At 35.0% G+C, this 72,089-nt stretch overlaps 1 protein-coding gene, 1 long non-coding RNA gene and 1 pseudogene across 14 annotated transcripts; 1 reads left to right on the top strand and 2 right to left on the bottom strand.

Annotated features, from left to right (window-relative positions):
• Positions 1 to 12,041: 12,041 nt before the first annotated feature.
• LOC125062020 lies at positions 12,042 to 46,240 on the bottom strand (annotated as a pseudogene).
• A 2,334-nt stretch (positions 46,241 to 48,574) lies between these two features.
• On the bottom strand, positions 48,575 to 58,283 carry LOC125062022. Of its 2 annotated transcripts, XR_007119125.1 has the most exons (8): positions 58,105 to 58,283; positions 57,004 to 57,131; positions 56,413 to 56,505; positions 55,809 to 56,152; positions 55,662 to 55,715; positions 54,069 to 54,190; positions 50,900 to 50,984; positions 50,474 to 50,792 (listed from the first exon to the last, which is right to left on the bottom strand). It is a non-coding gene; the product is annotated as an uncharacterized LOC125062022 (long non-coding RNA). The 2 variants fall into 2 exon arrangements; XR_007119124.1 differs by lacking the exons at positions 50,474 to 50,792; positions 50,900 to 50,984 and adding an exon at positions 48,575 to 49,175.
• A 2,226-nt stretch (positions 58,284 to 60,509) lies between these two features.
• Positions 60,510 to 67,682, top strand: LOC125062060 (splicing factor U2af large subunit B-like). Of its 12 annotated transcripts, XR_007119160.1 has the most exons (10): positions 60,513 to 60,796; positions 60,888 to 60,943; positions 61,262 to 61,326; positions 62,355 to 62,784; positions 66,209 to 66,374; positions 66,495 to 66,580; positions 66,796 to 66,884; positions 67,011 to 67,139; positions 67,219 to 67,287; positions 67,473 to 67,680. XR_007119160.1 is itself a non-coding variant. In XM_047667663.1 (6 exons), the coding sequence occupies exons 3-6, from the start codon at positions 66,796 to 66,798 to the stop codon at positions 67,585 to 67,587; spliced, it is 402 nt and encodes a 133-aa protein (XP_047523619.1). In that variant the 5' UTR covers positions 66,209 to 66,374; positions 66,495 to 66,580; the 3' UTR covers positions 67,588 to 67,671. The 12 variants fall into 12 exon arrangements, 1 of the variants encoding a protein (XP_047523619.1); XR_007119157.1 differs by having other exon boundaries at positions 60,510 to 60,796; positions 60,888 to 61,326; positions 67,473 to 67,682; XR_007119161.1 differs by lacking the exon at positions 60,888 to 60,943 and having other exon boundaries at positions 67,473 to 67,679.
• The last annotated feature ends 4,407 nt before the right edge of the window (positions 67,683 to 72,089 follow it).

Here is a 72,089-nt window from a genome sequence, read left to right as displayed (position 1 = left end):
GAGATTTTGTCACTCTTGGAGATTGTTGTCTTCTTGAAGATTTGGACGACCTGATGCATTAGTTATTATGGAGATGGACAAGATTAAACAGCTTTCGAAACTTTCTGATAATCCTCGTGATATTTGTATTTTTTCAAGCAAGATAGTCAACATTGTAACAGTCATAAAGGCTTTAAAGAAGGAGTACTACTTGTTTAACCCGGAATCTGTGAGAGCTGTTGTGGAGAAGATGACACCGACCTTGAGGTACCGTTGGTATGACTACGCTGCGGGGCGACCTGAGGAAGAGGCGGACTTAGTTAAATTATCTTCATTCTTTTCCCGCGAGGCGGACCTTTGCAGTCGGTATGCTCAAGTTGAAAATGTTAATCACTCGTCATCACAAAGAAGACCGTTTCTAACAAATGTGACATCTACTACTGCAATACCTGGAACATCTATAACGCCAAAAAAACAGAGCTATGAGTGTACTGTCTGTCATCATTTACATCACATAAAAGACTGTAAACAGTTCATGGATTTGGAGAGTAAATGTAGATGGGAGAAGGCTAAAGATTTGAACCTGTGTTTTAGATGTTTAGGATGTCGCAATCATCGTCATAGGTGCTCCTATAAGCCATGTGGGATCGAAGGCTGCAAGGCGTCTCATCATTCACTTCTGCATTTTTCAGCGTCTCCCTCAGAGACGCCAGTAGAACCAGCAGGAAAATCAGCTGTTGTAGCTGCGACTCGACAGAAAGTTGGCAGAGCTTTGTTGAAGATTGTGCCAGTGAGATTGAGAGGTCCCAAGGGGACCATGACTACATTTGCATTGCTTGATGAGGGGTCATCGGTCACTCTTATAGAGAAAGAAGTTGCTTCTGAGATTGGACTTACAGGTCCAGAAGAGTCTTTTATTATTGAAGGGGTGGCAGGAGCACGTACGGAGGCTTCCAGTTCAAGGAGAGTGAGTCTCTATATTAATGGTGTTCACATGGATAAGGAGCATAAAATAGAAGCACGAACAATAGATAGTTTGAATCTTAATCACCAATCGGTGGATGCAGATATGATAGAAGGTTGTGATCACCTTCTGGAAATAACCGAGGATCTTACATATGATCGAGGTACACCTACTCTTCTTATTGGCCAGGACAACTGGCATTTGATTATTTCGAGGAAGATAAGAAGTGGTGGGTGCAGAGATCCAGTTGCATCATTAACAGAATTAGGTTGGGTATTGCACGGGCCTACTAAGGGGCCTGGAAAAGTTAGTGTATTAAAGTGGTAAATCATAGTGAAGAAGAAGATGAAAAGAATAAAAATAAATTAGAAGATTTGTTCAAACAGTCACTAGGAATCGAACCAAAACGTCCAAAAAAATTATCCAGAGGAACGCGCATTGTCATTATTAAAGAGCTACAGCCACCGTCTTCCTGATGGACGTTTTGAATCGGGGTTGTTGTGGCGCAAAGAAGAACTGGAGTTACCAGAAAATAGAGAGAATGCTTTAAGAAGATTGATAGCGATTGAGAAGAAATTAGATAAAAACCCTAAGCAGAAGATGGAATATAATGCTCAAATTGAGTATCTTTTAGAATGTGGCTATGCTGAGGAGGCCCTACCTTCGTCTCGTTCTGGCCGCACTTGGTACCTACCACATTTTGCTGTGATTAATCCATCAAAACCGAAACCGCGAATCGTTCTGGACGCTGCTGCTAAAACGAATGGAATATCTTTGAATGACATGTTACTTACCGGACCAGATCTGTTACAATCGCTACCTGGAGTTTTGATGCGCTTTCGACAAAGACCAATTGCTGTGTCAGGAGATATTCGTGAAATGTTTCTTCAAATCAAAATTAGGACTGAGGACAGGGATGCATTGCGTTTTTTATGGCGAGGTGATAGACGCGAAAATGAACCTCAAGAGTATCGTATGACAAGAGTGATTTTTGGCGCAGCGTCTTCACCTTGTACTGCCATTTATATTAAAAATTTAAATGCTGAAGAATATCGACGGGAGTACCCTGAAGCTGCAGATGCAATTTGTCGCAATCACTACATGGATGATTATCTCCAGAGTTTTGATTCTGTGAAAGAAGCTAAGCGTATAGCAAAAGAAGTCAGTTTTGTGCACCGTCAAGGTAAATTTCATTTACAAAAATGGGCGAGTAACACACCTGAAGTTATATGTACCTCGAATAGGTATCATCGATGGTTTCGGGGATCCAATTTCTTATATTCTCCAGAAGAGACTTGGCCTAAAAGAAAAATAGAAGAGGCGGTAACTGAAGAAACTTCAGGAGAAGAGCGACTGTCAGTTGTCGATTGTTGTGCAAGAAATCGCCTAATCCCTGGCTTGCCTGACGCATCCAGATTTTCGTCCTGGATGCGCCTAATAAGAATGACGGGGGGAGTTTTAAAGTTCATTATCTTATCCCACAGAACTCAAATTATTGCTTCGGTTCACGGGCGAATTTGGTGGCGTGGCAACGGCTGGTTGGTTGAGGGAAGATTACAGAGCTGGGAGTTCTGGTGCTCGTGGTGGATGGAACCCTGCCCAGAAATTCGTGGCCTAGGGGAAGGGTCGTGGCGACTTTCCCGGGCAAAGATGGCGTCACTCGCGTGGTCGAGGTGCAGACTAAGGCTGGAGTACTAAAGAGGCCAACCAAGAAAATCATCGTGCTGCTGACGGAGAGTGCGCAGGACGCACTGGGGGGAGAATGTGCACGATGAAATTGTAGTTTTGTTTAGTTTGTTAATAAATAGTGTGATGCAACTGCGGGGGGCGGGGGCCGGGCGAGCGTGTGGTGTGCTATCGTCTCGTTCATTCACCTGAGGTCACTGACCACACTACACGCCGCTCGACACTGCTTCCGCAGCTGCACACTTTTTCGAAAATAGTCTTTTAATTCTTCGCCTCGTCACCAACACCTAGGATGCCTTCAAACACAAACAATAATAATTCTTGTATAGTGTTATTACTGAATTTTCATGTAATTTCAGAATTTGAATTTAATAAAAATCACATCGTTCTTTGACAGTCCAAACAAATTTACAATTAGTAGCATTAGCCACACGGATCCTATTTTTACGATGTGTTCGTACTTCAATTTAGTTCCAAAATCAGGAACGTGATATACAATAGCAAAAAAACAGTTTTTGGCGTGTTTTTTGACATTTCCCCTAAAAAACCCCCAAATATTCATTCCCCCTATTCTGCCCCTAACTTGGTTGTAACCCCTCTAAATCTAGGGGGAAATCCTCTAATCTGGCAACACTGGAGCACTGACTACTGACAGCTGACTCAGTAGCTGAGCAACAATAATAATTTCAACAACAATTGACAAATAGCATTTTTTGACAGTTGGCGTTAAATTAAATGTCATGTGATTTTTATTTGACAACCTCTCCACACAAGTCGTCAAAAACCAGTGTCAAGTCTGTGCGCAATGTTGCCAGACTAGGAGAAATTCTCTCAAAATTGAGGGAGTTTTATAGTCAATGGGGAAATTTATCGTGACCAAATTTTTGAAAATAATTTTGGAGTATGAAATCTTAACAAGATTTAGACTAAAAGGAATTGTATTTTTCATTAAATTATATAAAAAAAAATAATATATGTATTATTCAGCAAATAGAAATAAATATTGCTTAGAGTAAAGCCTGGAGTCATTTGTTATTATATATAGGATTCAGTTCTATAATATTCGAATTGTAATACGTTATTTCGCGTACAACTTACAAACATTATTTAATATACATATAACATATATTCATATATACAAATTATTTGAATTTTACGCAGAGTTTATCTTTATATAATATATAATTCTTCTGTGAGTGTGTATCACAAAACTTCTCTCAAACGACTGGACCGATTTTGATGAAATTTTTTGTGTGTGTTCAAGGGGATCTGGGAATGGTTTAGATTCACAAATCAGCCCGCTAGATGGCGCTGCAGTCGGTACTTTCATACTTTGCTTTACTAATCGCTTGAAATATCATGCAGGACAACGTCTGTCGGGTCCACTAGTCTATATATAAAAATGAAACCCGTTTTCCGTTGTCACGACATAACATGAAAACGGCTTGACCGATTTGTCTGATTATTGTTTTATAATATTCCTTGAAGTACGAGGATGGTTCTTACGGAGAGAAAAATTAAAAAAATTGAGTAAAAAAAGTCTAAAAACAACACTTTTCTATATTCCCATACAAAATATTTGTAATAATATTTAAAGGCAATTTGAACTTTAATACCATATCATAAAGTTCAAGTGTTAGTGGAGGGGTTCCGGGAAGGTACATTTTTATTTTTTGACATAATGTATTTGTTGTATTATCAACTTTCTTTTTTTTATCTTACTAGCTAGACCGGTGTCCCGAATAGCAGAATAAGTATTTAAAAAAAATAAAGAATCGACTGTTAGGCGGTACGATGTTCGCCAGGCCAGCTAGTATCTTATAATTAAATATTGCATTCAAACATAAATTGTAAATGCCATTCAAGCAGAAAATTCAATTCCATGTATTGTTTTATTCTATTTATATCCACATCATTTGCAAGCAATGATTCTGAGAAAATATTATTTTGCAGAAATCTTAAGTGTTTATATACAGGCGAAAGAGTTTGTGGGGTGAGGGAGGAAGGTGATGGTTACCGATTAAACGAGATATTTAAAGACGAATGCCGCTTACTACGTTATGAATGTAATGTTACCGAGGACCACGGTAGGTTAATATATTAAAAATTTTACTGAGCATCTTAGTACATGAATTTACAAGCATATTACTACAGAAATACAATTACGACCTTATTCCTTTAAAGAAATGTCACATGGAACCCGAATGCAACACTATATTTCTTTATCGATAGACGAAAAATATGACACAGAGCGCCCCACGCTTCTTCACAATAATACCAGTATATTTTGTTCATTACCATTTTCAGCCTAAATTAGGAATTATTTTTCACTTTTTAGTTTGATGTGCTTTAAAAGCGTGTTTTATAGTTTTTTTTAACTATATTTATTTTCCACTTTTTAGTCCTAGCAGCAATACGTGTGTTGTCTCAATTTAATCGTATTGCTTTGTGGACTTAAAAAAAATTTCATTGTTTTTTCGAGATAAACCTATGAAATTATTATATCGTCGCTGATTCTTTATAAGTGTACAAAGTTTGAATTAAATCTGTCCGTTTAAAGTGGGTCAAAATCGAGTCCGAAGGAGTCGGTTACATACATACATACATACAGGTGAAGCTAATATAAAGCGTGTAAAAAGCAATTATTTTACCAAAAATCTGCACGTATGTTTTTTTTATAGTGTTAAAGTAGTAGAGCAGTGTCAGCCTAGTGGCTTCAGTGTGCGACTCTCATCGCTGAGGTCGTAGGGTCGGTCCTCGGCTGTGCACCAATGGACTTTCATTCTATGTGCGCATTTAACATTCGCTCGAACGGTGAAGGAAAACATCGTGATGAAACCGACCCAAAAAAACGACGGCGTGTGTCAGGGACTGGAGGCTGCTCACCTACTTGCCTATTCGATTGAAAAATGATCAGGAAACAGATTCAGAAATCTGAGGCCTAGACCTTAAAGAGGTTGTAGCGCCACTACTACTTTACTTGAACAACAATTTTTTTTTATTTTTTTTAAGTAGACAGTAAACTTTTGCGCACTAATTATTAGATATATGTATATATGTAAAGAAATAATTATATTTCTTAAATTAGATTATTCAGTATCTATTATGTTTTTATAAATGTTCATTTAGTTTTGTTTGTTAGTCTGTGGAGAAGACATTAGTTTTGTTTGTATATGTACATATGTTTGTTGTGCGTTAATTTTTAATTGGTTATAAGAAATAGGATGGAAGTGATTTTCAACTGAAATAGCAAACTCTAAATGTTGTTTCTTTAAATAAATATTTTTCCAACACATTTGAGTTTATATATGTATATATCTATATATATATTTAAAAAATCTTTTATACAATAAAACATAATAATAGTATATAAATCTTGTAAAATAATCGCAGACACTCAGACTAATTGGGGCCACTTCTTAGAAATCATAAACGAGAAAAACAATATTGAAGATTTCATAGAATAACAAAAGCTTTTATCGGCTAATGTTTTCGAGATAAGAAGCTTTGGAGCAACAAGTCTTTAGAATAATTTGTATTTTGATTTATATAAATATTATGTATATATAATGGCCTAATTAAATATCTTTAATATTTAGCTCACTTAAACAGGCTACATAGAGTCTGGCTAATGATAGAAGATAATTGAATTATTTAAAAACTTTCGGATGGCAGCACAGAATGTCATTGAATTTCTTAGGTTAGTATAATTTATTGTCTTGATACTTCATGCAATTACTCATTTTTTTATATTATATATTTTTACGAATAGTTAACAGGTATAATAGCCTAAACTTTGTTTTATTTGATAGAATATTTCGTTTCTTTCGCAGGATTTGATTATTCCGAATAAAGTTGTGTTTCATAATAAATATAGTTTTAGTTTCCATTGCTAGTCATTTTAAGTGTCAATAGTAAAAGACTAAATACGTATAGTATTTAATTTCATAGAAATACAGTTACTATCAATATAAAAAGTAACAAAATAAAATCAAGTAAGTTTAAGCCACAAAATAAATCAATCCTTTAGGTGTACCATACTATTCTTTTTTTAATTTGCCGCACTTTTTCGTTATCTTCTTTCATTAGCCAGAATCTAGCCATGTGAATGCTGAGGCATTAAACTTCTTGATACAACAGGAATAAAACGCCTAAAGAGAACTAAACCTTTTGTGTTAAAAAACCTAGTGTAGAGAATAAAAGGGCAAGTGCGGTATCTCGGACACACGAACATAGTGTCTAATCATTATAGAACACTAAGACTGTTAACGTCATCATTACCTTACTTTAAGCTATTCACTAATATTGTAGAAAATTAAGTCAAGATAATTACTTATTTGCAATAATTATTGTATAGGCTAGATTGTTATTCATGCAAAGTCGCACTCTTTTTTGTGAACATTATAATTAAAAAAAAATTAAAAACCTCTACTCGTGGCCTAAGAGTTCCGCATCCACCTCGTGATATAAGCCTATGATTTTTAGGTCTAACGTTTTCACGATGACGGAGTGTTAATGTCTTTGAAAACTCCATCAGTACACAGCCGTGATTCCTAAATACCTAGGCCTATAAAAAAAATTTAGGCTTCGGCCTCAGATTTCTGTATCTGTTTCATGATCATTTGTTAATTAAATATGCAAGTAGGTGATCAGCCTCCTGTGCCTGACGCACGCCGTCGGCTTTTTTGGGTCTAAGGCAAGACGGTTTTCTCACGATGTTTTCTTTCGCAGTTCACTAATGTTCAATGCGCACATAGAAATAAAGTCCATTGGTGCACAGCCGGGGCTCGAACATACGACCTCAGGGATGAGAGTCGCACGCTGAAGCCCCTATTCCAACACTGCTCGAAGCTAGGTCTATACCATAATTAATATTAAAATAAATTAATAATTTTACTAGCTTATTCTGTTACTATTGTTTACTTAAAAACCTTTCAGCTAAATGCTAAACGTGGTAAGCTTGGTCCGTTTATAAATAAAATAGTTTCGGATTTATCGGAACGCTGTTCACTTGCCTCAAAATAATGAATGTAACAGAAATAGAAATGTGCCACAAGCAACCTGAATATCTAATAAAATATTTACTTACGCCGTATTAAATCTGCCCACGGCTTCTAGACTTTTATTATAGACATATCTATTGTTATCAAAGAATGTACACGTGTGTAGGAGTTTTCAAGTATTTTTTCAGAAAATGATAGACACATAACGCCACAATGATCATTATAACGCTTCATGCACTTCAATTGAATTGTGTTCCCTTGTCGATGCTCCAGGTAATCTAATAAATACGCAAGGATAATCTCTGAACCGTGTTATGCAATGAAATATTAGATTTTATTTGAATAAACATTTCGAGAGTCTAGACTTACCGCTAAGTGATTTGACAAATCCGATAAATTTTTGACACACGAAAATCGTCTTTAGTGCTATTAATAAGCAAAAACGATCTGCAATTGTTTGTTCAGATTTCAAGAACTTTTGAGTTGAATATTCAAATTATTTTTGTGTTGTCCATTTATCGAACAATCATTATAACACTACGGAAATAACATGGGTAACAGCGGGCACAGATCGTAGTGGAGCATATATATATATTTTAATACACTCACAAGCTTTTTTACCTTGAGTGTCCGTGGGCGATGTTACTTTCCATCCTTAAGAAGAAATGTCAGCTTAGAAGGTCGGCAACGCAAATGTGTCAGAAATTATGTAACCTAATATTAGTTAAGTTATATATATATGTTTTAGTTAATAATTAGAAGAGCAGTGTTGGCCTAGAGGCTTCAGCGTGCGACTCTTTTCCCTGAGGTCGTGGTTTCGGTCCGCGGCTATACTCCAATGGACTTTCATTCTATGTGCGCATTTAACATTTGCTCGAACGGTGAAGGAAAACATCGAGGGGAACACAGAAATCTGAGGGCCAGACCTGAAAAGAAAGGTTGTAGCGCCACTGATTTATTTATTTTAATAATTAGAAGCGCAAACTAAATGTTAGCAATCATCTTACACTTGTTTCCAATAAAATGTAATACGTTAGTTTAGTAGGTATTAAATATGCCTTTAAGTTTTTCCAACATTCATAAATCATACTTGTTTCCGATAATGTCCAATAACATAAGTGTTACTTAGATTTACGAACCCTTTAATAAGTCAAGATAGTTTTTTGTTAATCCAGCGTCGCAACCCCAGTACCCCTTATTTTATATGTTAGTTTATTGTTTAATTTATCTTTACTGTTTATGGTTTCATTTCGAAAGGAAAAAAGATATTAATAAAAAATATTATTTGGTCTGCACGAATGTTATTTTGTTGATTAAAATCAATATAAATCGTATGTAGATTTAAATACTTAATTTTTTTGAACACAGTTTTATTAACGCGACTTCAAATATTCGTAAATAAAAAAGGAATAGCATTTTTATTGCTTTTGTCCATCTATCAGTATCATTATTGATTTGGCGTTTATACAATCCCGTGGGAATCTTTTTGAAACCGACGGACACGCGACGGTAACAACCTATTTACATTGTATTGTATTGTCAAGTGTAAAAAGGACAATAACACATAATTGTAATGTAATATCTGTCTGTAAATCTGCCCACGATTATTATGAGGAGGTCTGAGGTCCCCTAAGTTCGTGCGTTTCAACCCTAGCTGTTAACCAATAAGTATTATTTATGTGCGTTATTGAAACGTGCTGTAACGGTGACAGTAATCGTTGTGAGGAAACCTAAGGTATCTTTATTTTTATTTGATTATTTATTACTTAAGATGTCATATGGAACATGGTATAATGGTTGCAGCTCCTTACAAACGTTGTGTAAAACATGGCGAAAAAATAGTGACGGAGAGTTCATTGCCAGTTCTCCTCTTCCGTTCTACCGACCTTGATTTGAGAACTGGCAGTAAATTGTAAAATTAGAAGAATTTAATATACATTTTTTTTGACGTCCATATGTTTTCATTGTGTTACTTATATGAATAAATGATTTTGACTAAGACCAGACTACAAGTTGATATAACGGTATATCTACAGTATATGTTACAAGCTATCTTTTCTAAAATATAAGACTACAAATTAGGGTAAACATAAATGTTAAAAAAAATTAAAATACAATAAAAACATTACACTTCCAGTTTTAGATTTTACTAGTAAATTTTTGCTTATACTAGCTACATTGCTAACATAACCAACTGCGGATTAGGTATCAGATCAGGCACTTAACAACTATTTTTTTTAATTTTTTATCAGTAGGCTGCTACCAAATATGGCAAACTCTGGATTAGTGTTTATTCAGTTATATTCGCAAAGAATTAAAATGAGAAGTGCCTGAACTCGTAGGTTCAACGTCGGAACATCGACGTAGGACGTCAATGTTAATGTTCTGTAAGAGGTCAATGTAAAATAACGATATCTTATATTCCATAATAAACATATTTTTTATTTTTTGTTTTTATTTGACCATTATACAATTTGAATAAAAACGTAACACCGACTAGAGATCTACGATCTACGATATTTACACATACGATAATGCATCTTATTTTGTATTATAACAACAATTGGTTGGATTGGACTTTAACAGTAAACTTTAAATATAGATTATTATATTATAATAGCAGACCGGCCAAGCGTTGCTGTGGCTAAGGTTTTTGTTATATTACATTATTAAACTATTCAAGGTAAACGGTAGGAGAACACCAGTCATGGAGACCACCATACTTTTTTGATGGTTATGCCATTAAATTGTAGCTTATGTGAAACGTTGGTACTTTCAACACAGCGCCATATGTTTGAATTGTGACTATTGAATAATAAACAAATATTTTGCAATAAAATAATATTGCGGGCATAAATTGAGATGTAAGCTATCCTATCTTTTAAGTTGGATCAAACTACACACGGTGTGCACATTTGATTGAAATCGGTTCACTAGTTTAGAAGTCCATAGCGGACAAACAACGTGACACGTAATTTATATATATTAAGAAGATATTAATATTTTACAGCATATGGAGTTATAAATATGGAATATTGTTCTAATGCGTTATCAAATAACTCGCTGAACGAATTGCATATAAATCAATTGACTGTCGACAATCACCAATGCGATGTAAATTTAATATGTAAGAATACATAAATTTGCGCCATACGGGAAGAAGGAGAATGGTACAGAGTAAAAAGAATTCCAAATAGATGCGAACTGCATAAACACAACTGCAACACGAATATAAAATATACAGAGACAGAACTCTTCATTTGTGACTCCGCACATATAGATAAACAAATTAAAGATATTGATAAAAGAGAAAACCAAATTAATAATATAAAGAAATTAGTTATAATCAATGGTGGTATGTAAGGTACAGATAATGTCAATGAAAGTATAGATAGCTTCTTCGCTGCTACCCATGTATTTGATTTACCTGTGAAATAAATGGAGACGTTTAATAAAGAACGCAGGCCCAGTAAAAATCTTCGTACCACTGATTTTGATACCGAAGGAGATGAAAAATGATACATACCATTGCCCAACACTTTCTACTTGCTATCATACTTGTCCTACTGTAAGTAAATCAATAAAACATAATTATAAATGTGTATAACGCGGAAAATTTATTGAACTCGACGTTTTGAATGATTAGGCAAAACCACACCAAAAAAACACACAACCACATCGTTTGGCAGATTAAAATTATATATTAGGGATGATTAAAATTTAAATATTGATGTATTAAAACCATCTTAACCTCGTAGTTGGTTTTTTATAGAACAGGGGGCCAACGAGTAGAAGGCTCACCAGATGTTAAGTGATAACTCCGCCCATGGACAACATTAATGTCAGCGGGCTCGCGAGTGTGTTGCCGGCCTTTTAAGAATTGGGTTGTTCTTTTCTTGAAGGACCCTAAGGCGAATTGGTTCAGTGGGCAGCTAGTTCAGAAACTGCCTTAAAGAACGGGCAGTTGTGGAACGGCGGACGTCGAGGTAAAACGGATGGAATTTCTGCCTCGACTTACGATGATGAGACTCAGCTGCTGGTCATCTGAAAATCTACTCTAAACACTCCGTGGTATTATTATTTTGGATATTATTTATTGAACAAAAACACTTACATTAAGTCTTTCTTGTCTCAGAATCATGAATTAGCGAATCAATAACACACGTTAATAATTTCATATTCAAAAGTCACAATCTATATTTAAAAAAAACTTCAATCTTCTTAGAAATCACGATTGAATCGTCCATTTCTTAATTACCACGGCATCAAAAAGTATATTCTTCATCAAAAGATTCCGAAGTAATCGTATTAAATTCTAAATATAGAAATGAGACCTGATATTCTCCTACGTAAACACATTTCAGACGCGACAATTCATACAACTCTATTAAAATACATTTTTTTTTTTCTTAACGTCAGGAAATGCTTTTACGCATATCCCTGCTGAATTTTACTCCAGCAGGGATTATGTGGGACTCAGACATAATATTTACACACCTACCCACCTGACGGATGCCTTCGGCCAGGGCCGCGCCGACCCCCGTCAGCGCCTGTGTGCGAAACCCATGAAGCGCCTCCTTTTTTTTATAGGGGGCAAATGAGCCTGAGGGACGGACAAAAATGGCAGTCATCGCAGCCCATAGACATTTAGCGGGTGTGTTGCAGGCCTTTGAGGGAACTATTTATATTTTTCGGCCTATTTTTTACGAATCTTCAAGTTTCAATGTATTTTTTATTATTTTTTAATTTTTACCGAAAGGAAAATTTTCTTAAGTTTAATATACTTACTTAAATAATCTTTTTTTAAATAGGTAAAACGTCCGCTTGCCAATTGCCGTGAAAAATAAAACGCGAATTAAATTGTTACATAGTTAATTTATGATGTTATATCGAACGTTTTTAAGGTCAGATTTATGACATATCTTTGTAATAAATCCCATCTTTTAGTAGAGGACGAAAAATATTTATATAATTCTTGCACAATATTAAAAAACCCAATCGTGTATGAGGTTGGCAGCGTCGTTTACTATTAAATTTAAACTATGGCTAGCGCACGGTACATAAAAAGCGCGGAGATTTAGATCCAGCAATATTCCTTAACGCGGATATTTGATCCATTATCATAGCCTTGTCCCTTTAAGTTGTTTATGTCCAAATTAATTTGGTTTAGTTTTTCTATTATAAATGACGTTACTCCAGCGCCAGTTGTATCTATGATTGGACAGAAAGCTAAGAAATGCTCTCTTATTTCCAACTTTCTAGTTTCCATGTTAAAGTTGACAAATCTTATTATCATACTAATTTGCTCTTCGTGTGAAACGTCAGGAGTACAATCCAGTATTATTGAAAAATATTTATTAATTAGACATAAAGTTAAAATAAAATGTTGAATTTGGTTACCGAGTATAAAAATTAGTTCATTTTCGATTTTATCAAGGTATGTCGGCATATTATTGAAATCATAAGACATAAACACACTCAAAAACTCACGGCGCAGCGGCCTTTCTTTTGATTCGTTAAGCTCTGAGTAATTAATGTAAACTTAAACCCAAAGCGTAAAATGAAACTTCAAACATACGTAAGAATATTGTAGTTAAGTGTAGTATAAATAATTTCGGTGGCGGCGCCCTTATTGTCTTAGCGCCTGTGTGCATCGCACACTTCGCACACATGGGCGGCGCGGCCCTGCCTTCGGCTCGCAAAATACATGCTCCAACATAAGTACTTTTGTTTACTAGACATTACTAATATACGCTACTCAGACCTAATTGTGATTCTTAAAAGGCCGCCAACGCACGTACCTACGAGAATTCTGGGAATGGTCCATGGGCGGCGGTATCACTTTACATCAGGTGAGCCTCTTGCCCGTTTGCCTCCTATTACATACAAAAAGTGTGTGCATACAAAGTACACATGTCAGAAGTGAAATTTCTTTGGTATAGTTTACCGTTTTAGTTTTAAGCCTTATACAAATCTAAAACTTAACCAGAGGCAGGCAGACACAGAGTACCTCTTCCTTCAAAGGCAAGCACATTCCATGTTCTCTAAGTGGTCTAAACACATTAGCACCAGAAAAATGTAAAACAGAGACCCATACGCTTGTATGTTCTCAAAGTGGTCTAAACACGTTAGCACCACAAAGTCCAGTTTCGAAGAAAACTGAACACGGTTCCGGCGTCCACTCGCCTTGCCACAATACCAGGAACCAGCTAGTAGCTCTAACTCGTAGTGGTAGCACGGTAGCGCGCGAATAACCTTGTAAGGCCCACGCATGCCGGAGTCCAGTTCACCTTTTGATTGCACGTACTTACTTGATAACAAAGACCAGATCATCCTTCTGGAATTTACAAGGGGGGTCTACGACCCTCATTAACGACAGTATCCTGATTGATTTGACTGTTCTTCAACCGTTCGGCCGTCCTCTGTCAAAGCATCTCTCGTCTACCTTGCCGACTAGACGATCCCGAATTTAATGAATCGATGCATGTTTAGGAGAGTACGGGTATAGCGCTCCACTTGTCCATTTTCGCGATGCATTTCAGGAGTGATATACTCAAACTCAAACTCAAAATATCTTTATTCAAGTGGGTAACCAAGTACACTTTTGAATCGTCAAGTTAAATTAATCGTAAATTTACATTTACTACCAGTTCGCAAGTCAAGGGCGTAGAGCGGGTAAGAAGAATAAAGCTGTACGTACTCCTAGCAGCTGCATCCTAGAGGTGAAGCCCGTCAACTCGAACATACGTCCCCTATGCGTGACCTTGGCCGAGATAAGCGATCCATTTTGCTCTTATCACTGAACACCAAAAGCGGTAACACAAAAGCACAATAACAGAAAACACAAAGAGCACTATTAAAATGTTAATCACTCGTGACTTCGTACATTACGGACACAAAGAGAAGAAAAATTTAAACCACAAAGATTACTCAAAATAAAACAAAAGAGAAGTGAGCGAAAAGTTCAAATCCCAATTCTGATATTAGTCAACACAAAAGATTAGAACGTGTAGGTACTTTACACTTTTAAATTTACTTTTATTTATTTAGTCTCGAAACAAAAGTGAGTCAACGGCGGTTTTGCTTCGCCATATATAAGTTTCTGCTCCAAGATGACGTCAGTCTGCTAACAATATATAATCTAATTACATCTTTCATTTAATTTACTTTTCAACTGTTATCAACACGCCTGAGTGCATGAGTGAGTGTGTAGGTGCAAATGTGTAAGTGAGTGAGCCAGTCAGTGAATGAAAAAAGTGTGTAACTACATACTAGGTCTCAAAAGCATCTCTAACACTGCCTAACTGTCTAACACCATAGGTTAGCTATCTTATCATCGCCCAACAATTTCACCTGCTATCATATTACAGTACATTTTTATTTTTTTTGAGGGGATTGCATTTCCGCACAGAGTGCCGCCGGCATGTAGTCGCTCGTACATATAACGTGATATGGTAGATTTGGGTCCCGCTTTCCCGCACCTAAAAAGGGAATGTTGAAATTACCACTTGCAATTTCCATCCTCGGCCTAGAACATACAACCTAAACCGAGATCTTCCCTCGTTGTGTGTAAACACGTAATTTAGTCAAATCTTTAGGAGAGTGCAAAAGTGCCGTGAAACGCGTGCGTGTTTTTTGATTTTTAAAGATGGCTAAATGGTCGGAAGATACAACTATCAAATTTGTGTCTGAATATGTTGTTCACGAATGTTTGTGGAACGTTAAAAACAATTTATACAAAAACAAACAGGCTAGGCATTCGGCATACACTGCCTCAAAAGAAGCTATTTTGTTTATTATTTATATTTAGTTTATTTATTTCGAATAAAATCTCGTCTTCTATTTGTTCCATAACTACAGTTAGTATTTTGTGTAGAATAGAGCGTATTTGCCGACGTCGTTGCGTGTTCATTGTGGCGCTGTAATGATACTCTACTGGAAGAAATGTAAACGTTCACTCGCAACGCACTAAAGAACTTGCCTTTCAACTTGTACTAAAATACTCTCCTAAACACTAAGATAATGTAAATCGGCCTTTAGGGATTTAAGCGCAAATATTTACCTCAAAGTTTTGATTACAGTCCTGGTCAGAGCCACATCGTGTTGGCAGACACAAAGGCATTACTCGCGATAAAAACATTAAATTGATTTGGAACTGTAAAAGAAAATTAAATTTGATTCAGTGATTACTGTAGACAAAATATACCTGATGTATTATAAATTCTATAAAAAATAATTCTTGTTCATAACGCCTTCAAAGGAACGCTGATTAAAATTTTCAAAGGCAAAGCTGCATTACTGGGGAGTTCTTTTGTACTCAGTTTACAAGAATAGTCCTTTAATAATATAACATTTAATTATATTTTGATAGTAATATTTAATTATATTTTGATCAGTTTCTTTGTAATTAACCCTTCTTATTTACAAAATTCATGCTAAATAAGTAATGTAATTATTATGAATTTACCTTATATTTTCTAAATTAACGCCTAGGCTGGTCGGTTAAAAGGACGGCAACAAAGCGAAGTTTTCGCTTCGTGGTGCTATAAAAATCGTGGCACTGTAGTACTGATTAACCGATGCCGATAAAATTATACTTAGGACTAAACATTTTCATGTAACTCATGGATAAAGGGGCGTCCATAAATTACGTGAGGTGATTTTTAAAATTTTCTGTGACTCTCTCCCCTCCTGGTGAGATGTCGTGAGATTTTATTCAACCCCCTCCCCGAACCCCCAATCTCATGTGAGATTTTTCAAAATGTGGGTTTCTTACGTAAACGCGTTGGATTGTTATTGTAAAAAGAAAAGAAAAATAGCTTCGTGCTTTTATTTACGACTCAAACAAAATAAGTGAAATGTTGAGCGTTTAGGTATGGAGTTAGCGGGAAGTTGCAGAGATGGCCTTTTCCTAATTTTTTTTTTCAATTAGAAAAAAAATTGCGTGATATTTGCCGAGACCCCCCTTTCTCCAACGTGAGATTAAATGAGATTTGACTCGAGCCCCTCCCCCCCTTAAACACCTCACGTAATTTATGGACGCCCCCTAATGTAGTTTTTAAGTGTATCCCTTACAAAAACAAATGAATGAAGCCTTTATTTACATGTAAATAACAAATGACAGTATTTTTTTACCAACCAGTTTTGTGGGCAAGATGTCTTCTGACATAGGCCTATTTTTTCCGTTTCTTTCTATCCATTCTTTTTACACACATAATAATAATTAAATTTAAAGAAATTCAGATAAAAATGTTGAAACCTCCGTACCTCTTTAATTAGCTGTAAAAATCGAAATACATTTATTTATTTCCTATTTTTACAGTAACTTAACACTAATACAGTAGAAAACTTATTAATACAAGAACATAAAAGGAAACAAGAAAACATTAAACCAAAACCTTTTTTGTAATTATAATTAATGCACTTCTTCTGAATTCAACCAGTGTGCAACTAAATATATCCGTCTCACATACAATAATAGTCAGTGTGTGCTGACTATTATTGTATTAAATGACGCGTCTGTGAGTAAATTAAAAATTTGTACGTGCACATGTTTCTCTACTTCAGTTAAAGCGTTGGATACCTAAAAATGTCACTTTTTAGTCTCAACAGTTAGTTATTAGAAGGTTCTTAAACAATATTAACCTTTTTGTACCTGTATCACGAACAATACTTACAAAAGAATTAATCATTATAATAATAACCCAGTGGCGTTCCAACACTAATGGCTGGCTAATTAGGTGATCAGCCTTCCGTGCCTGACACATGTTGTAAATTTTTGGTTTTGAGATACGCCTACAAGTTTTAACAAGGTCGCAGCGAGCCACTGGGATAATACTGCTGCTAACATACGTTTGTATACTAATAATACAATAGAATGAGCAGTTTTGGCCTAGTGGCTTCAGCGTGCGACTCTCATCCCGGAGGTCGTAGGTTCAATCCCCGGCTGCACCAATGGACTTTCTGTTTATGTGCGCATTCAATATTCACTCGAACGGTGAAGGAAAACATCGTGAGGAAACCGGCCTGCCTTAGACCCAACAGTCGAAGGCGTATGTCAGGCACAGAAGGCTGATCACCAACTTGCCTATTCGAATGAAAAATGATGATGAAATCAACAGATTCAGAAATCTGAGGCCCAGACCTAAAGAGGTTGAGGCGGTGAATACGTGGTAATTGAGTCGAAATAAAGCGTAGGCGGTTGAAGTCTGAAAAGAAAAATAAGTAAGTAACAAGACGTCAAAATCTTTCGCGAAGTTTCTTAGAAATCAATAGTCTGTAGTCTAATCTGTAGGTGAATGGCAAACTTTGTGATTTTATAAGATGATTATTATTTGCCCAATGCCAAGTGTATACCTATTTGCAGTTATACCGACCCGAAACTAATTTTTCGGCAACGCAGGACCTCAGGTAAAATGCAATGTGAAACCACTGAATCATGAAGGTGGTTATTAGGTAGCAGCTACAAAAGGACAAACAGAAAAGTTCCATCACAACTCTTTTTTGGCTAAATGCAGTGGTGCAAACATATAGTTAGTCAAAGTCAAATCATTTATTTAAATTAGACCACCTAAAATGGCACTTTTGAACGTCAAAAAAAAAGATACAAAGAAGATTCTAGTTGCCCCTTCCAAACGGTAGTTTCGTGTGGAGAAGAATGGGCAAGAAACTCCACACTTACTCTTTTAAAATAGGTTTACAATATTTGTTACATTTGTTAAATAATTATATGTGAGGACAATGTATTCTTAGAATAAACTACTATACTAAAATAGTTAGTATACATGTTCCTCACATATTTACAAATATCGAAACCGTAGAATATTAACATTAAAGAGTAACATATGAATATTAAAAAAACACAACAAAACAGTGTGTGAGATACAATAAAATAATTACATATGTAGCATTATAAATTAAAAAAAAAAATAACAAAAATATGTTAAAGCAAAAAATCAGCAACCAATTTGATTTTGTCCAGGCTCTATGATTGTCCTATGGAGCAGGACCAGCTAGTCCATTGAAAAGTTACATTTGGGGTTGCGTTTTTTAGAGGACGCAATTTTATTTATGGAACATGTAGGGGGGGTCAATACAAGCTTAACTCCAAGTTTGTGGGGTTGGCGTGCTTGTCCCCCGGCCGCCATCTTGGATAAAGGGGTCCAAAAACCATGTTTTTGGCTATATCTCCTGAACTATCCATCGTACATAAAACTTGCAAAGACACATTTTGTAGCAAATCGCTGTGTCTACGATTATGTCCATGTAACTTTTTATCATAAATCCAAAATTCAAAAAGTTATAAATAAAAAAGTGATAGCTAGCTACCATTCTAATAACTGATTGATAATATAATTATGTCGAAGATTACCATATCAGCAAGTTGTCTGTAGAATAGGCCTACTAGGAATACCAATAAGTAAAATTGTAGGAATAAAAAAAAATAAAAAAAAATATATTTGGAAAATTTGTTTAAAATAAACGAGAGATCTTAAAAGTAAGGTAAAACTGCTGTTTTGATCGGCTTGTCATGAGCATTGACGCACCTAGTCAACTTTAGAAATAGAAAATGTTTTCACTTTTTTTACTTATAACTTTTTAAATTTTGGATTTATGATAAAAAGTTACACAAACATAATTGTAGGCACAGCGATTTGCTACAAAATGTGTCTTTGCAAGTTTTATGTACGATGGATAGTTCAGGAGATATAGCCAAAAACATGGTTTTTGGACCCCTTTATCCAAGATGGCGGCCGGGGGACAAGCACGCCAACCCCACAAACTTGGTTTTAGCTTTACACTGACCCCCCCTACACATCAAAAAAATAAAATTGCGTCCTCTAAAAAACGCAAGGTTAGGCCTAAAAAATGTAACATTTCAATGGACTAAGCATGTTTCCAAGCATTCTTATCTTGAATATAATCATCTAATTTGTAATATGCTTGTTTACAAATTGTACTTTTAATAAAACATTTAAATTTTCGTTCATTTAGTTTTAAAATGTCACAAGGTATTTTATTGTAACATTTCACACAGTACCACATAAATGAATTTTGAACTTTGGCTAATCTGAAAGATGGTTGACCTATTTTATCTTTATTTCTAGTACTAAAATTATGTCTTTCATTTATTTTACTAAAAAGATGTAGATTCTTTCTTACATACATAATATTTTCATAAATGAATTGGCAAGGTACTGTTATTCTTTTTAAATAGTTCCCTAAAAGATTCGCAACGACGTAGATTATAAATGGCTCTGACCGCGTGCAGCGGCTAGGGATTAATGACTTTTGCATTAAATTCGTATCCGACAGTGCATCCGTGCTGATGGCGCTCGGAAACAAAAAAACCAACAGCAAACTAATACTGGAGTGTCATGAAGCACTGGAGGCTATAACCCGAACCAATAGGGTTACCTTACAGTGGATAAAGGGACACAGTGGATCTCTCGGCAATGATGCTGCGGACGAGCTTGCGAGAAGAGGCTCCGGAATGATGCCTGCTGGCCCGTATCCGCTCCTTCCTTTGCCCTTCTCGCTGGTGCGAACCTGGATCCGCCAGAGATCCGCTGAACTCCAGCAACAACGATGGTCGCATGGTGCGGCCTGCAGACAGTCCAAAGTGGCTCTGCCAGCAGTAAACCCGCAACTGACAAAGCGACTACTTAACTTAAATAGAACCAACCTTAAAATAATGATAGGGACAATAACGGGTCATTGCCTCCTAAATAAACATCTTTTTATCCTAGGCGCGACAGACAGCCCCCTGTGCAGAGGCTGTTTCAGCGCAGAAGAAACAGTCACCCACGTAGTCCTGGAATGCGAGGCTGTGGCTAATCAACGTGAAAAAATCCTCGGAACGGTGAGGTCGCTCCGGGAAGCCTGTGAAGTGCCCAGGAGACTTCTGTGCTTCTGGAAGGAGCTAGGCTGGCTAAATTAGCCAGGACTCGTACGCACAACGGACCAACCACGAGTCTAATTGCGGAAAAAGGAGTCCTTCTACCCTAACCCTAACCCTATGGCTCTGACCGCTCTCTTTTGCAAAATAAAAATGGATTCTATGTCAGCAGCCCGACCCCACAGTAAAATGCCGTAAGACATTAAGCTGTGAAAGTAGCTAAAATAGACCAAACGCGCAGTTTCTACATTTGTTAAATATCTTATCTTTCTAACCGCATAAACGGCTGAGCTCAGCCGCCCCGCAAGAGATGTGATATGAGGTCCCCATTGTAACTTCTCGTCTAGCGTGATGCCTAGGAAAACCGTTTGATTAATAAATTCCAGTTTTCCTTCATTCAACATGATGTCACATTCCCTAATTTTAACATTTAGCAACGTAAATCTAATACATTTAGTTTTTTTATCATTCAGTGCCAAATTGTTTACCGTAAACCAATTTTGGACCCGAAGAATAGAGTTATTCACGTCGTCACGATTTTGTGACCGTCGATCTACTTTAAAAATCAATGATGTGTCATCTGCAAATAACACCATATTCGGTTTGTTCTGAACTAATTGGGGTAAATCATTTATGTATACTAAAAAGAGGAATGGACCCAATATTGAACCTTGAGGAACACCCATTGTAATTTCAGCCCCTCATGAGTTTATGCCGTTAACCTGAACTTATACTGTCTGTCTTTCAAGTAAGATCTTAGTAAGTCCAGAGCTTTGTTCTTAATCCCGTAGTGATTAAGTTTCAGGAGAAGAGTCTCATGGTTTACGCAATCGAACGCCTTCGAACGGTCGCAAAAGATTCCAATGGCATCTTGTGCTTCCTCCCAGGCGTTAAAAATGTTCTTGATTAGGGAGACACCGGCGTCAGTTGTACAACGCCCTTTGGTGAAACCGTACTGTTGTTCATGAAAGATGGAGTTTTTATTAAAGTGACATAACATTCGATTGAGCATTAACTTTTCAAACACCTTACTGAGAGCTGGCAGAATTGACACAGGTCTATAATTATTGGGTTATTTATTATCACCGTATTTGAACAACGGAACTACTTTACTGTGTTTCATTAGATCCAGAAAGACTCCTTGGTCTATGCTGGTGTTTAATATGAAAGCTAAATAAGGCGCAATAGTTTCGATGATCGAACTACAGACTTTTACAGACAATCCCCAAAGATCTTCTGTAGATTTAATTTTAAGATCTTTAAAAGCTTTTATAACAGCCTGGGGGTTTGTATATTGAAATCGAAACTCCGTAGGGCATGCCCTTACATTCTTCGTAAGTAACGCAAAAGAAAGTGCGGATGATGAATTTAAAGCTTCGGTAGTTTTAAAGGGAATATTGATAAAAAAGTTTTCAAATTTCTGAGCTATTTCTGCATTTGAGTTTATTGGGCCATGTGCAGTCTCTAAGTTAAATTTAGTATTACGCTGTTTTTTTCTACCAGTTTCATTATTTATTATTTGCCAGGTAGTTTTTATTTTGTCATCCGCTGATTTTATTTTATTACTAATATAAAGTGTTTTACTTATAAAAGTTTTTGAATATTTCGCAATATGCTGATGAAAGTTTGTATTTTTTACATGTTGCCTTAGGCCATACAGTTCAAAAAGTTTATCCCTGCTCTTACGAATACCTGGAGTCGCCCAATCACTAAATAAGAACTTGGTGTAAATACTTTTTGTCTTTTGTGGAACATTGTCATTAAATTGCGATTTTAACAAGGTAAAAAACTCCGCATAGAACTCATTAGGGTCCCAAATATTATTAAAGTTTTGAAAACACAATTTACTGGTCAAGGTATTATTTAATTTCTTTAAATTTTTACATGTAATTGGCCTATACCTTATTTGAATTTTTTGTACAGGTATGTAGGCACAAAACGTTATTGTTTGTTCACTGTGATCAGAAGGCAATTTATTAACAATTTCTTTATGTAAGTAATCACAATTACAAAAAATATTATCTATACAAGTGGCAGAAGAAGCTGTCACTCTAGTTGGTTCCATAAAAACATTAGACAGATTTAATGATTTAAAAAGACTGATTAATCTGATACTATTTGAGTCTGTTTCTAATAAGTTAATATTAAAATCACCACTTATGATGATTGATTTACTACTAGTACTAAGTTTTTTTTGCTTTAGAAACTTCAAGCTCCTTCAAGTTATGATGTTATATCTCAAAGCCGTATGATACAAGAGATATATAAGGTATGCCAAAGTATTACAATTGTACAGGAACAGTGCAAAAGTAATTTAATAGATTTCTTCAAAAAAAACTAAGAAAACGTATTATTATTAAGACACTATATTTTATAAAACTAGATGATTAATTACTTTAGACAAGTCATATTTATTAAAATAAATGTTAAATATTAATAATAACTTGGTGATGTAGGCTTTAATTCGTTTAATTCAACAAACTTTCAAAATAAATTACATAAACCACCTTTGTAATTAACATTTCTGATTCCGTTTCTCTATTCGCTGATTGCATTTAATTCGTAATAACCATACCATTTGTATATCCCCCATGCTATTACACGATACTGTGCCTGAAGGCAAAGCCATGTTGACACATCGTTCAATCCGAGCTCTCATATGTCAATGTCAAAGGTAGAATATCGGATATTAATTTGACACATCGATAGCTATAGGAACATCAAACGTTTCGAAAACAAATACATATATGTATAAGCTGCTATTGACGACTCACGACGGTCTAGTGATTAGTACCCCTGACTGCGAATCCATGGGTCCTGGATTCAATCCCCGGCTGAGACGAACATCGATGTGATGAGCATTTGGTGTTGTGCTTAGGTCAGGGGTGTTTAAATATGTATTTATATGTCTATCTATCTATAATATGTATGTATATCCGTTGCCTAGTACCCATAACACAAGCTTCACCAGCTTAGCTTGGGACTAGGTCAATTGGTGTGAATTGTCTTAAAAAAAAAAAAGTTTATTGATTATTTAAGTATAGGCTTGGCATATAGAGCAGTGTCGGTCTAGTGGCTTCAGTGTGCGTCTTTCATACCTGAGGTCGTAGGTTCGATCCCCGGCTGTGCACCAATGGACTTTCTTTCTATGTGCGCATTTAAGATTTGCTCGAACAGTGAAGGAAAACATCGTGAGGAAACCGACATGTCTTAGACCCAAACAGTCGACGGCGTGTGTCAAGCACTGGAGGCTGATCACCTACTTGCCTATTAGATTTAAAAATGGTCATGAAACAGATTCAGAAATCTGAGGCCTTGACCTAAAGAGGTTGTAGCGCCACTGACTTTTTTTTTGGCATATACAGTACATTACAGTTCTAATACCTATCACTGTTAAAATGGTTAGTGATAGAGAGAAAATGAATCGAGTGAGGTAATGGCTAAGACGCTTGGTGGAAATACTGTTGACTGAGAGACTTGAGAATTGTCTATACACAGACTAGCTGCCCCCGCGAACTTCGTTTCTTAATGTGATTTTACTTAGCCTACCTTTTAAGTACCAAAATGGAACATTTTGCTATGCTACCCCAGACTGTTCGGTTTTTTGGAGTGAAAACTTTTTATTTTAGGCTTTTCTGAGAATTGTCTCTATATAAACCTCAGACTTCAAGTCATAAGATTTTAATTAACAAATAAAAAATAGGGGTTGATCGTAGAGGGATGAAAATTAAGGGTTGTATGTATTTTTGTATGCTATATCATAAAAAAAAATAAAAAAATTATCTCAAAATTAAAATTAGGGGTGGACCCACCCTTAACATTTAGGGGTTTGAAAGATAGATAGTAGCCGATTCTCAGACTTACTGAATATGCATAATAAGTTTCATAAGAATCGATCGAGCCGTTTCGGAGGCATTGTGACACGAGAATTTTCTTTTGTTACTTTCCATAGCACTTGTTGAATTACATGGTTCAACGGGTTTTCTTATTGCAATTAAGCGATCTGTTCTAAGCCTATATTAAGCTGTCTCAAGAGGATATATTCGTCTCTGAGTAGCTAAGTGTTACTAACACCACAAACATTTTAACTTGATAAATGAACTTTTTTAGGGCTAGTAGAAAAACCCTACAGAACATTTTACACGATTTCCGAAACTATTTTTTTGCACAGCCCGACGGCCTGTAATGAAATATCCCTCGCAATAGCACGCCTTATATGACGTTCGGCAGTCCATTTAACAATATAATATAAGGATAATATCGACCGATGAAATGTTAAATTAAGACTATGGCAAGGTTTAGACAAATTATTGTAGATAGCAATAATTGTTTTCAGCTTACATCGAATCCTCCTTCCTATTCTGTATGGGAGACGAAATGAATGCCTTATACAGATTCTTACCAGCAATACGTACTCTCCAACGCATGGGTCGACTGAAGAAGAAGGGGAAATTCCGGTAAAAAATTAAAAACTTTAGATTTATAAGCGAATTTCGTCCCGGACGCCCTAATTTTATGGGATAAATATATTTCTAATGCGAAATTGTTTTATTATTAAAATTCATCTATTTTTAATTTCAATTTCATCAAATTTTCATTGTGTGTTCTTCGAAACTGGCGTCATTAGTGAAACTTACACTTATCTGTAGATACAAACATACAGATGTTTAAGTACATATTTTGGTATTGTCTTTGATTGACATAACCTTTACACATTTAAAGAAAAAACTTTTTGACCGGATTGAAGTTATGTATTATTATAAATTTACAACTATTTAACATAATTTTAAATTTATCCGACGTTTCGCGTGCTTTACAGCGTGCGTGGTCACGGTGACTGAAGACAAAAGGTGTTGGATGTCAAAAAGTATCACAGCTGTAGAGAAAGTTGCATTATCTATATTTATTTCCCCGGAGTTGGTATCGACTAAAAGATGGAGGGTTTTAGCAAAAATGGCTCACGGTGTCCTCTATTTTCGCGGATTGTTTTTCTTGAGATTTTAATTTGGATATTATTGGATCCCAGGTGTTTGACAATTTTAGGCCGTCTTCTCTATTGAAATTGGGGTGTCTCTATTGAAAAAAGAAACTGTTTATTTTACTTATTTGCGTCCGTATGTCATAAGCGTCACTATCTACCTCGCTCACATTTTATGGAATGTCTTTCTCCATCTTATTTAAACCACGCTGTGGTTATTAGGAACGCTTTGGGTACACTAGAATAGTTTTTTGTAATTCCAGAGAAATTTTTTAAAACAGACTTTGTTTAACAAAAAAATTTTTTATGGCCGATCTAAGGAATAATGAAGTAAGTGTTATACCACGTTAGAATCCTTATTGCGCTAACTTATAAAGCTGCTTGCCAAACTGGAGTAGTACATTTTTTTTTCAGGACGATCAGTTGAACTAGTGCGAAAAATTAATTTTGAAAACTTGGTACGGTATAAAATGACATTTTCCTACAAGTTGGAGTGATCGGCAGAGGGTTTAGGATCATAGGTTACATAAAGCACTATTCGGGATGACGTAAGAGAAAAAAAATTGGCAAAAAGTAAATATTTGTAACAACAGGAATGAAAAAACTGTCACATGGTGTACATTTTCTGGAATAAAAGGAAAATTTCCATAACTTCAAAAATACATGACTTAATTTTTTTTTTCTGATAACTGGTGTGGCATTACCTATGAGAAAATTTCGACTTGACGTCGACTTTTGGGACACCCTGTATATATATTAGGGTGGTCCTTATTCCTAAGAAAAAAATTTTTTTTCTTTAATTTCGCGGGGCACCACTTAATTTGGTTATATACCATAAAAAAAGGTTTCAGTATTTTTTTTGAAATTTTTAAATGATATTAAGAGGTCGGTACCAAGGTTTGAATTTTAAATAAAAATTGAAAATCTGTATTTGTTAGGATTCTTTATTTTTATACTCAGGTCTCAAAAATATTACGAAATTATTGTTATTGTTATTAATTAAGATATTATATAGATATCTGATTTGTTTATTTTTAAGATACAAGGGTTGAATTGTTTGTATTAGGGTACTTTTTCCTATACTCTTTTACCATCAAAAGCAAATATTGCTTTTGTTCTTCATTTGTGGTAATTAATTTATTATATTCTTCCATTCCTCTCAGCTATGTCCTTCACTACTCGCAATGAATGAACGATATTTTTGGCAGCTATATAATCAGCGTCTTCGTTCCAGGTTTCGACGTCTTTTAAAAAAAACATGATGAGAGATCTCGGGTCTGGAAGAATCTTAAGGACTACTCACGAAGTTTTCTATTTTTTTGTCGATGTGTGCGATGTCAAGGTTTATTCGTTTTAAGCAATCTTCTGTGCCTTCAATTTTGAGTACTTCTACCATTTTCTTCTTCTCTTGAACTGAAACTTCTTCATCGAAAAACGCAAGCGAAACTAGGTCTTCTGACAAATTATAAATGATTTAAAATCTTTTTCAGCGCAACAGTAGCTATATTTTTGTTGAAGCTTTCAAAAGCTTTAAGGTCTTTTAATAATTGTAAGTCGTTTCTTGGTGCTGACTGACTCGAAGACTGCTTGATAAATATTTGACATAAATCATCACCGTGAAAATACATATTTCTCTCACAGCCTTTTCGTCCTTCTTCGTTAGCTTAAACTGATGCTTAAATAAATACATTTTTAAACAGTACAAGGCTCTTGCCATCCACCTAGCTCGATGAAGACCAGCAGGTCTCCGAAATGAAACGCTCTTGTCAGGAACACCTCCTAATGTGGTGACGACAAGCAAACCAAAGCTTATTTTCATTCATTTTGCGCTCCAGAAGGACGAATACTCCACTCCTTAAGCCGATATTTACAGCAGTAGTGTCAAAACATTGGCAAACATTTTGCTTTATAGCTCAAATTCTATGACTTTATAGCTTCGTAGACAGCTGACGCACAAGCTTCGCTTGTTCCACGTTCCAATTTTGGAACAGCGAGTAGTTGATGAACTCCATATCCTGATGTCAAAATTGGCAGCCGATCTTTAGTTTTGTGTCCAGTAATATCTTATATAAGTTTACCGTCCCAATGGATTGTTGATGACGAATTAGGTTTAAACTCGCTTTTGAGCGACTCTGCAACAGCTTTGCGATTTTTGACCCATTACCGACGCATAGTAGATTTATTGACATTAAATTCTGATGGACCACAGCCAGCACTTTTCAAAGTAGATGTCACGACCATAGTTGCTTGTCTGTCACTCAATTTAGAGACATCAAGACTGGTATCTAATTGACTGTTAATAATGTAAAAAAATATTGTATTTGTGAAAATTTTGACAGCTGGTAGCGACCTCTAAATCTTAACAAAAACAAAAATAAAAAAACACGTATTTCATATTTAGAGGTATATAATCAAATGAGAAAGTGCCCCGAAGATAATTCAAAAGTCGAAAAATAAGGACCACCCTAAGGATATATGTATATTATATTAGGTCCTTACATATGAAATTGGCGTTTTGTATGGGAGGAACAAAAAGTCGAATATTTTTAAATATAATATTATTAGTTAACACAAAAGATTAGAACGTGTAGGTACTTCAGACTTTTAAAATCTACTGAGGTTAGGTTAGTAACAAGTCCGTTCCGCACGAAGTCTCGAAATAAAAGTGAGTCAACGCCGGTGTTGCCACGCTTTATATAGGTTTCTGCTACAAGATGGCGTTAGTCCGCTAACAATATATTTAATTAATCAAAATATGAACCATTGTTTTCTATGAACTTTTGCCATCTCATAGGTAGTTCATTGATCCCTTTACTAAAAAAAACAGTAGGACGGGAATCAATAAAATCTGTGAAGGCGATTTGGACTGCCCCATCAGAGTTAAATTTTTTCCCTTGCAAGAAGTTGTCCAAATTTCGAAAAAAATGGTAATCTGTTGGAGCAAGGTCCGGGGAGTACGGAGGATGTCTTAGACATTCCAATTGCAGCTCTTCTAATTTGGTAGCCGTCTGTTGTGCAGTATGTGGTCTAGCTTTGTCGTGAAGTAGCAGTGGCGTGGAGCGATTGACCAACCTAGGTTGTTTAGCCGCTAGCTTTTCCATCATGGTTTGCAATTTCTGACAATAGACATCAGCCGTAATAGTCTGGCCAGATTTGAGAAAACTGCAATGAACAATACCGGCACTAGTCCACCAAACGCTTACAAGTAACTTTTTTGGGGTTAGTTTTCGCTTGGGGCAGGATTTGGCTGGCTGGCCAGGATCCAACCATTGCGCTGAGCGCTTCCGATTATCGTAAAGAATCCATTTTTCATCACAGGTAAAGATTCGGTTTAAAATACCCTTATTATTGTGCCGGTTCAGTAATGTAACGCAGCAGTCGACGCGCGTTTGCCGGTTTGCTTCAGTCAATTCGTGAGGTACCCATCTTTCAAGCTTTTTAATCTTCCCAATTTGCTTCAAGTGAATTAAAACAGTTTTATCACTAACACCGCAGCCTGCAGCTAACTCGGACGTGGTTTGCGATGGATCCGCTTCCACAATAGCCTTCAATACTTCAATATCAACTTGGGTCTCAGGCCGTCCACGGGGCTTGTTCTGCAGGTCGAAATTTCCAGAACGAAAACGTTGGAACCAAAAACGAACTGTGTTTTCTTTTGCAACATGACCGCCATACACATTATTCACCCTTCGAGTCGTTTCCGCAGCACTAGTGCCACGGCGGAACTCGTACTCGTAAATAATGCGATACTTTAAGTTTTCCATTTTGTAAAATGAGTGACGCAAACAGAAAAAAACAGAAGAAAAAAACAAATGAATGACGGTCATCGAAGCACAAGTACATGAGTAAATAGCTGTATAAATTTTAATTTGGAATTCTTAACCAAAGAGGAGAACATCGTGATTAAAGTGGCCAGTACGAAATACGCCAATTTCATATGTAAGGACCTAATATATCCAAAAAAGAATTACTAACTTTAGTTAGTCTAGTACGGGGAAATTGCAGCCTGCGTTTGTTCCGTGTATTAACATTGTGCGTATGTTCTATTCTAGTCAACTTATCACTATTTTTGTATACATACATAATATTTTCATAAATATATTGCGAGGGAAAGGTAAGTATATTAATTTCCTTGAATTGATCTCTAAGAGATTCCCTACATTTTAAATTATAGATTGCACGAATAGCCCTCTTCTGCAGGGTGAAAATAGTTTCGACATCAGCAGCATGACCCCATAATAATAAGCCATAAGTCATTAAGCTATGAAAGTAACTAAAATAAACAAGTCTAGCTGTTACATTCGCTCACTAACATCAGTTAGTGAGCGAATTTTTTAACCGCGTAGGCTGCAGAACTAAGTCTCTTCGCCACTCCGTTAATATGAGGGGACCACTGAAGTTTTGAATCCATGGTGATTCAGAGATATTTTGTTAAAATAAATGGTTCGTCAATGTCAACCTAAGTACGTATACTAAAAATTTGAATTTTGAAAGTGTTTCAGTCTACGATTCGTCAAATAAACAACTCTAACTTTGTTAAAGTAGTTCTTCTGAAAAAAAAAATTGTCCATTATTAATTCCTTACTTTATCCAGGGTCAGCATTGAACATCAGGCTGGTGTTCACTATTAACAATGAGCCCGACTCCGACGAGCGCTGAGGCGAGATGCTGAAAGAAGTCCACGCGGTAGTCGGTAGGCGGCGCCACCAGTGGACTTTCGTACTTCATTATGGCCTTCATCACTGCTTTTAGGGCCGTGCGACCCTGAAATAGAAATAAACGATGCTTTGTAATGGGGGTAAATAAAATAATGAAATGTTTTAAAAGTGCAGAAATTGTAGGAGGATCACTGAGGACATTTATTTGTTTATGTATATAATTATACTGTTATAATATACTCTATTTATTTGCTCAACAGTATTCCTACAGCTACTCACTAAACAATATACGACGACTCATTGGTCTAGTGGTTAGTACCCCTGACTGCGAATCCATGGGTCCCGGGTTCGATCCCCGGCTGAGACGAACATCGATGTGATGAGCATTTGGTGTTGTTCTTAGGTCTTGGGTGTTTAAATATGTATTTATATGTATATCTATCTATAATATGTATGTATATCCGTTGCCTAGTATCCATAACACAAGCTTCACCAGCTTAGTATTGGACTAGGTCAATTGGTGTGAATTGTCTAAAAACTCAAAAAATATCCAAACAATTACATTGTACACAAAAGCCAAAAACGGAATGCACATTCAAACATAAACAAAGCACAGTTTCACCTATATATACAAAAAATATAACAAAGTATTTATGCATTTATAATAAATTCTAAGATTCATTGATGATTATAATATATATTTAATATACAGGAAGAATAACAAAGCCATTATTAATAAAAGATACCAGAGTTTTTTACATTGTTTTAAAAAAAAAATTTAGTTACATTAAATATATCTATTTGCTGGTAATTTGTGTTATAAACTGAGTTACGTAAATAGTTTGTATTAGACCGAGGCATTTTAAATAGTTGCTTTACTAATACTGTTTGACACGTTTATCTTATTCCCCAAGTATTGTCAAATATGAAAAACAATTGCTCTTACCATATTTATTGTCAATGTTAAATTGGCTCAGATCTCTAGTTTCCGTGGCTCGTCGATCACCATGCGTCAGCGCACCGAGTGACTCCAGTCGTTTAGCAACGGTTGATGCGAATCGACGCTCACCGGCCAAGTCCGATATCAGGAATATGTACTCTGGCGCATTCACTTGGTTCGATCGATGGGCTCGACCTAACGTTTGAAATAAGTTAAGTTTTCAAGTAAAGACTTTAACTTTACATTCTATTACTTTAATTGAAATATAAACACGATTGCCTTCAAATCACAAGTGCACGTAATTTAATAAAAAGATATAAGACTTCTGTATGTAGGTACGCGTTTGTATTCCGAGACCTACACGAAACATTTAACGAAAAAATAGTTACAACTCACCAAACTGTTGTATCGCTCTGTCCGCTGACCATGGTAATTCTAGCGTTATATGTACTTTTCTCCTTTGATTTCTCGCCCTGAAAGAATATTTTATAGAACGCTTTAATTTACGTCTGATTGAACTTTCATAAGTCTTTGTTTATAATTGTTATTGATTTAAATAAAAAGTTTATAATTAGAGATGTCTTTCTAAAAACTCCATAATAGTAAATGGAAGAAACAGACGAAATTTTATTTTATTGCTGATCGCCTCCATTTAACATCCCAAAACAATTATTTCATCAGCAATAGAATGTAGAACTTCTAGATTATACGGGAAGGAGGTGGTGGGGGTTTTTTGGTTTATAGTAAGATCACGTGTACTACTTATTTTTTCGTCAAACGCGTGATTTCTAAACCGAAAAACGGCAGATATTCTCTGCGTAGTGCGCGAGTGGCTTCAAGAAACCGACGTTGATCTTCAACAAAGTACAGTGCCAACAACTGACTTGCTTAATATTATTATTATGCCAGTCATAAACAACCTGCAACCTTTCTGTCTTCACATTTTTATCATAGTCCTTATCTAGAATAGGATTACATTATACTTTATACCGATATTTAAAAATAATATTTTAAAAAATTTAAGATTCTTTGTAGGTCCTAAAAATACACGTGATTTTTGGTGGGGGGTAGTCTCAAACCTCACCACGTATCACCATGGGGGAGGGATGTTTTTTAAAATTTTTTAAAAAACATCACGTGATTAATGGACGGCCCCCTAGAACTACATACCTTCTATCACTCTGCAACAACATATCTCTAGAAGCAGCTTCAGAAATGATAACCACATCCTTTTCTCCGTCCATAAACCGTTTCTAGGGGTATGTCAGCTGACAACTGACCATCCTTGGTTTGTACCACGCGCCCTTTTCGTCCCGTCATCTATTCAAGACATTAGCAAATCATTATATTATATAAGCGAAAATATGTAATAGAACACAAGTGGAAAAAAAAACATCTGTGTACTTGTGTACACGCGTTAGAAGCTATACTTCTTTGGCGTAATATTTTCTTCGAGCATTTTAGAGGGACGTTTTCCTCTTCGAATTGCATTTTCCTTGTCCATTTTAATGGTCACTTTAATCGAAACGTTTATGTCCTAATCAAGATATTTTACAATAAATACTATGTTTTTTATCACATTGGAACGGGGTTTCTCGTATAAATATCATTATTTTGGTTTAAATAAACACGACTCTGAAAAACACTACGCCATGACAGACAATGCAACTTGTTGTTTAAACAAAGCAGACGTCAACTAGCGGCCCAGACTGTTTTACCAAAGTTTGAACAGATATTTAGGGTGTCGGTTTTTAGTGACGGTGTGCGCGCGCATCGTAAAAATTTACTCTCAATATTTTTCTCTAACGCGCCAAAAGAAGTATAAGTATATAATATGTAGTTGCCACGCAATAAGTGAAAAATGGTTCTTCTGTTGTTAAAACACATTTAAATAATGAAGCAGACTTCTCATACGTCACTCGCATTTGCAACAGTAAAGAAAAAAAATTCTTGCCTAATTTTTAAACATTAGAACAATACCTCAGCAACATTATCGGTGCCGCCCAATTCGTCAACTAATTGATCGAGCGTATTGGGAGGTAGACGTCGTCCAAGCTTTTCGATGTTGGCTAATAATTCCTCTTTCATACTGCAAGCGCGCTCTATTGCTGAACGTGGCGGCGCCACTTTGCGTGATGGACCTAAAAATATTTAATTAAACTTTACAAAAAAAGTTGGCTACAAAGTACCCAACATAGCTTCAAGTATGTATGTTTGTGTAAGTTAGTCCACGTAAATACCAGTCCCCAAAGAACTATAATGAACTATTTAATTACTAAAATTAAATTAATATTGCCAATATTATATCTAATATATAATACTCTCGTGTCACATGTTCATTCCCATACTTCTCCGAAACGGCTCGACCGATTCTTATAAAAAAAATATGCATATTCTGTCAGTATGAGACTCGGCTACTATCTATCTTTCAAACCCCTAAATGTTAAGGGTCCATTACATTACAGTTATACTATAACAAATGCTCTAACTATCATGTAGATATATATTTATGTAAAACCAAATTTCATTACTACAAAAAGACTTATTAACTTTCGGATGCAAACATACGGATGTTATTGGATCCAAACAAACATCAGTCCAATAAATGATGTTTATTAAATCGGCAGGCGCACAAAGGGCCTTCAAAATTAATAGAGATATAGGTGTACACGTGTAGGGGTGGAGGTGGGCGTTGGGACATTCGAAGAACCGGGAGCGATCGATGCAGCCGGCCTGCAGCCCGGGATAGGGTTGCCAAATTTATTTTGAACGCATTTATTTACATGTTTTGACGACGGATGACGATTTACCGTTTTCTATATAATATGAATTAGAGTCGCCAGTCCTGTCTTCTAACATATTCTGACGGTTTTTCAATTAACTTAAACGACTTAAGTCTCACGATTGCAGTTCATTTTTGTTCCGTTTTCTTTGAATTGTACTTTATGCGTGCATAAAAGTTAAGATATACTTCAATTCAATAGTATGAATAAATAAAATGATATTGATTGATAAAAGCAATATTTAAAGTCATATTTATTAAATGCAAACTTAAATATTATAAAATAAAAAGTTTAACTGCCATCCCTAGCACCTGCACTAGACAGTCTCATTCAATTTGCTTCGCCGAATAGCTTCCTCATTTATGTATTATATCAATAGCATGGTACTACATCAAAGAGAAATATTATATTGGTTCGTCTGGGAAATTGTAATTACTACCTATTGCTATACATATATTAACTTGTCCCCTTGTAATACTAATTAAGCCCCAACACACACAAAGAAGTCTAGCAAAAATACACAAAGAGATGTGCGCTTGTTAAAATAAAATTAATACCTCTTAGTTACAAAGCTCCCCAACTTATCGACGTCTATTCTTGGAAATATTAATACAAAATATATTTTCCTCCTGATCCTTGAGACACGAGGAGCCCGTTGCTAAGTTACCAGTTTATTTTGTTATAAGCTTATAAAAAATTATCTGATCATCTTATTCTTATAACGGGTACTCAATAGCTGAAGCGACTTCAGCTAATTGAGACTTGAGACAAAGTATTGTTTAGGTACGTATTGATTTATTATTTTACGTAATGAATCAGACCGAGTATCGGAGAGAGAGTAATCAGACCTGTAAAATATCTATTGACTTTTGTATTTTACAGACAACACACCTACGCCGGAAAAATAGGATTTAAAGGTTTTAAAAATCTATAAGGTTTTCATATGAGATAAAAATTTCGCAGTTTGGAAATTTTTGTGGAGAGCCAATCTAAAAATCTGCCGGTTTGAAAACCCGTGGGTGGTTTAAATTTCTCTTTAGCAAAACAACTTTTGATGCCAGTAAAAATCAATACTTTTGTGCCGATTGGTTGAAAGAAATAGTAATAAAACAACTAGGACGTTTCCTTTATATATGAGTGGGTAAAAATATTAAAATTTTCTAAAAGTTTTTTTTTTTTTATAGAACGGGGGGCAAACGGGCAGGAGGCTCACCTGATGTTAAGTGATACCGCCGCCCATGGACACTCTCAATGCCAGAGGGCTCGCGAGTGCGTTGCCGGCCTTTTAAGAATTGGTACGCTCTTTTCTTGAAGGACCCTAAGTCGAATTGGTTCGGAAATACTTCAGTGGGCAGCTGGTTCCACATAGTGGTTGTGCGCGGCAAAAACTGCCTTGAAAAACGCTCAGTTGTGGAACGGCGGACGTCGAGGTGATACGGGTGGAATTTCGTATTCTGTCTCGACGTCCGATGATGAAATTCAGCTGCAGGTATTAATCCGAACAACTCCTCTGAACACTCTCCATGGTAAATGCGGTAGAAGATGCAGAGTGACCCCACATCTCTACGCAACGCCAAAGGATCAAGCCGCACGGAGAGGGATTGGTCGTCGACGATTCGAACCGCTCTGCGTTGTATACGGTCAAGTGGAAGGAGCTGGTACTGGGGAGCCCCCGCCCAGAGGTGAGAGCAGTACTCCATGTGGGGCCGAATTTGCGCTTTATATAGTTGCATGCGGTGGCCCGGAGTAAAGTACCGCCTCGCCTTGCTGAGCACACCAAGCTTTTTGGAGGCTAATTTAGCCTTTCCCTCCAAGTGACCGCGAAACTGAACGTCGTTCGATATGTCAACGCCAAGTATTCCAATGCTGGCTGTGGCTTTAAGAAGAGTGTTTTCGAAAAGAGGAGTAGCGACAAAGGGTGTTTTTTTAGCGGAAAACGCGCAAACTTGTGCCTTCTTGAGGTTAAATTGGACTAGGTTTTGTCTGCCCCAGTCTGCGACTCCACGTAGTAGAGTTTCGACTTCAGACACAAGTTTGTTCCGGTACTCATCAACAACTGCCCGAGAAATACCTGCCCGGCCAGTGTAAAGAATATCCCCAGTGCTGTCATCCGCATAGCAGTGAATGTTGCTAAGTTGCAACATATCATTGATATGCAGAAGAAATAGGGTCGGGGATAGAACACAGCCTTGTGGGACCCCAGCGTTCACGGGTTTAAGGTCGGAACATGCTCCGTCGATGACGACCTTGATGCTCCGATCGGCCAGAAAGCTGGAGATCCAATCGCATAATTTCTCGGGAAGCCCATAGGCTGGAAGCTTCGAGAGCAGTGCTCTGTGCCACACCCGAAGGCTTTCGCTATGTCCAAACTTACTGCCAGCGCCTCCCCCTGGGACTCAATTGCCTCTGCCCACCTATGGGTACGGTATACAAGGAGGTCACCAGCTGAGCGACCACGATGAAAGCCGTACTGAGAATCGCTAATCAACTGGTGGCCCTCTAGATACCTCAAGAGCTGGCTATTAATAATGGTTTCCATTATTTTAGAGAACAAGGAGGTTATAGCTATTGGGCGATAGTTGGACGGATCAGAGCGATCGCCTTTTTTTGGGATCGGATGTATCGAAGCGGTCTTCCAGCACTTCGGGACAATGCCGAGCGGGTACCGGAAAAGGCGCGTTAAGACCGGAGCTAACTCAGGAGCACAGGTACGCAGCACAATTGGGGGGATACCATCCGGCCCGCTCGACTTATGAATGTCCAAGGAAGATAGTCCTTTGCGGACAGCACGTTGCCGGAATGTGATTTCCGGCATCGAGGAATCACACCGCGAAATGGTCGGTGGTGATCTCCCTCGGTCATCCAAAGTCGAGTTGGACGCGAAGAGACAGCCCAAAAGGTCGGCCTTCTCCTTCGCAGTGTGGGCCAGAGAGTCATCCTCAAAAGTTAAGATATTGTATTGTAATTCAAAAAAAACATTTCATAAAGTAGTTGTGAATAAATTTTATATTTTTTAACATACACTAATGGCAAATGAATTGTCATAATAATGTCATTGGTATAACAATGGCAAATCAATTCACGCCTATATTAATTATCCAAACTCATTACCACACACCTACTACTAGGCCTTTATAAAACAAACTAGAAAAGCAGACCCACCTGACAAATTTAGGTGTAGAACCTTAAAAATAAAAGAAGTGGCGCTACAACCTTTGAGGTCTTGGCCTCAAATTCTTCTATCTGTATCGTGCTTTTCCCATTTACTTTTTCACGACACACGTTTAATCAACTTTTTGTTTCATCACTGTTCTCTTTCACCGTACGAGCGAGTTTTAAATGCGCAATAAAAGGTCTATTGCACAGCCGGCACGGTTCAAAGAGAACATTGTTCTAACAATAGTATAAAATAAAAAGCAAACCTATATGAATACTTAACTATATAGTTAATTTACTAAATAATTCATTACCTAGATGGCATAATTACCTAATTACCTAAATACCGGGGGTGCCGGTAAGACTCTGCCCACTATTAGTTTTGACTGTGACTGTAGGCGTTGTGTTTTTCTTTTCAAACATCGTTTCAATCTTGTCTTGTGTCGTGTTTTTCTTCTTCGCTGCTACTTTTTTCTTTTTCGTTTGTTTCTTTTTGCGATTTACCCAGGGTTCTGTCAACGATAATGGGTTTAAATTTTTCTATTCATATCTTTTACCCGCCAGCGTCATGGATTAAAGCTTTAATGAATATCTTAAACAGCTTAATTATTTAAGTGCGAAAGTGTAACTACATTCGTATATTATGAGCATTTTAAACAGTCCAATTAACGCCAATCAATAAAAATAATGAATAAAGATTATGTCATAAATGTGGGATGAAAGAACCAGCACAATTATAACGAAAGTAGTTCTTTCTATCAATCATTTGATGCTGCTAATTGAGAACCTACTTCAGCTGCTTACAGATCTGTCCAATAAATTATCTCTCGAAGAAGATTTATAATCATATGTATATCTAAAAAACGGTGTAATTTCGAACCCTATTGCTTGAATAGGCAATGATGGCATTTTAATCCTCCGATTGGATGTGTGACAAGCTTATTCTTAAAATCCTGACTAAATTACTTTTGTGTTTACATTAAATCAACTAGATTTAAAGCAGACATCAAATAACAATTGCTATTTCACCTTCACAAATAAAAATACTCATAGCATAATATCAAACCACCATGAGTTTTCAATTACTATTAATGTGAAATGCAATAATAACCGAACCGTTCAATATTTGTGCACCTATTACGCTCTTTGAGATTTAATTTTAATCCATGAATAGCGAAGGCCCCGCAGCGAACTCGTTGTAGAATTGTAGCTAATAATTCGCATCGCAAACTGTGATATTAGTTTACTGCGAATCCGTTTTCAGTATTGATTTTGAAAGCTGGAAATTCATTTCTAGGAAGCGAAAATAGCTTCCATAATTGGACCGACAATATTCTAAAGTTGTAGTGTTCAGCTTTCAACTTGTACTTCATATTTAGCTTTGATGACTGAAACTTATTTATGTTATTTCAGTCACCTTATAAATGTACCAACTATATATACCAATTTAAATTATTTTATACATATATGAAATTTTGTACTATCATTAAATAGGGTAGTAAAACAACAAAATTTGGCTAATTAATAATAAATAACTTCACCAGTAAATCAATCGATATCGTTACAAAACTATTTTTTATTGAAAAACGCGGGCGTGTTCATACAGCACTGTCACCATACCATGTAAGATTAAGTAAACTGTATGAATGTAAAAAATTATACACATGCCGTTATAATTCCTAATATAAACTGTGAACAGCGGAGCATTGTACATTAGTACATACATATTATAATTAATTGAAAAAAAAATATACGGAAATAGACTTTTCCAGATAAAAACAGCATTAAATAAAGCTTAGTTATCACAATATTGCAATTCTATTTTTAATTATACATGCTCACGCTTTAATGTACAAGCTTCACCAGCTTAGCATGGGACTAGGTCAATTGGTGTGAATTGTCTTTAAAAAAAAAAATATGATTCCTTTAAAATAGAGTTGCGTTATAAGGACAGAATAAATATTACTCACCATCATCATTGTCGCTACCACTAAACTACAAAGGGTTGGTGTCACTTAAATCCGAGTCTGATACGCGTCTCTCTTCATCCGAATCTGGTTCCAGCTCCAGTTCGTCTTCTGACCCACGGAAGAATTCATCGCTGGATGAGCCGCCACGGGCACGCTTGGCCGCCATGTTCGCTTGTTGCCGTGACGTCACTGTTTATTGTTCGAAATGCAACTTTGTATTTGCTATGCCTTTGAAAACCAATTATAAATAAGAATAATCCAGTGGCGCTGCAACCTAATAAATATACATCTCACCTTGCACTTGTGATATTCATTTGTTTCGTTATACTACAGCTAACATAAATTATATATACTAAGGAGTAAAAAGAATATCCATAGCGCAAATCACCTGCGTCATGAGCATACCCCACATACACATATTCACGTACTTACCCCCACTTTTACTTCAATAAAAATTATGTGTGAAATACGGTGTGAAATTGAGAGTATGTACGTACATCATATACACCATGTGGGATGTGCTCATGGTGGCCTGCATCTTTGATCATCTAGATTCTAGCATGATTATCTTTTTTTTAAAACTATTTAACTTTTTTGTGCCTAAGTCATGTCGATTTTTGGGTCTTAATCATACCGGTTTCCTTACGATGTTTTCCATCACCGTACGAGTAAGTATTAACTGCGTACCTACTCAAAAACTCTATTGCCGAGATTTGAATGCCCAATCTTAATGTCAAGAGTAGCGCGTTCAAATCGCGTAAGGTAACACTGCTCACAATTTTAGACTGATCTTGGTCTCATGAAAAGTGATAATTAACAGATTTAAGTTGATAATTCAAATCAATTCGGTTGAGAGAACAAACCAAGGCAACAAAATAGTAAGGGAAAAACAATAATGGAGGTCGGGTCAAAGCTTGGACAAAGAATCAATGTATGGTTGAAGGTGACATGACAAACTTTTAAAATTTCAAAACACGTCAAGAGTACATTTACTATTTATTACACAGTTCTTATTTCGTCCCTGAGGTTTTCTAGTATAATAGATAATTTGATATCCTCAACAATAGACTAGCGCGCATAATAGAGGGAAAGTTTTATATATATGTATTTGCTTTGTCGCTTTGATGAAAAATGTCGATATCAGAACCGGCATCGCGCAGGTACAAAACTTTATTTATAGTATCTGTATATACATTTCTATTTTCGGAAATAATGTATATTAACCATCGTATTCAGAAGTATTTAATACAGATAAACTGTCGTGATCGTCCCTTTATAGGAAATACCATATTCCGGCAATTATTAAGAACAAAATTAAGGAAAAATTTATATACCAGTAAAAAGACACACTATTAAAGCTTTGTAGTGTGTACGGTATATGCCTTTTGATAATTTTATAGTTAAATAAATGATTATGCCTCTTAAGGAAAGCTTTTTTTGGCTGGTAGTCCAATACACTACGTCTTGATTAGTTATAGAGATTGTGAAATACCATAGTTAATAAAAATTTGGCCACATTTTTAGACAATATTATCATCATTATTGTTCATTTCATCTTTATACTGTAATGCAAAAAAATTCAGTCATCTGAATGCGCAACCGTCTTAGACCACCAACAGGCTTCCTTCATTAAGCTCCCCATTATAACCATACAATATCGATACACTAAAGAATTAATTTCACTCGCGCTCAATCCTTTTTCCATTACGAAATCAATTCAGTTATGATATTTTCTAGAAATTATTTCGAAACATTCCTGTTATGTTTGTGTATACGAATTTTGTACAACTTACGTTTTCTCTTGGAGGTGTTGGCATCATCATCGACACCATTCTTGCCATTAGTGACCGCTGGTAGTGTGATAAGCGGTGCTTTCTTTGGCTCCAAACCCAACAACCTGTTGATTCGCTCTCGATCCGGCGCCGGGAAATGTTTCTCAACTAATGTTTGGAACACTCCTCTGTAAAATGAATATTCTTTAAGCTAAGGTCAAACGAGCTTTTAACAGTGATATAATATCTCGTTATTATTATTTAATTACTCTAAATTTAAAAGATAGATAATATGCAATGGAGGTTTTAAAATAATATAGTCTATCAACTGTCATTATATAAATCGTAAAACTAAACTAATTTAGACAACAACTTAAAACAATTTCCATCCATCATCCTACGAACAAACTTCGATATATTTTAATGCTTTATTTTAAAATTTAATTCTAAAGCGTTACTCACTTTGAAGAGAAGCTTATAATTAATAAAGGATGTGAAGTGTATGTAATTAAGTTTTTTTTAATACTATTAAAACAATAGAATTCTCAGTATATTTTGTGTTACTCTACAAATTGTCATATATACTACGTTAATAAAGAAACCTTGAATACCTGATTTATGACACCTATGTGTCCATGCAAGATACAAAGGACAGATCTAGATAGTTAAATTTAATATTATATAAACGTATAAGTGTTTTGAAGAGAAATATGTTTATAATATTTATTTAGAGTAATTTATTTATGCAAGTGTCATAAATTCCAAAGTAACGTGCATAGCAATCCTCATAATTAACAAAGAATTAATGAGACATGCAAGGTGATAGTAATTTCATTTCAATACAAAAATAATTAAAGATATTCTGATCGATATATCTGCATATCATATTGTGCAATTAAATTACTTCATAAATGTGTACACCTAATCATACCCTTGTTGCCACGGGAGATTTGAGAGGCTGTGTAACACCCACTCCCCGCGGCCGGGCGTCCAAGACAAGCATGCGCGATGAACGCACTGTATCATCGATTGCACTTCGTTCGCACAGATGTAACGACTGCATTTTGCTTTCTGACGCGACGCGAGGCGCTCACAACACCGAGCGGCCACTAACCGTCAACGTGACATTAAAACTTTTAAAATGTTTACCGAAGAGCAACTTAAAATATACCTCGAAAACATCTCGCCGAATCGAGAATTTATAAGATTTGAATTTTCAAGTGCCGAGAAGTTTATAATACATATTAAATGCCTCATTGATAGACATAAACCTATCGAGCTTCACAAAAGTAACATATACAAGTGGATAAAGGCCTTTTCGATGTTTACAGCCACTATATGGACGGCTCAAATTTCGTGCACTAAAACACTGAATACAGTATTATTTCAAAAGGATTTTGTTTGTCAACACAACTATACTAAAAGGAAGAAGGACGAAGCGGAAACCGTGTGTAAGGCACAAATCAAATTTCTCTTAGATGATTTAAATTTATTTATCAAGATAGATTTCGACCACTCTCACAGCGTTTATACTTCAACAGCCACGTCCTCTGTCGAGACTATGTCCGACACTGACAAACATTTTTACGAATACTTCGATAACGGCTTCAACGCTACTACATCGAAAACTTACCACGAATTACATCTGATAGAAAAATATGGTACAAGGTCCTCTCAATACCTTGCAGACGAAGATATAAACCCAAGTATTAATCATATAAAATTTTTGATTGACAACATGCAAAGCAAGGATATAAAGCGCAGTTTCAGAGATATACTTGAGGCTAGAAAGGCTTACATCAACGATTCCGGCGGCACAATAATGTACACTGAAAAACCTGAAATTGTCGTCATAATAACGCCACTCATGAAAAAAGTAATGACGAATAATAATTTGAATTGCGTGTTGGTAGACAGCAGCTTCGTCAAAAATGGATTAGTTGTGACAATGTTATACATTTCTAACAAAATTGGAGCTTTGCCCATCGCATGCGTTTTACACACGGCAGTGACTGAATCCAACTTCAAAGGCGCTTTTAAAATGTTAAAATTGACCATAAACACACTTGTATTCAACACCTTCAACCCAAATATATTTATCGTCAATGATTTGGTGGAACAGAAGAATGCATTATCCAAATTTTTCCCAGAATCAAAGTTCTTTGCATCTCGTTGGTCCATTTGTTGCGAGATTTGGAAGTGGCTCTGTAGCGACGATATCAAGATCGACCACCGTAGGAGACACTCGCTTATGTTTCTCTTTAAATCTTTGATTTATGCAAGCGCTGATACCGCTTACATACATTACACCAAATTATTGGTGAGTAATTACTTTGATTCCAAGGTCGGGTTACGAGAGTATATCGACTACATTTGGGGACGATCAAACGAATGGATTGTTAAACATGAATTTCAATTTAACCTTTTGATGGAGATATCAATTCGGCTTATAAAGGAATTTTTTTTTCGTAAATGTCGATTTTTTAATATAATTACGATGATCGACGTCGTGTCTAAGCTTTTGGAAAATCACCTGAAAGCAGTGATCAACACATACATTGATGGGGCGCCGAAAATATTACATTACACGAAATTCTTTCACCGATCTTACACTGTTAGTTCAAATGTCGAATTTGTGCAGATCCATTTAAACGAGTTTGTCCAGTATCAATCATGGCCTAACTTGTACTATCATGTGAAAACGGACACGATTTGTTGTGACTGCCCTATCGGAAGGCAAGGACGACTGTGTGACCATCTAGGCATCATATTTAACAAGGGTTCAGTCAGAATGCTAAGCATTCCACTATTGACAAACATTGAAGTTGACTTATTAATGAGATTTGTCGGCTTAAGTGATGACAAAAATATAAATTGTGAAATCATGAAAGACGTAGAATTGACAGAGGCTATAGAAAGTGCTACAGACTTAGAGAAAAATACTGTGTACCTGAACAAGTACCAGAGGGATTGCGTTGTTGAACGTTCAGAAGACACAACGATGGATCAATCGGAGTACGATGTCGGCTTAAGTGATGACAAAAATATAAATTGTGAAATCATGAAAGACGTAGAATTGACAGAGGCTATAGAAAGTGCTACAGACTTAGAGAAAAATACTGTGTACCTGAACATGTACCAGAGGGATTGCGTTGTTGAACGTTCAGAAGACACAACGGTGGATCAATCGGAGTACGATGTCACACAGAAACCACATTTTAATATCTTTAAGAAATTTAAAAACGATAACATTAAAGCTATAAGGAAAGCTCCAGACTCAATTGAACTGAAAGCAGTCGACAAATTAAAAAATAACAATTTAATTTGTAAACGTAGCTTTGTAGCTTTCAAACGCAATCTCCGCTCAATCGAATTATACATGAATACTCTTAAAAACCTAAAACAACAGTTTGCAACGTTGATAAATTATTTTGAAAACAACCCGAATGATGAAACCATAGCAGCCATGGCACGCGTATCGCAGGAGTTAGCCAAATTTAAAACGCAAATTAACATGGAGAACATCACTTCAAATGTTATGAAATACAAGAAAAGTAACCACAACGATTAAATCGTTATATTTTTAAGATAAGAATTATAACAAATATTGGTGTCTAAATAAAATCTATGAGCTAAAAAAAAAGTGTATTGTAGTAAATTGTATATTTTTACTGTGAAACAAATTATTTTAAACTTAACTGATTTATATCGAATTATTTAAACATGTGATTAGGTAAGCTCAAATGTAACATTGTATTGTGAATTACATAGAAATAAGTAATATGTACTTTCAATATTTTAAACCGTCCTAAGGATAATTTAATTCTGTCTGTTGATGTTTCATGATGTTATTTTTGGTGAAAATAAATGTATGAACAAAAATAGATATTTAATTTTATATATATTTCCCATAAAAAGGGCCTATTTCATTTCAATAATGGTAAAATTTTTTAAAATCCCTGAGACATTTTTACTATATTTCTACAGATTTTTTTTCTACATTCTTTTTCTATTTCAATTGTATTTAGTTTTGAATCTAAATTTAATAACGTAGCGAATCAAATATAATTAAGAGACGTCAAAACTTTTTATCAGATTTAAAGAAATCATTACGCTATTTACAAAACACACTATGGCATAGTTTGAAAACTCGTTAAAATATTATTATATTACGAATGTAACAACTACGAGAGAGATGGCGTTTCGTGTGCCATTTATAAGTAATCGGTCGGCCAACAGATGGGGCTACGATTAATATTCTTTACAATCGCATGAAAGCTGGGTGCTTTTAAACACGGTGTAATTTAAACCTACCTATGCAACACAGCCCCTGTATAAATCCAAAGGAAATTTCACATTTAACATCATGTACGTAGGGCTTCATTAGCAACCTAATTTTGTACTTTTTGTAAATAATAAATTACGTCGAATTGATAACCCGTCGGGTTTTTTTGAAGACAATATCTGAATGGTGTTTATACGCATATTCATTTTAATACCTATTCTACTTGTTTCAGATGATGACTTAATAAAATAGAGTAACTGCACGTTGTTGTCCACGTAAGGGGTAAATTAAAAGTCAATTTAATTCTCAAAACCAGTGCTTTATTTAAATTATGGAGGCATGCATTGCATCAATGGAACCACTATCAAAGTTATCCTAAAAAAAAGTATACACTAATTGTCACTTAAACGAGTAATAGATCACCAATCCATAATATTATATACGCAATAATTAATGCTTAAAATTTTTATATCGTAATTGTGAAGTAGAAAACCTTGTCCATTCATTGCACATTTAATGAAAAATCTGCCACACGTAGCAATAACGTAGTTTGTACATGTAATCCAAATGTACAAGACTAATTAATTAGATCGTTAGACCTCTTTGAAAAATTTACTATGTTAAGTACAGCAGGATTACATAAACAAAACAATATAACATTTTTGTGCAGAGAAGAAGCACGGGCAGCCTTTATTTAGCTTTTAATTCACAAATCAATAAAATTCTAAATTAGCAGTATGGGAGTGTTCAAGTATTACGTAACGCAATTTTTGGAGATTGACCCCTTCACCCATGTAACTCGCCGTAACGTCATTCAGTACCCAAGTACAGTACTGTACCCAAGTATAGTAAAACGTTTCGTGACCACTAGGGTGACTCTTTAGTTACTATTATGTGATGTAAGTTGAAAAAAATATTAACAATAACGCGTAATTTAATCCCCACCCCGCATCGTAACGTTTTGCTAAAGGACCCGCCCCTCCCAAAATACGTTACGTAATACTTGAACGCTCCCTATCAGATCATCAAAACTACGGCAATATCAAATATAATACATGTATAATATGACTCACTTGGCAGTTGAGACGAAATCGCTAAGTTCACCATCGTCTCGTTCGAGTTGCTCTGATACTTCCACCTCTCCTACCCGGGGTACAAATTGGAACTTTCATTTGTGCCGCGGGTGGGAGATTCCAAGTTCGATTTCGGCCAAAGTATAAATATTTTAAGGATGGGAAAGATACAATTGAATTGTCATCAATTCTGATAGGAAGGTTCATGTTATCTATTATGTGCTAAATTAACAAATGCCACACCTTAGAAGCAATACACAGGTACTTGAAGAACCTCTGATGCGCCGACTAGAGCAGTCCCCACATTGTTTTCTTCATCCGGGCTTCGGCGTCTATCAGCTCTGCTGCCTCCGTAAAGCGTTGCATTGCCTCCACCCACTGCCACCGAATCAAATTATTAAAGTTTCATAAGTTAATAAAAAATATAATAGTAAAACATTCAGAAAAATTGATTTTGAATGATCAAATAACTTTTATTAAATACCAACCTTTTTGCAAATTATATCTTATATAAGAAAGATTTAACGTGACAAATCCATACACGTTGAATAGTAAAGCTACTTTCCTTCCATCAACTTTTTTATCTCAGGAAAAGTAGAAGGAGGCGCTGACTAATTTTTTAGTCCTAGTCCTAGTCCCATGCTAAGCTGGTGAAGCTTGTGTTATGGGTACTAGGCAACGGATATACATACATATTATAGATAGACTAGGTGACCGGGCAAACGTCGTTTTGCCATGTATATCATTTATAATAAAAAAATAGGGGTTGATCGTAGAGGGGTGAAAGTTAGGAGTTGTATGTATTTTTTAATGCTGTATCATAAAAAAATAAAAACAGAAAAAATATCTAAAACTAAAAAAAAAAATATTTAGGGGGAGACTACCCTTAACATTTAGGAGGATAAAAAATAGATGTTGTCCGATTCTCAGACATACCCAATATGCACACAAAATTTCATGAGAATCGGTCAAGCCGTTTCGGAGGAGTTTAACCACAAACACCGCGACACGAAAATTTTATATATTAGATAGACATATAAATACATATTTAAACACCTACGCACAACACCAAATGCTTACTTATACGAACACATCGATGGTCATCTCAACCGGGGATCGAACTCGGGACTCATGGATTCGCAGTCAGGGGTACTAACCACTACACCAATGAGTCGTCAAAAAAAATAAACGCATAATTTAATTTGTGAGAGAGTACTTTACGTAATATGTTTATATATGGCCAGTCTAATAATGTTCGTCTATGCAAAACGGTAACGTACAAATTAGCATTAACAACCTACGTATTGAGAGCGCGCAAACTACGTACGAATAAGAACTCAAACGCACACACGTCATTGCGGGTAGGCGCAACGTCAACATCCAGTCCTCATCAATAAATTGTTTAAAAATAGGGTAACGATGCGAAAACGACGTACCCAAATTTGGGTTTGCGGGGGGTGAGGGGGGGGGGTGTAGTAATCACCCCCCACAAATTTTGCGCGCCGGAATCAAAAAAAAAAATTTTTTTTTTTTTACCTGGGGAAACCCACTTACGGGCCCCCACGCCTGGGCAAGTGTGTGAATGGCGCGGGGAGTGTGGGGGTCAAGGTCGTAAAATGCGATGACCCCATACCCACTAAAACCACCAGGGCCCAATCCATGGTGCATGTAGAGCCGGGTCGTGGTAGCAGCCAGTAGGCTTCTATCCACTTCAGCCGCTCTTCAGCAGCAGTAAACGAAAAAAGAAATTAACATATGTAAGCAAAACAAAATAGCAAAATAAGCAGTATAACAAAGTGTTATTTTAATTTATAGATATATTTAATTGCTATAAGTAGCTCCGAAAAGGGGTCTTTTTATATTTCTTATTGTTTCGCCGCCATAGATATTCGTATAAATGATCAGTGAAATTTTCTGTATTATTATAATTATAATTGTCTTTCTTAAAAAATCTCTTAACTGCCCTCCATTGAGACTCAATTCTTTGAGTATGTGTTCCATCTTCAGCCACAAAGGGGTTGTCTGGATCCGAGTGGTTGACCTTCTTATGAAGGTATACCCATGCTCAGACAAGCAATCATATGCTCGCCAGAAGTCAGTATGGATGGTCGTGCCAACTTCTACGTGTTTCTGTATTAGAGGAACTAATACTTCCGCTGAGCGAATATTATCTGAGCACACTTCCAATCTCAGATCTTCAGAATTGTCTTCAATCATACCGAGGACCCAATGGCCCTCAATATGTCGTCCTACAACAATTAAAGAATTAAAATAACACTCTAGGGGTAAAACAGTTGTACACTTGTAACACAATCAATGTTGTCATTGATGCGGACCTAACATAACCAAAATCTAGTTTACATGTAGATAAATAATAATGTAACAGTTAACATGTAGTAAATATAATTTATTGAGCTATAAAAGACTTACCTCGGTTGTATTTTCGTTTCCTAAATTTTGATTCGTCTATCTGCACAATCTTCCCTGGGCCACCAATCTTTCCTATAACTTGATTTTTGTCCATTTGGTAAATAACTATAGTTTCTCTACAATCATTAAACCAATCATTAATAGTGCCTCGACTTAAGCATTGTTGTCTATCTTCTTTATATATATCTTCATTAATAGTTGTATAATATCTCCAATTTTGTGAATATGCATATAGTAAATAGAAGACATGTACTAAGTCTAATTTAATGTTATCGAAAAATGTTCCTTTATTTCTAGATACTCTTGATTTTGATTTGCAATTTCCTTTTGCACCATGTACCAAATGTTTTATTCGTCGATTTAATTATTTTCATGGGTACACGATGTCTTCTACATTGCTTTTGAGAATGCACTAATCCATGTTCTTCAGCGAATGCCACACACTGCTCATTATTGCCTAAAGTTTAATTTACTTTAGTTAAATTCCACATTTTGAGAACTTCATCTTTAAAGAGATGACGATGCTCCAAGGGCCCATCGTCCTCAAAAGCCGGTCTACCAAGCGTAGTGCTTGTAGACGGTTCAGGTTCAGTACCAAATCTGAAAATGATCGCAAGAAATCAATGTCTAGTATGTATGTAAAGCCAAGTTTTAAAAAAATGCTAATAAAATAACGCATATTCACGTAAAAAGTAACGGCTTTTTAACGGATATTTTGCACTTGATCACTGTGAACACACACTGTTCTGGCAAAATCCAAATTCGAAATGGCCGATTGCGTTTATACTTTATAAAATGAATAGAGATGTGAAAAATAATCTATTCTGTGAAAGTGAAAATCGATTTTAGTATTCGATTTTGAATCCGATTTTGTATTCGATTTCGAGTTTCAGTGGAACAGTTATTCAAAAAAAATATTAATATACGGTTAGTATATTAAACCTTATATTTATATAACTTAACCGATCTAAATAATAATTGTTTATTCAAGCCTCGGCCACTCGGCGACCAAATATTCATATACTAACCTAACCTAACCTAACCGATCTAAATAATATTTGTTTTTTTGGACAGCTCCGGCGCTACGGGAAATTCAGCCCCTCCACCCTTGCGTACCAAAGCACAGGCATTATGAAAGCTGTAGCGCCTGAGGCTGGACCAAAAAGCCGAGGTTGCGGAGGCTTGTTACAGCGGGTGGGGGCTGCTCTTCCTCCGCGCCTCCGATTATTTATATACACTCTAGGGGTAAGGCAGACAAGACCACGTGGATAGTGGGGTGCTCTGATTCGGTTTTGGGTACTTTTTGAATAATTTAATAATTTTCGGAACCATACTTTAATTAAAACATGAAGTTAATATAAAGTATGTACATTTGACAAGTAATGCTTAAATTAGGTTCAACTTTAAAAATAACAAATGAGAAAATAATCGATCCGATTAATTTACCGAAAATGTCACATCACTTATAACCAATAGAAATCGAGAATGTCACATCTCTTATAACCAATAGAAAAGTAGTTAGATAATGGCGGATTGTTTATTTCAATACAATTCACAAAACTTTAAAAAAAAATTTTGACGCATTTCCTGCAGCTAAAATCACTTGGAGGTGTTCCAATCAAGGGTCCCCGAGACTCCTGCATAATCAGTATCATCAAATTCGGGTACGTCACTCTCACACCCAACCCCACTTGGAATTTGTATGTGGATTTGTGAAAAAAAAAAAAAAGTGCGTACGTGACCTGCAGCAAGTAAACGTTTACTTTGCATTAGTCATTCCTTTCAAACTTCATACGTTAAAATAATAATATACAAGTTATTCAAGCATACCATCATCGGTCGTTGTGGCAGCGCCAGTGTTACGCCTACTGAAAGTGGTCGTCATCGGTAATCTGAGTTCAAGACCAGTCGGCAAATATATTTTATATAGTTTTTTCTTTTTATTATTTTTTATTATACAAGAATTGGGACTCAATGGATTGCAATAAATGTTTGGAAATGTTCAGACTGTTCGTGCAGGGTCACAAAAGGGGATCGGTATATAAGTGAGGAGATACAGGATCCTATTTCACCAAAAAAGGCAAGTCCACGAATCTTTGATCCAAAAGTACCATAGTATTTTGCTGAAAGAGATGCAGGACTTTCGTCAGGAAATGAATAGCCGTTTTGAAGAACAAGGAAAGCAATATAAGGAACTCCAGGGAAGATTTAACAAATCTGAAAGAGAATTAGAAGAATTACGAAAAAGTATGAGGGTTATAAAGGAGAAGACCTTTGAAGTGGATGCGCTACAGGCCCATGAATTGAAACAAAATGAAAATTACCTTAAGAACTGTTCTTTGGATAAGAGCCCGATAGCCGGAACACTATGTGAGATAGGTTCTCCACCGGTGGTCTCGTTTGCGAATGCTGCAAAACAAAGCTCGAGCCAAATAAAAAACAACAACTTAAAGCAGAGTGCTGTTACGGGGAAAACAAATAGGGTAACTGAAGATGTAGCACGTAGAAATAAAGAACAAGAAATGGAAACCAATGTTGAAAGGGAAAACTGTGGCGATAAGACAAATGAAAGAGTTGGGAAATATCAACGTGGAAAATACCCCAGCTGTGAGGTAAAAAAAGGAGGTAGGAGCGATGTAGTGGAGATTTGTGCGGAGCGGAAAAAGTTTCTGCATGTGTGGCGGCTAAACAAAGAGACAAGTTTAGAATGAATGTCTGGAGAACTATGTTAAGAACGTCATATATGCTAGGGAAGTGTCTATAAGAGTCGAACAAATTAATCATAAAAGAGAAAATGTACCAGAATATGAATATGAGTTATTATGTAAACCGGATAATTGGCCTATTAATGTTGAATATTGTGACTGGGTGTGGTTTCGGAGATCACCAAATAACCCAAAACGATGGAAGTAGACCTATTAAGATATGTTACCAAAATGTGAGTTTTCGGACCAAGTTAAAGGAATTTTATATGAGTGTCTCATCAATCTCTGTAGATTTGTTTGCAGTTACGGAAACAGGATGTAATGATTCTATAGCTGACGCTGAGTTAGTCCCTCCCAGATATACGGTATTACGATGTGACCGCGTGGATGGGCGCAAGCATGGTGGCGTATGTCTCGTGGCTTCCCCACGCCTGGAACTGCGCCGCGTAATTTTGCCCTGTGATTTGTATATTGAATCTCGCCCGTTTGAAATAGTTTGTGCAACTGTCTATTTCAAAAGTAGATTTATGTTTATGTTATGTATTGTTTATACTCCTCCAAATACGAATGATGTTGAATACTTTTTATTGCTCAAAACAATTGAAGAATTTTGTTCCAAGTATGATGATGTATTAGTGATCGGTGACTTTAATTTATATTCTTGTTCAAACAATGTAAATACTTATTTTTGGAATTACTTTAGTAACCATTGTGAATTCAGTCAGTGTAACAATATACAAAATGTTAATGGCCGTCTATTAGACTTGGTTTTGAGCAAAGGTAGGGGAAAGCGTTGGGGTGTGTGAGATGGATGAACCTTTAATACCTGTAAACGATCAGCATCCACCGCTTCTTGTGTGCGTGCGTCCACGCGGGATGATGCGGCAAAAACGGGTGAGCGCTTGTTACAGTGGAATTTTAAGAAAGCTGATTTTAATGCATTGTAATCTAAGGTTAGAGAAGTGGATTGGTCTGATGTATACTCGTCTGATTTAAATCTGAGTCTCAATTGCTTCTATTATAAGTTAAACTCTGTGTTTGAGGAATGCGTGCCAAAAAATTCCAGGAACCTAGGATACTCAAGGTATTTCTATCCAAAATGGTACACAAGGAGGTAATTGAAAAAATTAAACAAAAAGCCACGCTGCATAAGAGATACAAGGTCACTAAATCCCCAAGAGATTACAAAGAGTATAGCTGTTGCAGAGCTGAAGTCAAGAAATTAATTGCATTGGCTCTTGAAAATTATACTAAGGCTGTTGAATCAAATGTGATTGAAGACCCCAAGTCATTCTGGAGATTTATTAATAGTAACAGAGTCAATAGAGAACCATCGGGTATTATTGAGAACGGAGAGGTACTACCGCCGGATAGGAGTGTTAAAGCATTTGCCGAGTATTTTAGCTCTGTTTATGTTACGCCAAAGCCAAATCTTGACGTCAGCGCAGCTGTTGCCGGAGCGGGTTGTTCAAACGGGGCTGCAAGAGTCCACGTTGGGAGCTTACAGTTAAGCGATATACAGGAGGCACTTAAGCGACTTAAGCCAAAAAAGGCAGCAGGCCCGGACGGTATACCGCCTTATATCTTGTAGGATGCCGCGATAAAGTAGAACAGCATAGGCCGATAGCTATATTGTCAAGTCCGGCGAAGGTGTTGGAAACGGCACTTCAAAAGTGCATACTTAATCAAGTGAGTTCCCTACTCTCAGAAGCTCAACACGGGTTTCGGTCTACGAGGAGTACCACTAGCAACCTCTTAAATTATATGGCTAATATTAGCCCAGTAGTGGACAGTGGAAAGCAGGTGGACGCTGCCTATTTCGATATTAAAAAAGCGTTTGATTTGGTCGATAACGACGTGCTTTTGCAGAAGTTTGCACAGGTAGGATTCACTCCACACTTATTGAACTTCATGGCTAGCTTTATGGAAGATCGAACGCAATACGTGGAATACGCTGGGTGTAGGGCAGAGGCTTACTTTACGAGATCAGGCGTGACACAGGGCAGTAATTTGGGACCGATGGAATTTATGATAATGCTGAATGACCTACCAAAAGTTGTCAAGAATGCAAAGTGCTTGCTCTTCGCTGATGATATCAAACTTTACATGCCCATAGAAAGTACAGACGACTGTATGCGGCTGCAGGAAGACTTTGATCGAGTGGTAAATTGGAGCAGGAGAAATAGATTAGAGTTTAATTTGGCGAAATGCAAAGTCATATCTTTCTCGAGAGCACGATTTCCCACTCGATACAATTATACTATTAGTGGTCTAACGTTGGCTAGAGTATCGGAGGTCAAAGATCTAGGAATATATTTTAATGCCAATCTTGGGTTTGCGCAACACGTCGATAAGACATGCAAAAAAGCATACAGAAATTTGTGGTTCATATTGCGAATAGCTTGTGGCTTCACAAATATCAGTGCGATTAAAATTTTATACAATGCGTTAGTCAGAAGTTAAGATTTCTGTTAAGGTAGACCTATTTGTTTGTACACTGGCTGAGTTCACGAGAGTTGCTTCCTATATTATTAGTTATAAGATTTAGGTATATAAATATATTTTTTTTAATGTTTTTTATCTAGGTTAATTGGTGTGGGTAAAAATATTGTGTCGTTCTATCGAATTAGTAATTACTGTAAAGATAGAATAATGATATGGAATAAATAAATAAATAAGTATGAGATTGCAATTTATATGAATTTTATTGATGTAAGTTCTACGTTCTATCATAAAGATGAGATTAGATGAGATTGCAAAATAGGAATTAACACTTCCAATAACTCACCAACGCCACAGCCTTATCATATGTTTCCTTGAAAGACTCGTAAAGCGGAACCTCCTCAATCTTGAATATACATTCCACTCATTTTCATGTCCATAGCCACTATCTCCATAGCTCCCACCCCGCTGGAAAGTTATCGATGCATAATTGAACAATACAAATTTAATTAAATACTTAAGTGATTAAAGTAAACCTTTATCAAGGTATATTTAGATGTAACTAATACAATTGTAATAAGGTAACATTTTTGGATAGTTATTTAGAAAAAAAAAATGTGTGCGTGTACTAGGTGTACACACGTAAGTGAAACTTCTTTATGACCTTATTTTTCGAAAAATGATCTACTATAATATGCAACTTTACAGAAATTGGTTAAATAAAGTTAAATTAGATAAAGTTAAAAAAAAAAGGCTTTTATCATCATAGACATGAATACAAATACAATTATTTTATTTTATCTTATTACTAGTAAGATTATTACAGAATTTCATTAATTGTAATTATTACTATCATTGTTATCGTTATTATATATTTTTGTTACTAATGGCTTCGAATCTCTTCGGATCAACCGTGGTAGGGACAAGAAAAAGATGGCGCGTAACCGAAAAAAGTGACAAATGTGTGAAAATTTTTTTCCAACGCCGATAAAGAAGTTTCACTTCAAAAGATGGCGCGTAACGGAAAAATGTGACGCGTAACGAAAAAATGTTACACAAAATTTTTTTCCAACCCCGATAAAGAAGTTTCACTTCAACAATTACACTTAAGTATGTTGTTGATGTCTAAATATGGCAATATTTATTCGTCATAGAGAGTGGCAGTTGCGTTATAGAGTGAATTAATGTATGGGGTTTGTGTTAAACCAAAAAAATGTTTTACTTTATAGAGAGCTTTCCGTTACAACGATTTACGTTTAAAGAAAAAACTTTTTAACCGGATTAAAGTTATGTATTTTTATAAATTTACAACTATTTAACATATTTTTTAATATATCCGACGTTTCGCGTGCTTTACAGTGTGCGTGGACCACGATAAATTTAAAATTATGTTAAATAGTTGTAAATTTATAATAATACATAACTTCAATCCGGTCAAAATAGTGTTTTATTTATATGAGTAAAAGTTATGTCAATCAAAGACAATAAAATGTAAATTAGTCAAGTGGATTAATGAGTTTTTCATGTGTCATTGATTATTTTAAACATTCAGCTTATATTTTAAATACAACGATTATTGTTTGAAGTATGTCAATTTTAGATTTATTTATCACATAACAGTTTGGATTAGATAATAGAAGAATTGCCAGAATGCATAAAAATACTGGCATATTTAAATCAGATACATGCTTTAAGTTATGCTCCTAAACAAATAGGAAATTAGTTAAAGCTAGTCAACCTATGCTGAAATTAAAGCACCTATATATACTTCTATAAAAGGATAGTATAATATGAAGACTGCTATTTCATACTTCAAGAAAATACAACTTATTTCTACCATACACATAAAAAAACAAAAAAGTAGTTTTTATATAAATTAAAATAAGCTTATTTAATTTGGCAACCCTTACTAACTACTGTTACAAAAAGAGTTACTCACTCTGTGCGAGCAACGAGGCCGCATTGAAGGTGGACGTACCGGGCATCCCCGCAGCTAATAACATTAATTTATATTACCAAGGGCATTTTACCAAGACCAAAAGGAAGGCTGTCGCAAAATAAATTTAAAATGTCCTTAAACACATACCATAATTACAGCTCATGAGAATTTTTTTCCAATATTAGCGAGATGTTTTCAGAGTATGTAATGTATACTTGATGATTGAAAGGTTTTAATATTTTATAGTTGCTTTTGCCTGCAGCTTAGCATGTATATATTTGAGTGTTGATCTTTCTGTTGTATACATAAGAGAATTTGTTTTATTGTTCTTAACAAAAACATCAGAATCAATTCAAATATTAAGATAATTTAGAGCAATATATATTTGGTTGCTTCCAAGTCCCAGACTTATGGGTTTAGTGAGAGAGTTAGCAGGTATCCTTATGGGTTCAGTTACATTCGCGCCTGACCAAAAGCCAATCCAGATGGCGCTGAAATGATAAACACTACCTTAACATAACAATTAAATACAATATCTAACTTATGAATACATCACAGGATAATTGTATTTTTTTAGTGGCGTGAGAAATTTTAGAAGATAAAGTATTCACATAGTAAAAAATATCTGCACACAATAACACTTATGGAAAGAAGTATAATATCAGGTAGTATTTCTTTGTGTTTATGGTTTAAAAACATTTTATTTAACTTCTACATAGAATAATGTTACTTTTTAATAACTGTAATTTACCAGCAAGGGGATTAGTGGTAGGTCTGATGATGACTGGTGGAGTTGGCTTCTTGTCTACAATGCGCGCTGCCGCAGCCAAAGTTTTTCCACCTCCTGAAACACACATTTCATAACATATGTAGTAAGCCTTTGAATTTCTCACTTCTCTTTAGTATACAAAGAAAGGCACAAAATGTGAGAAGATTGTTATAGATAATACATATTGGAGGCAAAGGATTTTTTTTCTGACATGAGAAAATACATAATATGTATTATACAAAAATATTATTACTATTTATATAAATAAGGAAATAATGAAATATTTATACTGTAGATATACTGAACAATCCTTTAATAACTTCACAAGTGATTTATTTTCATATGCTAAGCTTAAATAAATATATTATAGAGATAATAATGGTATTCATTAATAATAATGAAATACAGCAAAGCAACATGCCTGCATAACAATCATATATTGTAGTTTTTATATCTTTTTCCTAGCAATAATTTATTAATAAGCATTAAGTATTATGAAGTCACAAAGCTATTTTATATTTAATGATATACTAAGTAATAACCTAATACTGTACTGCCTATGGACAAACTAACCAATCACTGTATAAGGGGTTTTGGCTTGAAAAGAACTTTAATTTATCTGGTACTTCCAAGTTGTCCGGATCCTCATCATCAGCAAAGTCAGAGTCATCTAACGGTGGGTTATCAAATGCTCGTTTTGACTGGAAATTATAGGTAACATTTACACTCACTATAAATCCAATAACCTATTAGATTTAATATGTTTATCTAATGCACTTTAGAGATTATTATTATTATATTACTTTTGATTTATGTTTTTATATGATAATTTTTTTAAAACAAATACAGACAAAAAATTAATGGGCATGGTAAACCGTGACACATTCTATCTGTGTGATTCAAATATGATAATCTTATATTGTTTGATTATTATATATTTATATAGTACAAAAAATTATAATTTAGGACAATTTTATCATTTATTACAGAGAAAAGGTATAATGAAAAATAATCAATAAATTTTAAAACAATTATGTGATTAAGTTAATATTAATACACAAAAAAAAACACTACTTATCGAAAATTGTATGTTTAATGTACTTTGAAAAGTGCACCTTACTGCACAATCATCAAAGAACATAATATTATCTACATTACAAAATATTTAGTACTGTTTTAACATTTCTTCATTTAAAAACTGATACCTTAACTATTAAATCTAAATAATAAAGAGTAGGACTCAACAAAACATCACTAGAGTCTAGAATGCGTCTTTACCGCATTGCACTATTGTAATTCAAAGTCAGTCTTGAGTGCAGTTATTAGGATATATTCTAGCACTAGAACCTTCTAAGAAAATCAATACAGCCACACCCTTATTGCATAATCAATGTTGAAGATGCTGACTATCGTCTAATTCTCAAATAAACTATAAGATTTTTAACACATGTGAAACCACCATCACCTCATGACACATTTTTTTGGTTATAAACCTCGAAAACAAGAAAAAATCATTGTTGGCACTACTTTTATTTCAAATAAAAAGAAGCCCGTTAAAAATGCAATCGTATAACATAAAAATCACTATAATATCACAAAATAATTCATTATATTCCATATTATGAACAATGTAAAGTTTGTAAAAAATTTATCAAAACAAAAAACTATCATTACCATTTTTATTTTTCAATTAATTTGTGTGAGCCCCCAAGGCTGCCTTTTTAAACTTTAGTAGTGTTTCCTATATTGAAAATATGAAATAAATCACTTTCACAAAATAAAACACGAAAATCCACTAAATCGAACGTTTTAAAAATTAAGACGAACCGACGGCGGTCAATGTTTCCGCCATATTAAAAAAATGTCAAAGACAAAAGAATTTCGTTCAGTTTGACAATCGGATACACCATGATGTCAGTTTGTTATAGAACGGCATTTATTAGGTAAGAACTTATGTACACTGAGTCTTAAAATTATGAATGATATGAAAAACTTAAACATTAGTTAAAGACTACTTGATCCACGATAAAACTCTTACAGGTTCTCTACTTTTCGAGTATTTTATAATTAACTATTCTAAATTTTACTACGGTATCCGATTTTATAATCGATAACAACCAAAGATAGTATCATTAATTCATTAGTCTGTAGTAAAAGAAACATCTATAATATAGTCCTTTTCATGAAAGAAGTCTCCCAGACGCGGCGCTGCAATCGCATGACGTAATGTTGCCATTTATGAGTAAAAAAATTACCTATATTATTTACATTTAGCAGATGTTATTTATCCAATAATACTACATATTTTTTGCATACCATAGGTGCTCTACCTACTTACAGGGAAAAGATGAGAAAATAGGGTAAAGAAAAGCAATACAATTTTTTATTCAGAGTTTTAATGCATAATTTTTGGGTTACAATTTTTTTCGAAATACACGCCGCTGTTCTACCTTCGTTTGTAATTCTTGTTACAGTTTTCTCTGACACACCTGCAATTAAATTATGAACAATTAAAAATAATAGTAACTTTAAGTTTATAATGCTTATGTAATATATAATATATGTTTTAATTTCAGTTACCTAGTTTCATCACGTTATGTATTTGTTCAATTTTGTTGCAAAAACGAATTTATATCATAAAAGTCCCATCAATACAGCAAAAAATTATTAAATGGCAACTCTAAAAAATACCTGTTATGGCGGCAACTCTCTTCCGAACATTGTTTAGTGGTATTAAAACACCTTGATTCTTATATTCCGCTTCACAGAACTCTTTCACCTTTAATATAATTTCTCGAGCCGAACTTTTTACAAATTTTGGCATTGTAATCAATCTTCAAAATGCACTAAGCTAGTTAAAAATTCACAAAAATCTACCACAACAAACGAACTTGATAACATCGACGAATGACAACATTGGCCGACCTGTCAAGTTTAGTTCCAAAAATCACCGCGGGACTTCTTTCATGAAAAGCACTATACCTCTGATTTTTTAAATCTTAATTAAATTCCTTTCAGAAGAAATGAATATCCATATAATTACTAAGGGGTTCCTATATAATTGAAGTGAAACTTCTTTATCGGGGTTGGAAAAAAATTTATTGTAACATTTTTTCGTTACGCCGTACGCGTCACGTTTTTCGGTTACGCGCCATGTTCCTTTTTGAAGTCAAACTTCTTTATCGGCGTTGGAAAAAAAATTACCGTCACATTATTTATTATTTATTATTTATTATTTATTATTTATTATTTATTATTTATTATTTATTATTTATTATTTATTATTTATTATTTATTATTTATTATTTATTATTTATTATTTATTATTTATTATTTATTATTTATTATTTATTATTTATTATTTATTATTTATTATTTATTATTTATTATTTATTATTTATTATTTATTATTTATTATTTATTATTTATTATTTATTATTTATTATTTATTATTTATTATTTATTATTTATTATTTATTATTTATTATTTATTATTTATTATTTATTATTTATTATTTATTATTTATTATTTATTATTTATTATTTATTATTTATTATTTATTATTTATTATTTATTATTTATTATTTATTATTTATTATTTATTATTTATTATTTATTATTTATTATTTATTATTTATTATTTATTATTTATTATTTATTATTTATTATTTATTATTTATTATTTATTATTTATTATTTATCTAAACTTTTAGATTTGTATAAATATGAACAACACTTCAAGATTAGTTTGCCACTGAAGTTTCACTTCTGACTTTGTACACACACACTTTTTTTTTATTAACATCGTTCTCCAAGGTACACAATTACCACTGAATCGTAGATATCATTTTTCAGATAAATTTCGAATTGTAAAAGTTTTGAATTGTAACCCTCCAATTATTCGAGTATTTTAAAACATAAAGATATTTTAAAATATTTATGTTATATGATATAGATATTCTAAATTAAATTTACCTTCTGAAATTAATTTGTCTTTAATATTGTATTTGATGATTGTCGAAGTTAGAACCATAGACTAATACAATTCTATGATATTTGAACCACGATCGTCAGACGTCAATCGCCATATTGTTTTAATAGTTTAATACATTGTGAAAGCTTTAACCTTTTAGGTAGGTTTTAAACAATATTTTAGCGTCAATCATACCTAATGTTAGCATGACAGATATGGAATAATATGCATTAAAATCTATAAGGAGTATTCCATATCTGGCATTGTATGCATTATGGTTTATTTTTGCATTTCTTCCGATCTGGCATTATGGGCGGTAAAGCAAAACTCGAGTCTTGTTCATTCCTATGGATGGGAAATGCTCGCACTGCAATGCAATAAAATTCCATGCGGTAAGGGGTTAAATTATGTATTTTTATTTCATTGGTACTTGATTATAAAAAGTTAAATCACAATAATCAATTATTGTAATGGATTCACTAGTCGGTTACGGTAGCGATGATGACATTGAAACTGAACGCTATGGACACCAAGCATCGGTAAGTGTATGCACTTGATGCATAATTTTTCTAGGTATTATTGAGCAATATGTTTGAACATTAAATTTTTATGTGTTTAGTTTTTGTTTTTCACTCTCATTAAATAATATAAATGTATTATGTTTTGATATGGAAGTCTTTACTCTTTTAACTATAATCAGTCCAATGCAGCAATGGTTTATTATACGTACATTACTACCTTGATTTACTATTTCCAAGAAATTATCATATTTGAAGTAATTTCAAATCTCTATTAGTATTTCTCATTATGTGATTTTCAAGAATTTGATATTAATTAATTTCTCTGCTTGACAATAGACTAATATTATAGTAGAAGAGAAGATTACACTAACTATGATCAAGTCAACATGGATCTAAGTGAGGTTGGTATATTTTTATTAACTTAGTTTACCATTATAATATATATAACTAGTTCCTATGTAGTAAGCACATTGTGGGTCAATATTGCTACTTCATTAATAATATCGCCTCATTGAGCACTTTTAAAACACTAGGAAATATAAAACTTTATAAATTTATATATTATTGATTGTCTTTGAAAGTGTTCTAGAAAAATAATGGTTCACCAAATTATTGTTACAAATTTAAACTAATTTTTGTAGTAGTTAATACATCAATAGCTTTTATAATATATATTAGATTATCCTTAATAATGGTATACACTAGTATTGTGTTATATCCACATATTAGTTATGACTAGGGATGCATCGATACGCTTTTTTGCCGATACGATACCGATGCCGATACATTTATAGAAATATCGTCGATACCGATACTAACGCTTATTGAATTAAAATTAAATTAAGATAAAATATATCAAGTTAAGTTAAAGTTTATCAGTTTTATTAAAAAAATATACATATATACAAAAATTAGTCACAAACTTTGAATAATTTGAAAGGTTTTGTTACTAAAATTAAGAATTAAGAGTAAAAATTAAATTAACATAAAATAAATAACTGTTACATAATAATTAATATTAACAATGATAACATTGTTGTAATTCTGTATTTTATTAAATTTGGTATCGAAAAAATACTACTCGCGATAGCAGTTAAAAGCCAAAAGCCAAATGCGCTAAGCGTGAAATTTGAAAAGTATCGGTGAATCGGCAATGAAAATATCGCCGATGCCGATATATCGGCAAACCCAAAGTATCGCCGATATATCGGTATCGGCATCGGTATCGGATGCATCCCTAGTTATGACATAAAAATAATTTACTCTCTCTTATATATATATATGCCAAAGTGGCTACCGTGAAACAGTAGATATTGAAATATGTATATGTTAATTTATCATCAAAAAAAAATTAAATTCTTTTCATCACTGATATTAACACTTTTATTATTTTATATGTTACCTCTTTGTAAATTGACCAAAACAAAAGTCAAAAACGATCTGCGTGGCGTCAAGATGTCCCTATCCCTCTAGTGACTTTACCATGTAAGTACGTAGAGTTAAGAAAGACATGTTTAATCCATTCATTATTATTGCTCTTGCCCCTATTAATATTATTGTAAAGGCTTCTTGTATCTGGGTCTACAAATAAATATCGTTTAAGAATTCTTCAACCATATGTTAACAACAAATTTGATATAAGAAACTTAATTAAACAAAACAAGGTAAAGTAGATAATATAGGTAATGCACATATAATAAAAAGTCTCATGCCATGATCAACATTGTAGGATATTAAAGTAGAAAATGACTGATGATGTTTGTCGTAGGATTCCCAAGGAAAAGAGTCTGAGCCAGAATTGCCGCAGGCTGAGTCACGGGTTTTACGGCAGACATCTGGAGAGGACCAGTCAAGCTCTAGTGAGTAAAGGTCTTTATTAATAGTATAAGTGTTATTATCATTGACATAAAAATATATTATTATAAATTTATTAATAATATATTTATTATAAATTTGATATGATAATAACACAAAAGACATTTAATTTTGCTGTAAATAAACCATTTAAAATTTAACATTTATACTAATTTTATTAAATATTATACTAGTATTAGTGTTGTACTAAACTTATTCAGAAGACAGAGTGCAATGAGCAGAGCTATTCTAGAATCTAGATCAACAACTGACAATGTTCTGACATTGTTTATTAGATCCTTAAAATGATCCATTGTTATATTATTATTTTCTATTTTTTTTTTACAATGTGAAACAAGATTTTTTTTTTTTTTTTTATATAAAAGGGGGGATAACGCGGCTATCGCAGCCCATGGAGACTCATTTTTAATGGATGCGTTGCCGACCTTTGTTGGAGGAGTATACTCTACTCACTTTGAATAGTTGGAGGTCGTATCTCTCAGGGAAGACCCCCGCCGGGAGTCGATTCCACGGTCCACTAGTTTGCAAAAGAAAAGGTCCTGTGCAGCGAAGTGTCATCAAGGTGATGTTGATGAAATTTTGAAATGATATGACTCGTTCTACAGAACACTCATCATAGGAAACGCATAGAGAGAAAGAATGAAGCCGATCTGTAATACATTGTAGATTGGCAATTCGACAAGTCCTTCGCTGAATTTGGTCAGAAGGAAGAAGCTGGTATTTGGGAGCCCAGAGATGTGAGCAGTATTCCATATGAGGTCGGACTTGATCCTTGTAGAGCTGCAAACGTTGTACCTCAGTCATATTGTTTAGCCTACCCAAACACCCAGCTTTTTGGATGCCACGTTGGCTTTTTCGTCCAGATGGCTGCGGAATTGGACTTATTTTGATATGCCAAACCCAAGCATGACGCTGTGTGAAGTACTAAGGGGAGCGCCTTCAAATTGAAGAGACTACAAAATGAAGATCCTTTTCCTATTGGCAGAAAACGAACGAACGAACAGGATGGGCGAGAGAACACAACCTTGCGGAACGCCTGTATTGATGTCTTAAGTCCGATCGAGGGAAGGTTATCAGGGCCACTCGACTTGTGTGTACCAAGGCCAATAAGGCTCTCCAAATACCAGTTTGTTCGAATCGAACTTCAGGCATTGAAGACCCGCAATGCGGAATAGTAGGCGGTAAGATCCCTGAGTCATCGAGCGTGGAGTTAGACGCAAAGAGAAACCAATGGAGCTCTGCTTTCTCTTTCGCCGAGTAAGCCATCGAATCATCCTCCTTTCGCAAGGATGGTAGAGAGGGCTGACAAAAGCTTCCCTGAGTTACTTACGCTAATGACCAGAAGGATCAGGTTCCAGAGGGCATTTTCGCGAGCTTCTCACCAATTAAGCCTTGAAAATTTCTCATTTCATTCGTGGTAAATCTCGGCCATGGTTTGGTCATTCTTGCAAAGAAAGTCCCCGTCTTAAGCTAGAGCTATATGAAACCTGGGATCACGCAACGGCTATATAGGATCCTGATGTATGTGTACTCCATAAAAATGAACTTAACGCGGCTTCCCGAACCCTTGAACGAGAAATTTTCAAGGCTTAATTGGTGAGAAGCTCGCGAAAATGCCCTCTGGAACCTGATCCTTCTGGTCATTAGCGTAAGTAACTCAGGGAAGCTTTTGTCAGCCCTCTCTACCATCCTTGCGAAAGGAGGATGATTCGATGGCTTACTCGGCGAAAGAGAAAGCAGAGCTCCATTGGTTTCTCTTTGCGTCTAACTCCACGCTCGATGACTCAGGGATCTTACCGCCTACTATTCCGCATTGCGGGTCTTCAATGCCTGAAGTTCGATTCGAACAAACTGGTATTTGGAGAGCCTTATTGGCCTTGGTACACACAAGTCGAGTGGCCCTGATAACCTTCCCTCGATCGGACTTAAGACATCAATACAGGCGTTCCGCAAGGTTGTGTTCTCTCGCCCATCCTGTTCGTTCGTTCGTTTTCTGCCAATAGGAAAAGGATCTTCATTTTGTAGTCTCTTCAATTTGAAGGCGCTCCCCTTAGTACTTCACACAGCGTCATGCTTGGGTTTGGCATATCAAAATAAGTCCAATTCCGCAGCCATCTGGACGAAAAAGCCAACGTGGCATCCAAAAAGCTGGGTGTTTGGGTAGGCTAAACAATATGACTGAGGTACAACGTTTGCAGCTCTACAAGGATCAAGTCCGACCTCATATGGAATACTGCTCACATCTCTGGGCTCCCAAATACCAGCTTCTTCCTTCTGACCACAGAGTATGGGATATAGAGTTCAATTGCTTGTAGCACCACATCGTTGAAAGACTCAGCGCTGCTGTCAGGTTTACTACCCTGAAGCAGACTTGTGACCATGGGTTAGCTGCAAAGAAATGACGCAAGTCATCCCAGTCGGCCGGCTTTTAACGACACGACGACGTTCTGAAAAGTGCGGGCGGGATCGACGAATTAGCACTACTGTACACACCAAGCAGTGGTCGGAGGATCCAAGTGGAGTAATTAGTGCATCAGCATAAGATCTAATAGCGAAGGCTGATGATCAGCTCGATCTGGTATTCGCGTAGACGTTTGTGTCCAGTGGAGTTAAACCATATGCAAGAGCGAAACCGTGAAAGCGTCTTCCCTAATAGTCGGTCGGTGTATTTGCTATGTACTAATGTTTTAAAAGTTATATTTCTCATTAATCCGGTAATATTTAGTCAAAATAGACCTTCGTTAGCGACTTTTCGACTGTGCTTTACTGCTCGTCTTACTTCTTTTCGTATAATGTGAGATAATGTTTCCATCCTATTAATTAATACCAAATTTTTTAATAGTTTAATCGATTGACCTTTTTATATTGCGACAGTGGCGCGGATTTCGCTCGGTAAAGTAATCTGTAACTCCGAAGGTATTGGCATTACGGAAAAAAGTTTAAGAACAAAATTGTTCATAATTAAAAGATCTACACTTTGATGATCGGTAAAATTTAATAAAAATGAATGGTTGGGGAGAAAACGACGAAAAATTGAAAAAAAAGTAAAATTTCTGCCTTGCGGGAGTAATAACTTGTAAAATATTAATGTTATAAAAAAAAGTTTCAAATAAAAAAGTTAGTAAATTTAGTTAGAAAAAGAAAAGGTCTCTACAATTTTTCGCCTAACACTAACCAACCTCGAGATATCGAATTAAACGCGTTTCCATCGAAATGACCTTGAGCTGACCTCAGTACAACCCCTCAAATTGGAATTTATGCTCAGAATACACCCCTATCGATCCTCAAAATCCCCAAACTGTGTTCGCTCATGTTTATTTATTTCGTAATTTGACTGGAGTATTATAGTTGTTTTACATTTATAACTTTTTTCAAATGAAAACGTAAATGTCATCTTCTTATCACTAGCTGACAGTCGAGATGCAGAGCGCCCACGAGAGTATGGCAAAGAACGTGAGCGCGACCGTGACCGTGATCGCGATGGAAAGCGAGACAAGCGCCGCGAATCACCGCGGAAGGATCGGGAACGCTCTGAAAGAGATCGTCGCTCACCACGTAAAGATGATAAATACAGGTAAATACCAATTGGTGCTATACGTCTGACACCTAAATCGATCCTAAATAAATCTCGAGAATTTAGCATAATTGTTAAGAAAATCAAGTTCATTCCTTCATAATAGGATGTTCATTACAGATCGTAGTCAAAGGCCTCGTGATGCACCACGTTGAGGATTACTTGGCGACAGACCAGACGATAAACACTCGTCTACTGATAGCAAGGTATTAAAATATAATTAATATAAAAATAATTAAAATTAAAGAATTAAATCTGTATCCATATTATGATAGAACAAGACCTTATCGGTGTGGCCATTAAGATACATAGCTATTGTTAATTAAATTAAAAATTAAATGGCTACCGTTCTAAGAGTTAACGGCATGTTATATAAACACATATATAGCTACATTGTATTTTATTGGTAACTTTATTTTAGATGCCAGCATTAATGGATCTTAAACCATTTGGAAGTGACGGGCTGACCAAGTTAAAATCACAAGACGCTCGTGACGCTGTATCTCCCAGGTAATTCATATCTATTATTTTGCCACAGTTTTAATAACCAAAATAGAATTATATAAATAACTAGATTTTACAAATAATTTTTAAATATCGCAATTAACAAGTAAAAGTTTGTTTTTAATTTTTCAGGTTTGTTGATCGTCGGGAACGTGATCATGACCGAGAGCGTGATCGTGGACGCGACCGTGACTCTGAGTGTGACCGCGAACGAGAACGCGATTATGATGGCAGACACAACAGACGTTCTGAAGATAGACGGTATGTATAATATTCATATACTAAGGTCCATATTATTTTTACTTTATTATCCCTCTTAACATTGCTATGTGATCAACAGGTCATCTGGACGCGACAGAGGCAGCGAGAGGTCTCGATCACGTGGTCACGCCTATCCTCCCCCACACACGTAAGATTTGTTTCGATACTACACTATTAGGGTAATTTATAATATTTGAAGTTGATTCACGTTTTAGAATACCGACACCATAATATATTGTACTTTATAGATTTTTAATTATTTTTAACAAATCATGTATCAATGTCAGTTAAAAATATTTTTATCAGTAAGTTTATACATACTACTTTTTTTAGGTCAAATGAACGAAGATCACCCTCATCTGGTGACTACAGAACGTCTTCATACAAAATCAATAAGAAGCTCGAGGTTATGGAAAAAATGGGTAAATTATTACACGCTTTATATTAGCTTCACCTGTATGTATGTATGTATGTAACCGACTCTTTCGGACTCGATTTTGACCCACTTTAAACGGACAGATTTAATTCAAACTTTGTATAAAGAATCAGCGACGATATAATAATTTCATAGGTTTATCTCGAAAAAACAATGAAATTTTTTTTAAGTCCACAAAGCAATACGATTAAATTGAGACAACACGTATTGCTGCTAGGACTAAAAAGTGGAAAATAAATATAGTTAAAAAAAACTATAAAACACGCTTTTAAAGCACATCAAACTAAAAAGTGAAAAATAATTCCTAATTTAGGCTGAAAATGGTAATGAACAAAAAATACTGGTTTTATTGTGAAAAAGCGTGGGTTGCTCGATGGCACTGAGCGCCGTATAATACGTGTTGTCTCAATTTAATCGTATTGCTTTGTGGACATACAAAAAATGTCATTGTTTTTTCGAGATAAACCTATGAAAATTATTATATCGTCGCTGATTCTTTATAAGTGTACAAAGTTTGAATTAAATCTGTCCTTTTAAAGTGGGTCAAAATCGAGTCCGAAGGAGTCGGTTACATACATACATACATACAGGTGAAGCTAATATAAAGCGTGTAATAAATTATGAACCCATCCATTTTCGTACTCCGCCGAATATCACTTAACCTGATAAAACGCATTATATAGATTAGATGAACATAAAGTCGTCTCATAAATAGTCATTAATTTAAGAATAATAGGATCGATGATGTTTTACGGCCGGGTTTGCTAACGGAACTACTGAGTACTATGCGCCAGAAACACTGTTTCCTACATACATGATACATACAAAATAATAAAAAAAAAAGGGTGCGTGTACTTATGTACGCGCGTAAGAAGTTATACTTCTTTGGCATTATTAAAAATAGTTTTTGATTGCATGCAAATAATTAATTACAATTAAATAATCAAAGACTGGAAAAGGAGTCATTAAAGTCAATAAAGTTCAGTTTACATTTGAAAAATTAATTAAATAAATATTTATTATTATTCTCTTACATTAAACAAATAAAACACTATTTATCTTTAAAACATTTTTATTTCATTATACTATTTATTTTTAAGTGACTCTAATGTCTTCATCAGAATTTCGGTTTGTAATTTTAAATTAATCATTACTTGGTTGTGCATCTACGAGGCTTCTCCAAAACTACTTGCTTTCTGCAACAAATAAGAGAATATTAATTTAAGCTCTGTCCATGCAAAACTTAAAATTTTTTATAATTCATATTATAAATTTTTTAACACATTTATATTAATATAATTATATAAATGTGTTAATAATATAATTTGTAGCACATGCTACAGACCTGGATAGCAACTTTCTTTTATTCTATTTAGAGATAGAGATAATTTAAATATAATAGCGGTGTCTTCCTTGTAGGTTTCTTTGGAGTTGTTTGGGGATTCTTGTTGTTCAGTTCGACATGATTTTCTTTAACCTTTCTTTAATCCTACAAAATAATGAAATTGTTAAGTTATGTTGTCACTGTTGTGCACACCTTTGTTTGGCATTTTTTAGTATTCAAGTTATGTCAAAACTGATTTATTACCTTGTCATTGTTGGCTTTATTTGCTTTTGGGATATCAATTGTTTCCAAAATGATTTTATTTGTAATAACCTGAAATATATAAATAACATCTATTAATTTAAGTATCATGGTGAGTGGTTCGCACTCAGGTATTAAGGTGTATTATACCCACTGTCCATTATAAGTGGGAATGGGCTCACTTCTGGCAGGACAGAGTTTCGGTACTACAAGTGCAACATGGATGTTTTGAGGTATTACAATATCTCTAACTACCCTGTAGGGGAATAAAGTAATGTTGTAAGCATATGCCTATGCTTGAAAGGTTGAACCTTGAACATCACCATACATCATATTTATAATTAACATTCCTACCTCGACACCATCACAATCAAATTCATTGAAATCTACTTCAAACCATTGTGTCTCGAGAAGGTGATGGTGGCTTTGTTCCACCTCCAGTTTTTGATGTTTCACGGCGATAAGATGACAACTCTTTTTTTGTATTCAATTTAGTGCACTTCCACTGATTCATCAATTGTTTTTTGTCTCTTGTGTAAATAAATTTTTGCTAAAAACAAATATTTGCTAGATTATATCTGATGTTTTGATTAAATAATGTGGTCATTTTTTTGAGATGCAGGTACTAATTAAAATGTCTACTTCTCTGTTATATCGCTCCAAGCCTTCATTTTCTCCTTATTAGTATTCGTGCTTAAATCTTTGTTCTCAATTATTGATATATAGGGTCGTAGAATATTTCTAAAAAGTTGCTGTAACAAACGCAATAAACAAAAGCAATGAATAATGGTTCATGTTTCAGTTTTAATCAACAATAATACTCGATAATACATACGGATAGTTAACCTCAATTGTATTGAAGCACTAGGTTAGCACAGTTTTTTCACAAATATTTTATATTATTTCACAAATATTTTGTATAATGAAAATAACTAGGTATATAATTATTAATTTTAAACAATAATTAAAACTCCTACTTATATTTGTTTAAAAGGTAAATGTCATTGTCAGATGTCAATTGTCATGGTCATTCAAAATTCTTGTTAAGCTGCTAAGCTAGAATATGCGTGAAGTTAGCTTCACGCATATTCTATTTCTTTTTACTTGTAGTTTGTCTTATTCCCATCTCGCTCGCGCACGCTATATCACACTGCCAATTTTGTGTCATAGGTGCGCGCGCAATCGTAAAATTTCACTCTCATCAATTTTTCATAACGCGCCTAAAGAAGTACAACTTCAAAAAGTCTATTAAAAAATATCCAGTGGCGCCACCACTCTATATGGGTTTTGGCCACAGTTCATTTCTTTGATAATTTTTTGAAGTTATACTTCTTTTGGTGCGTTAGGGAAAAATTATGAAAGTAAATTTCTGCGATGCGCGCGCACACCGTCACAAAAAACCGACACCCTGAAGATAGCCATAGTCAATATTTTAGTTTTTGTGATATTTAACTAGGTAATACTTTATAATAAAACTTACAATGTATTAAATACCTTTTTTCTATTGATAGTGTGTTTTTTTCTACAAACGTTGAATAAGGCGAAAGATAAAATTTATGAAAAGCTTTTTATCTTGTTACGCCAAAGAAGTACACACACATTATTTTTTTCATAGACAAGTAGGTGTTTAGTCTTCTATCTGACATGTTGTAAATTTTGACACTGAGACATGCCGGTTTCCTCAAATTTCGTCCATTGTCGGGGATCGAACCTACGAACTCAGGGATGAGATCCGCAACGCTGTACTCTGATAGGCCAAATAATTCATCTTATAGCCCTGCTTATGACAGAAGGCCATCTTGACCACGTCTTATTTAATTATACACGAGTACTAAATAATGTTAGCATAATTTTAATGAGATGGACCAGCCTTAATTTTTGGAAAGATTGCATCGATACGTTCAAATATAGAATGAAGCAAGTTCGATAGAATATATACATACATATATATTAATTGTGTGTGACCCCATTTAGGGTGTGAGTTAGGCACTTTGATTTTGCCACAAATAAATAAAATGTGTAAAAGTTATTATATTTTTATATGTTACTACTTATAAGAAGTGTATTAAAAAGTGTTGATAACATAAATATGTAATAATAGTATATACTATAAGCCCTAATAGCTATAAAATGTATCAAAATCCTGTCGTATGACAGTAAATTGTGTTAAACGAATTAAAAATAATTAATTTTCTTTTTTTATAATAGCCCGTTTTCGCTAAATACGAGTATATCCCAAACTAAATTCGTTTAGTCATAGAATGCGTCCGCAACCCATGTTCAGTCCATTTATCATAGAGGAGATAAATGTATGGCTAGATCATTAGCAGATGAATAATGATACAGACGTTTTTGGAAAACGTATCCTATTAGGTTGGGTCTTAAATAAATAAGACTGGCGACACGAGTAGTAAAAGTACACTTTGTAAACAAGCATATTACAAATTAGAGGATTATTTTCAAGATAAGATTGCTTGGAAACATGCTGGTCCTGCTCCATAGGACAATCATAGAGCCTGGACAAAATCAAATTGGTTGCTGATTTTTTGCTTTAACATATTTTTGTTATTTTTTTTTAAATTTATAATGCTACAAATGAAATTTTTTTATTTTATCTCACACACTGTTTTGTTGTGTTTTTTTATTATTTTTATTACTCTTTAATGTTAATATTCTACGGTTTCGATATTTGTAATTATGTGAGGAACATGTATACAAACTTTTTTAGTATAGTAGTTTATTCTAAGAGTACATTGTCTTCACATATAATTATTTAACAAATGTAACAAAATATTGTAAACCTATTTTAAAAGAATAAGGGTGAGATCTATAGAGCGCACTTGGACTTTGCTCAGACTTTACTTACGAAAAACTTTGTTTAGTGCGCTCTATAGATCTCACCCTAAGTGTACGGGTGAGATCTATAGAG

The sequence above is a fragment of the Pieris napi genome, chromosome W (assembly GCF_905475465.1).
Source record: "Pieris napi chromosome W, ilPieNapi1.2, whole genome shotgun sequence".
Taxonomy (NCBI): Eukaryota; Metazoa; Arthropoda; class Insecta; order Lepidoptera; family Pieridae; genus Pieris; species Pieris napi.
The sequence above is the reverse complement of the archived record's forward strand: the minus strand, read 5'-3'. Positions and strand labels throughout refer to the sequence as shown.

Coding starts and splice junctions, on each gene's coding strand:
- LOC125062060 (XM_047667663.1), top strand. CDS start 66,796: ATGCCAGCATTAATGGATCTTAAACCATTTGGAAGTGACGGGCTGACC. Junction 66,885..67,010: donor CGTGACGCTGTATCTCCCAG/GTAATTCATATC, acceptor TTAATTTTTCAG/GTTTGTTGATCGTCGGGAAC. Junction 67,140..67,218: donor AGACGTTCTGAAGATAGACG/GTATGTATAATA, acceptor TGTGATCAACAG/GTCATCTGGACGCGACAGAG.